Source organism: Lathyrus oleraceus, chromosome 3, assembly GCF_024323335.1.
Source record: "Lathyrus oleraceus cultivar Zhongwan6 chromosome 3, CAAS_Psat_ZW6_1.0, whole genome shotgun sequence".
In the NCBI taxonomy this organism is placed as follows: Eukaryota; Viridiplantae; Streptophyta; class Magnoliopsida; order Fabales; family Fabaceae; genus Lathyrus; species Lathyrus oleraceus.
Window position 1 is genome coordinate 53,809,623 of NC_066581.1, and position 72,089 is coordinate 53,881,711.

The following is a 72,089-nucleotide window of genomic DNA, read 5'->3' on the forward strand; positions in this document are numbered from 1 at the left end:
TTGCCATTTGCATTGCATGGGTATCGAACGTCGGTGCGCACATCTACTGGGGCAACTCCATTCTCGTTGGTATATGGGATGGAGGCTGTATTACCTGTTGAGGTTCAGATCTCTTTGAGAGTCCTGATGGACATGAAATTGTAAGAGGCTGAATGGGTAAGGACCCGGTATGAAGAGTTGAGCCTGATAGAGGAAAAGAGGCTAGCAGCCATCTGTCATGGGCAGTTGTGTCAGCAAAGGATGAAGCGTGCTTTTGACAGAAAGGTGCGACCTCGGGTATATCACGTAGGTGATATGGTGCTGAAAAGGATCCTTCCTCCTCAAAACGATCGAAGGGGCAAGTGGACATCCAATCATGAAGGTCCATTCGTGGTCAAGAAGGTTTTCTCTGGTGGAGCCTTGTTGTTAACGGACATGGATGGCGAGGATTTTCCATCCCCTGTGAATGCGGACGCAGTTAGAAAATACTTCGTGTAAGAGACCCGCTGGACGAAAAGAACAAAATAGTCCAGGCAAAAATGGGCATCCCGGCGAACCGAAAAACAGAAAAAAGGTTCGGGCAAAAATTAGGGATAAGATGAAAAATGTACACCCGGCAAGTCGAAAACCTGAAGAGGCGACTTGGGCAAAAAAGGGTATCCCGGTGGACTGAAAACCTGAAAGGGCGGTCCAGGCAAAAGAGGGATTGAAACGAACAACTGCGTCTAGCATGATCGTTTGCGCTTTGGTTAAAGCATCATGGATAATACCCGGTAGGGATCAATCAGAATCGCTTTGTTCAGAAGGCAGAAAGCACGGAGAGTCTGAGGACATATGGGGTGTAACCGAGTTGGAACTCGATGAGATTACGGGTTTCACATTGCCATTAGGATAGATTTTTCCTTTTGAGCGCAATTACCCCTTTTCAGGAATTGCTCCCTTTGTATTGCTCAGTTGAGCCACACACTTTTCAATCAATAAAATGCACATTCAGTCAAATAATTTTGTTTTTGTTTTTCGTTACCGCTTTGATTGCAAAAACATCCGATTATTTTGATAAAGAATTTTTGCATTTTAAGACATACAGGTTCCTTCCAATGCATGTTTATAAGATTGAATGCTGGAAATCTTATTTGGAAGGTTGAGTGACCCAAGTGTTGAAATCTTGACACGCCTGGGGCACGGTTTTATCTGACGATCTGTTTTGCAGGTACTGTTAGATATTCTTCACTCACTTGCAGGTTGTGATGTGGAAGCTTTGTAATAGATCCCCAGAGAGTTCGCTCAGGAACGAAGGTATGAAGGGAGGAACGACGAAGTGACGTTGAGGCGTACGACGATCCTTGATGGTAATCAAGAAGACTCTTCAAAATCAGAAGATTTGAAAGTTTGTAATTCCCCGCAGAGTTCGATCAGGGACGAGTGCACGGAGGAGGGCGACGAAGAGGCGACGAGAGACGTCCGACGACCCTTGAAATTAACCAAGAAGACTCTTCAAAGTCGGAAAATTGAAATTTCTGTATAAATCCCAGGAGTACGTTTCTCGTCGAGCGCGGGGCGATTTGGAATACAAGATGATGGAGCAGAAAAGGTCCAGTCGAGTCTGGGATTCCTCAAAAGTGGAAAACTGATATGAGATTGGGAGGTGGATACCGTGGTTCGACGAGTCGACGGGTGTTCTGTGCCAATTTTTCTCATTTCCCAGCTAGGTCCCCAAGCGGAGTTAATGGACTAGCTCCCCAGCAGATCTGATGTCTGTGGACTTCTCCAGCCGAGTCAGGATGGTTGTCCCCGGCGGGTTTACGATGGTGTTTCCTCAGCGGCCAGGTCAGAAGGTTGCTGTTCCCCGAGTGGAGCGGGTCTTTTTCAAAGAAATATATCTCCAGCAGTTCCCCGAGTGGAGCGGGTTTCAATGAAATATATCTCCAGCAGTGTTCATCCTACCTGTGGATCGGACAAGTTCCCGTAGCGGACGGATTTTTGCATCCCCAGCTGAGTTGATTCTAACTATGGATTGCGTGGGTTGTCCCTGTCGCATCGCGCGAAAAACCGGCGGGAAAAGAAAGAACAACAGAGCCGCCACCGTGCGTTATTTATCCCAAAAGAGGGAAAGGAAACGCTCAGAGTAAACCTGGGAAAAGAACATGGTCTCGCGACCAAAGAGGATGGGTTCGGGAGTCGGTTATGCGAAGGGAAGGTATTAGCACCCCTACGCATCCGTAGTACTCTACGGGATCCACGCACAAAAGGAAGGAAAATTGGTTGCTAAACACTGCTCAAATACTCACACACACCGGCTGAAAGAAACGCAAGAGACTGACTGAAACTGAACTCGGCAGGATGTCGCATCCTGGGCCTACTTAGTCTATCAGGCATAGACATCAGAGTCCAAGTAGTTCGGACTGGGGGGACGACACATGCTCGCTAGGATATCGCATCCTATGCATACGTATCTTCTCGGACGAGAGAAGAATCAGAGCATTCGTAGCTCGGCTGACACGCACACAAACAAACAAACAGACAAACGTGGAGCCTGAATGCCAATCACTGGACTTACATCAGCATCCGAACCAAACGCACGCACACTGGAACCTAACTGCCACTCGATGGACTTACATCAGCTTCCAAGCACACAACAATACAACAAGTTAATAGGGAGTCGGGGACTCGAGCCTATAACTGTCGAGCACACACTCAAAAGAAGAAAAGGGGCGCCCGGAGAGATCAGCTCAATCTCCTGCCTACATACTTCATCTGGTATGAAGATCAGGGCGATGTAGTTCCCCTACGCAGGGATAAGGATCTAGCCTAACCAGATAACAGAGGGAGACACAACTCTAGGGAGACTACGACTCGAGCCTAGATGTTGTCATGCAAAGTCAACCCTAAGTTATGGTTTCTAGCTAAATGGCACAAGGGCCAACCTATCCTAAGTATGGCTCACACAGGAAGCAAGCCACACACACTTAACTTGCACAGGAAGCAAGCCAAGCAAAACCTAACTTGCACAGGAAGCAAGTCTAAACTAATCCTAACTTGCACAGGAAGCAAGTCAAACTATCCTAACTTGCACAGGAAGCAAGTCAAACAATCCTACAAGCACAGATAGCACACGCTATACACAAACAAGTGGCTCAAACAAGGGTTAGGTTTTAGTCAAGGGGTCATATCAACCTCGACAAACAAACCTCTGGAACTGGGTGAATGTGCTCTTAACCTTGCCATTGAGGGGCTAAGGTGAAGCAGATGAAAGGATGAAGTGAGGATGAGACCTCACAGCTCTTATCCCTGGCCAGGGAGAGCTCAAGACAAGAATGTGTGGGTTCAGAAAGTGGGAACCCTTCTACACATTTAAAACTGACTCAACTGTACAGTTTGTACAAGATCTTGGGTTTGTATCTGCAATGCATCAACACAGTGGTGTGAGCAAAGCAGATGACACACTGAATAGTGGGGGATAGATTGCATATCCCTACCTTCCACCAATTGCCTCTTCACTTAGGAGGACTTTGACTCTATGCAAGGACAAAAGTAAACATCCACAAACATTGCCTCTTAAGGAGGACTTCAGACAGTTGCCTGGCCAGGTAACAGGCCAGGTCTTCCAGACTACATGAAGTAAAAGAGACATACCTCGATGCAAATTGCTTATACAAGCAAAGCAAAGCAAAAAGTTCACAAGGAACTAAGCAACTAAAGCACCTGAAACAGTCAAGCAGATGTTAGTATGCAACTTCAAACAAAACAAACAGAAACAGAAACCAACAGTCAATTGGAGGCACATGGATGTGCAAGGCACAAGGCTTATGGCATGTGAGCCAAGCCACCTACAAAACAAAGAGGTTAGGCAATGATACTTGGGTAAGCTCAATCAAAAGAATTGGTCTTAATGGCCATTTGATGGTCAACCTGAAATCACAAACTCAAAGGTGAGTAGCAGGACCACTAGGGCAAGCCTAGGGTCAAAGATGAATGATAAAGTCAAAACAGCAAGGGTTAAGCATCCAAAATCATGTTCAAACAATTAGGAAACAAAACCAATTGGGCTCACATCCATATCAATCATTATCATCATTTCATGAACCATTTAGGTCAAAACATGGCACACAGAAGCTCATAGAAGTCAACAGAAAGACTTAACCCAAAAGCAATCTAAACATTTTCCAAAAATCACCAAATAAATCATGATCAAACCTAACACATAGCATGGTAAGCATGTCAAATTTCATCCCATTTGGACAAGTGGAAGGCATCCAATGAAAATCAGAAAGTCAAAGCTCATTTGAACATGCTCAATGAAGTCAACCAAACATGCATCAACTTAGAAAAATCATAAGTCAAGAATGGTGTATGATAAATGAATGGGATCAAAACCATGGCAAAGGTGAGGATGTCTAGTTATCTCATGCAAAATTTCATGTCCATCCAATAAAGTATGAGAATTTCACAAATGAAATGGGAACATGTGTCACACAAAGTCAACAATTGACTAGGCAGGGAAGAAAAATCTCAAACAAATGGAAAATAGTTCAATTAAATCCAAGAAAATTCACATGTGAACTAGACATACAAGAGTAGGTTCATGCAAAATTTGGGGTCATTTGGATGTAAGGAAGCATGGTAATGAAAATCATGAAGTTGGACATCAATGGTGTGACACAAGTTGTCACACCCTAATTCAAAAAATCATATCTCACAAACCACAAATGATAAATCCACAAACTTTATACCAAAATTACCATGAATGTGTCTAGTTTAAGCACAAAAAATTTGGGAGCCATTGGATACATTCTCATCATTTCACAATTGGTTTGGCAAAGTGTACAAAATTTGGTCACATGTCACAAACCCTAAGGCCATTTAAAAACCACCCATCCAAAAATTCTGGAAAAATAATGATAAAAAAGTAGAGATCATGATGAACACACACAAAAAAATCCCATTGAATTTGGATTAAAATTGAAGCTTTTATGAATTTTGGAAGATTGGTAATTAAAATGTGAAATTAATTGAATTAACATTTGAGAAAATGGCATTTTGGTAATTTCCTGATTCACTTAACTAAACACAGCCGTTTTGGGCACCAAATGAAATGATTTCATTGGCTGGTGAAAGGTGACCATGCAGGCACGTGAGAATGGAGAGAATTCTGAGAAAAAGCAAATTGGGATCTAGGGTTCTTGGCCAAAAATCAAGGTTTCACAATCTTGCCCAAAAATTCAAATTGAACACATGGAAATGATCAGCAAGCCATAGCAAACAAGAATCTCCCATTGATTTTCATTAAAACCACACAAAGGTCAAGAATCGAGCAAAAACATATTCTAACATCAAACTTCAAAACCATATATCTTCATGGATAAGCAATCATTTTCAAAAAGGAAAGCATCATGATATTTAGCATTGAAAAACCTATTCAAAACATGTGTCAATTTGAGAAATTATGGAGCTCGAATTCATACCTATTTTGGAGGGCAATTGTGTTCTTGAAGTTGTTGGATGCTACTGAAGTGAGGCAGTTGCTCAATGGCCCTCCTGATGATGAATGGATGAAAAATCCTTGGATTTGTGGAGGCCTTCAATGTTCAATTTTGATGTTTTGGACTGGTTTGGTAAAATGCCAAAAGCAAAGTGGATAGGTGATGTGCATCAGCAGTGGAATGGCTTGGCCATGTGTTGCAAGGCATGGTTTGACAATGTTGCAAATGAAAGTTGCTAGGCTACTGCAGGTTTGGACAGGGAATTTTGGAGATGCAAGGCCAATAGCTAGGTTGGTTTTGAATGAGTGTTTCTGCAGTGTGGTTGCAATTGGTATGCTGCTTGTGGCAAGGTTGTGGCACTCTTGTGTTTGGAATACTTTTAGAAAATGCAAGGCCAGGTCCAAGAAGCTTTGGTTGGTTTGTAGTTTTGATGCCTTTTTTGACAACAGAAGAAATGCAAAGCAAGGGTTTTTGTGTTTGGAAAATGGATGATGGTTCTTTGTGGTCTGCTCCTTTGACAGTGAATGCAAGTGAGGGCAAGGTTGGAAATGAGGGAGTGAGTGAGTGATGAGTGAAGTTGGATGTTTTTTGTGGGATGAGCTTGAATGAGGTTAGGTCATGTTGGTTTAGTGACTGCAAGGTTTTGAGAAGCAATTGCCAAAGCTTTCTTCTTTCTGCTGCAGTATGGTATGATTGTTGGTTGTAAATGTTTAGCAGGGCCAGGTTGAAAAAAAAATGAAGGTTGGTTGTGAATTTATTTTGATGACAGGAAAAATCAAATGGCCAGATGAGTTAGGTTTGTGTTATGTTGGATTGGTGGCTGCAATTGATTTTTAAGGCCAGGCTTGGTTTGACAAATGATGAGAGATTGGCTTTTTGCATTTTTGACATGAAAATTTCCAATGGCAAGGTGATTTAGGTCTTGCTATGTTAGTTGTGGCAAGGCCAGGTTTTAGTTGTTTTGAAACTTGGACAGAAAATGCAACATGCCAAGATTAAGAATGGAGATGAATGAATGAGATTGGTTTTGGAGTTTGTTGGTCATGCTGCTGTCATTGGTATAGCAGGGTCAAATTGACAAGGCAAGAAGGTGAATTTGAGGTTTGTTTTTTTTTGCAATTCTTGGTCTGCTACTGGCCTTGGACCGGAAAATGCAAGGTGAAGGCAAGAGTCAAAAACATCACCATCTGCTGCAGTGTGGCCTATTATCTTTGTTGACAGAAAAAGCATGGTGGTTTGTGAGATGTCTTGTTGTGTTGGGTGCTATTGGCTAGGGGTTTGTGGTGTGGCAAAAAATAGTGATCAAATGGCAAGGTAGGTTCCTTGAAATCAGCCTGCCTTTCCCAATTGCCTTGGCCAAAGAAATGGTTTTTGTGTGATGCCCCTTGCTGCTACCAGTTTTATGACAGGAAGTACCCCTACCATATGCTGTTGGCTGCTGTTGCTGTCCTTTAAAAATGACAGAAAGGCTGCTTGTACTTTGCTGCATTAAATGTGGCATGGTATGGTTGTATGGTTTTTGAGAAATTGCCAAGGCTTTCTATCCTCTGTTGCAGTATGGTGATAGACTTTTTTAGGGGAATGGCCAAAGGTGTTTGGTCTTGTGGTAGGGCTGCTGCAGCAGGTTTTCTATTGTCCTATGTGTGTCCTTTGCTGCTGCAGTATTGTGACAGGAAATGGTGAGAAGAAATGGTATTTGGCCAAGCTAGTTTAGTCCATTTTGTGTGTTTTGGTTTGACATCCAATGATCAAATCCAAGCAAACAAGGATGAGGTTTTAAAAAATCAGTGAGAAGTGTTTGGTCCCTTTTTGGTTATGGCCTCAATCTTCCTTTCCAAAACTCCTAGCAGAATGCTGCATAACTACTTGTTCTAGTACCAAGCAAAGTGTGGGCCAAGTTCATTCATCAATTTCTGCTGCATTACCCCCTCTTTGTTGTGGCTGCCATGCCTTTTCTCTTGACAGGAAAATGGTGCTGTCCCAACTGCTATTGGACAGTACAAATTAAGGCATGGAAGTGTGGTTGGTTTTGTCCTTTTGTCCCAAAATTCAAGTAAGCAAGCATGGTTCCTTTTACTATTGGAGTATGGCTGCACAATGAGGCTCACCATGACAGAAAAAGTGGTCAAGCATGCTGCATAATGATGCTGGTACAAAGCATGGTTATGGAAAGCAAGGACAAGCATGGTGCAATGGTACTTTTCTTGTAATTCAAGCAACCAAACAAGATTCACATGTTCTGCATAATTTGGCTTTGCAAACACACTTAAAATGATATTTATGAGCTGTTCCAATTGGCCAAATGTTGAAAAAATGCTTGAGTCAAAAAGTCAACTCTTGGTCAAACTTTGAATTTAAATGAAAAAGGTCAAAATTTGCCATTTTGATTGGTGAAGTTTTGGGTCATGAAATTTATATTTTTGGAAAGAGGATGAAAAATGTGGTTTGTAGGAAAAAACCCCACCAAATTTGGCCAAACGGTTTGGGAGATATGGCCCTTTGAAGTTCAAGATTTTCTGAAATCGATTCGATCATAACTTGCCAACCACACATGGGAATTGAGAGTTCTAGGACTTTTTGGAAATGGGAGAACAAGATCTTCAACTTTCATGTTGGGCAAAAATTCATTTGAGGCTTGTATCATGATGTAAGTTTGAGGACCAAAACTTTCCATTTATGGCAGTTTTCAATTACAGGCCCAGTTTCCATTTTGGGAAATTCATGATCTGGCTTCAAATTCTTCCATGATGGTGTTTGGCATGATGTATGATGACTATTTGGACATGAATGAACTCTCACAAACCAATTCCAATCATCCAATCACTGATTAAATAGACAGTTGACCAACAGTTGACTTTTAGGGTTTTTGTCTGATTATGCATTGACTGATGAATTCCAAACCCTAATTCCTTGAGAACTTGACTTCAAATGATGTCCCAAGTTGTATGAACTCTTGATTATTGACCATGGTGCCCAAATCCCACAAGAATGACCACCATCCACTGCTTTGACTGACAGTTGACTTTTTGGTTTTTTGACTGTCTGGGCATGAACTGCTGACCTCTGAGCCCTCAACCCTTGACATGAACTCTTCAAATAGACCTCCAAGTCATGTGAACTTGTTGGACAAACCCTAAGGCCTTGATTCAATGAGAAATTCCTTTGCTTGCTTGGTTGACTGATCAGGAGATTAGTTTGACCTAATTCTTGACTGCTTGCACTTGAGGCAACTGAGGAACAATGCAAATGCTATGCAATGGATCATGACATGCTATGACCTAATATGAAAATGTATGTATAATGATAGGTGCAAATTTGAGGTGCTACAGCTGCCCCTATTCAATCAGCTGGGAACCCGAATGGATGATAGCGATGGCTGTCAGACTTTCAGGGTAAACAGGGATTGAATACCAAAGAACCGTAGAATTTGCACAGTCTGGATATAATACAAAAGAACCACGTCGTTTACCGATGACAAACTGCATGACAGCTTTAGAAAAGCAAAACCATTTACCGATGGTTGAAGAACTGGAACTTTGATATTTACCGATATCAACTTCAGCACGACCATTTACCGATGGCGTCTGGGGAAAACAAACTTCTGAAAAGCAAAACCATTTACCGATGGTTAAAATTGGAAACTTTGATATTTACCGATATCAACTTCAACACAACCATTTACCGATGGCTGCTGGGAAAACAGATTTGATGTTGGAAGGAAGCAAGACCATTTACCGATGGTGGCTTCAAAGAAATTTGACATTTACCGATGTCAAACTTAGCAAGACCATTTACCGATGGCTGCTGCAACTGGGAATTCGACATTGACCGATACCGAAGAAAACGGGGCCATTTACCGATGGCATCTCCACCTGGGGAGGAATAAACTCTTTGTGGTGATACCAGACAAAACGTTTACCGACGACTTCTGGGGATCTTGATTTCACGACCAGACATTTACCGATGACTGGGATGAGACTCGACGTTTACCGACATCGAAAGATGATGTTTACCGACATCAAAAGAAATGACCAGACATTTACCGATGACTGGGAATGAGACTCGATGTTTACCGACATCGAAAGATGATGTTTACCGACATCAAAAGAATGACCAGACATTTACCGATGACTGGGAATGAGACTCGATGTTTACCGACATCGAAAGATGATGTTTACCGACATCAAAAGAATGACCAGACATTTACCGATGACTGGAGATGGGAAATTTATCGGGGAAAGACAAACAAATATTTGCAACCGGAAACCAGATAGGACATTTACAGATGACTCTACTGGGGATTTCTAGCTGGGGATTATCAGACATTTACCGATGACTGAGGAAAAGACTGGATATTTACCGACATCGAAAGATGATGTTTACCTACATCAAAAAAAAATGACCAGACATTTACCGATGACTGGGGTGAGACTCGATGTTTACGGACACCGAAGCACTGGTGTTTTCAGACACCAAAAATGATGACCAGACATTTACTGATGACTGGAGAGAATACCGATGTTTACAGACACCGAAACAAGTGGTGTTTACCGACACCAAAAATGATGACCAGACATTTACTGATGACTGGAGAAAATACTCGATGTTTACCGACACCGAAACAATGGTGTTTACCGACACCAAAATGAATAAGCACACGCGGGTGCTGGCATGACACTTACAGGTATCACAAGAATGACATCTTAGATATGTCAAGGCAAAGTTGACCACTTGATGGGGGTCTCACTGAGGAGAAATAAACTCTCTGTCACCAACGGGTGAGGAAATAAACCTCTGTGGGGAATAAACAATTCTGAATGCTGTCAAGAGCAACTGTAGCAGTCTTGGTGCTGGCGTTGAATGAAACGATCCGCCTCTGCCGGGGATACAGTCTGGTGAGGTTAACACGTGAATGCATATGTTTGAATTTTTCTATGGCGTAATGCTCCATATGGAATGGAAATGCTACGCAATTTGAGGATGCAATGATTACTACATGCAAAATGCAAATGAACCCTGGCTAGGGAGCCGAAATGATCAGATACTCTGACTCTGTGGGGAGACTCCTCTTGGGGAAATACTCTGCGGGGAACTCTGCTTGAGGAACGGTAAAGCGATTTCTCACTCTTGTTGAAGAATAGCACTGCTGCTGGGGAAATATAAACTCCGCTGGGGATATCCTTCAGTCCACAGGTAGGATAAATGCTGGAGATAACTTTCAATGAACCTGCCTCACTCGGGGAGGAAATCGGCAAATACAGGCCTGCTGGGGATAGGCAATCCTTAGATCTGTTGGGAATAGAAGGCACTATCCACGGATGTCTCTGCAGGGGAACATAGCTCTGGTAGCTTCCAAACTTGCTTGGGGAAAATATCTGCTGAGGAAACGTCCTCACAGATGCAGATCTGAAAAACAACACAACAAAATGCCCCCAGGGGAGACATGGACAAGATACGCTCAAGTGTCCTCAACATTCAAAATGATTTTCAAATGTTTTACCTTTCTGCACGTTTTTGTGTAGCCTCCATGTTCTTATATGCAATGCTTATCAAAAATTCGGACATTTTGCAAACAAAACAGTAAAAATAAAAACAAAAGAGCTATTTATCTGAATAACGACTTTTATTGATTGAAAATGTGCCTGAAGAGGCAAATACATTGGGAAGCAATTCCTAGAAAGAGGTAATTGCGCACAAAAGGAAAAAATCTATCCTAATGGCAATGTGAACACGGCATCCACTATTTCCCAATTCTGTTATAACTCACAGATCATCAGTTTTCCTCCCAACTCCTTGCTTTCTGAGAAGAATGACTGGACGGATCACATCTTTCGAGATGGCAGACGACAAAGCTTGATGAAGTACAGACAACTCAGACTGTAGTCTTCGCTTTAATCCCTAACTTTTGCCTGGATCGCCCTTTCGGGTTTTCAATCCACCGGGATACCCATTTTTGCCTAAGCCGCCCTTGCGGGTTTTCGACTTACCGGGTGTACAAATTCTTTTTTTTTATCCCTAATTTTTGCCCGAACCTTTTCTTTCTGTTTTTTTTTTTGGTTCGCCGGGATGCCCATTTTTTGCCTGGACTCTTTTATTCTTTTTGTCCAGCGGGTCAATTTATGCGAAGTATTTTTTGACTACATCTGAGTTGACAGGAGACGGAAAATCTTCACCATCCATAGTTGTAAGCATCAAGGCTCCACCGGAGAAGACCTTCTTCACAACATACGGACCTTCATAATTAGGAGTCCACTTGCCCCTGTTATCTGTACCGGGAGGGAGGATCCTCTTCAAAACTAGATCACCGATCTGATAGCTTCGAGGACGCACTTTCTGATCAAAGGCTCGCTTCATCCTTCGCTGATACAACTGTCCATGACATACAGCTGCTAGCCGTCTCTCCTCGATAAGGCTCAACTCGTTAAACCTTGTTCGAATCCACTCGGCTTCGTCCAGCTTGACATCCAATAAAACTCTCAGAGAAGGAATCTCCACTTCAACAGGTAGGACAGCTTCCATACCATACACAAGGGAGTAAGGGGTTGCCCCGGTCGACGTACGTACTGAGGTACGGTACCCATGCAAAGCGAAAGGCAGCATCTCATGCCAATCCTTGTACGTAACGACCATCTTCTGCACAATCTTCTTGATATTCTTGTTTGCCGCTTCTACAGCACCATTCATCTTCGGTCTGTAAGGAGAAGAATTGTGATGTTCAATCTTGAAATCTTTACAAAGCTCTTTCATCATCTTGTTGTTGAGATTCGAACCATTGTCAGTGATGATTCTCTCAGGAACTCCATAACGACATATGATTTCTTTCTTGATGAACCGGGTAACCACTTGTTTGGTAACGTTAGCATAGGAAGCTGCTTCCACCCACTTGGTGAAATAGTCAATCGCAACCAAGATGAAGCGATGTCCATTCGAAGCAGTAGGCTCAATCTTCCCAATCATATCAATGCCCCACATGGCAAACGGCCAAGGCGAATTCATGATATTCAGAGGGCTTGGTGGTACGTGCACCTTATCAGCATAGATTTGACACTTATGGCACTTCCGAGCATACTTGAAACAATCGGATTCCATAGTCATCCAGTAATAACCCGCTCTCAACAATTTCTTAGCCATTGCATGTCCGCCGGCATGAGTACCGAAGGAACCTTCATGAACTTCCTGCATTAACATGTCTGCCTCGGGTCTGTCCACGCATCTGAGCAAGACCATGTCAAAGTTTCTCTTATACAACACATCATCCTGATTCAAATAGAAGCTTCCAGCTAGCCTCCTCAGGGTTTTCTTGTCATTCTTCGACGCACCTTCAGGATACTCCTGAGTCTTGAGGAAATTCTTGATGTCATAATACCACGGCTTCTCATCAATATCACAACGACTCGGCTGCAAACACATACGCAGGCCTCTCGAGTCGATTCACCGCAACATGTGGCACATGATTCCACCAATGAACTTTGATCATAGACGACAAAGTAGCCAAAGCATCAGCCATTTGATTCTCATCCCGGGGGACATGATACAACTTCACCTTCTTGAAGAACGTCAGTATTCTTCTGGTGTAATCTCTATACGGAATCAAATGCGGCTGATTCGTATTCCAATCTCCATTGACTTGATTGATCACTAGAGCTGAATCTCCAAATATGTCAAGGGTTTTGATCCTCAGATCAATGGCTTCTTCTATCCCCATGATACAAGCCTCATACTCAGCTTCGTTGTTGGTGACGTCGAACGTCAATCTGGCAGAAAAAGGTATATGAGCACCTTTGGGATTGATCAATACTGCCCCAACACCATTACCATTCATATTCACAGCCCCATCAAACATCAATGTCCATTTGTCATCCGGGTCCGGTCCTTCCTCGACAAGAGGCTCTTCGCAATCTTTCATCTTGAGATACATGATGTCTTCATCTGGGAATTCAAACATCATAGGCTGATAATCTTCAATCGGTTGTTCGGCAAGGTAGTCTGACAGAATACTACCTTTGATGGCCTTCTGTGACGTGTACTGAATGTCATACTCTGTTAAGATCATCTGCCAACGGGCAACACGTCCGGTGAGAGCTGGTTTCTCAAAGATGTACTTCACTGGATCCATCTTAGAAATCAATAGAGTAGTATGGTTCAACATATACTGTCTCAGTCGGCGAGCAGCCCAGGCCAAAGCACAGCAAGTTTTCTCGAGCAGTGAATATCTTGTTTCACAGTCGGTAAACTTTTTGCTAAGGTAGTATATGGCATGCTCTTTTCGACCAGACTCGTCATGCTGTCCCAATACACACCCCATCGAGTTCTCAGTCACTGACAGGTACATTATCAGAGGTCTCCCTGGAACTGGAGGTATAAGGATTGGAGGTTTCTGTAAATACTCTTTAATCTTGTCAAAAGCTTTCTGACAATCATCATTCCACTTGATCGCTTGATTCTTTCTAAGCAGTTTGAAAATTGGTTCACATGTGGCAGTTAGATGAGATATGAACCTTGCAATGTAGTTCAACCTCCCTAAAAACCCACGGACTTGCTTCTCCGTTTTCGGTTCAGGCATCTCTTGAATAGCTTTGACTTTAGCTGGATCAACCTCAATCCCTTTCTCACTGACAATGAAGCCTAAGAGCTTCCCGGATCTCACCCCAAACGTACACTTGTTCGGATTCAACCTCAGCTTGAACTTTCTCAACCGGTCGAACAGCTTCTGCAAATTAACCAGGTGCTCCTCTTCTGTCTGCGACTTCGCAATCATATCATCTACGTACACTTCAATTTCTTTGTGCATCATGTCATGAAAGAGAGTCGTCATTGCCCTCTGATAGGTAGCACCAGCATTCTTTAGCCCAAATGGCATCACCTTATAGCAGAACGTGCCCCAAGGTGTAATGAATGTCGTCTTTTCCATGTCCTCTGGCGCCATCTTGATCTGATTATATCCGGAGAAACCATCCATGAAAGAGAATACCGAGGATTGAGCCGTATTATCAACCAATACATCAATGTGAGGTAATGGGAAATCATCTTTCGGACTCGCTCTATTCAAATCCCGGTAATCGACACACATTCTGACTTTACCATCCTTCTTCGGCACAGGAACGATGTTGGCCACCCACGGTGGATAACTGGTAACAGCCAGAAAACCTGCATCCCACTGCTTCTGAACCTCTTCCTTGATCTTAGTTGCCATGTCAGGACTCGTTCTACGAAGCTTCTGCTTGACCGAAGGACATCCTTCTCCTAAGAGGTAATCGATGCATCACAATGTCTGTATCTAAACCAGGCATATCTTGATACGACCAGGCGAACACTTCCACATATTCTCTCAGCATCTCAATCAGCCTCCTCTTGACAGAGTCCTCTAAAGCAGCCCCAATCTTGATTTCCTTTTTTGTCGTCCTCAGTACCCAATTAATAGTTTCCAACTCCTCCTGATGAGGTTGGATGACCCTTTCCTCCTGCTTCAGTAATCTGGCCAATTCTGCAGGGAGTTCACAGTCTTCCTCACTCTCCTCTTCAGCTTGGTAGATGGGATTGTCGAAATCATACTGAGCCATAACAGAACGTTCATAGTGAATGCCATAAGATCGCTTCTGCATGTTTAATGCTTTGTTTTAGAAAAAGAGTTCAAAAAGTCACAAAAAAAAAAAACATTGCCATTTTTATTGTTTTTTGAAAAGAAAATGAAAACAAAAAATAGAAAGACAGGGATCACAAAGTTTGTTCAAAAAATGTCCTTCATTAATGATAATCATTAAAACATGATGAGGCCCTACAAAAATGAATCACTACGCCTTGGGCAGAACGTAGGATTTTCATGCAAAATGACAAAACAACAGAAAATTACTCTGTCAGAAGAGTAACTTGAACCACTTCTTCAGCCGTCCAGTTGTTGATAGACCCCCCTGGTGCACACGGGCGAACCCAGTTGTCCAAATCACAATCACTGTCACAGTCTTCACTACCGGTTGCAGAGACGTCGCCATGATTCATCAGCCCAGCGCTGGTAAAGGTACTCGGACCCGCTTGACCATTCTGCTCTGCTCGGAGAGGCTCATAACCAACACCAAATTTGTCTTCTTTAACCGGCAAATCCACCATCTTGCCCCAGCCTTCAGCTTTGCCAGAATCAACAACCTCCTTAGCCTGCTTGTAAGAAGTAATCGAAACACCTGGCTTCTCTGCTCAGCGTACGCCACTTTCTCAAGAGCCACAGTCTCAAACGCCTGGCATAAGTTTCGTGGATCTCGCCATCCACCTCAACATATTTGAACGAGGATAGATGACTCACCAGAATCTCTTCTTCACCGCACACAGTCACAATCTGACCGTTCCAGACATACTTGAGCTTTTGATGGAGAGTCGACGAGACTGCCCCTGCTGCATGAATCCATGGACGCCCCAACAAACAACTATAGGCAGGCTGGATGTCCATAACATAGAAGATGATATCGAAAACCTCAGGACCTATCTTCACAGGCAAGGTAACTTCCCCACACACAGAACGCTTGGATCCATCGAAAGCACGAACGATCAAGTCACTGGGATTAAGCACAAACCCTTCCGCATCAATCTTCCTCAGAATCTGCTTAGGCAACACATTCAGCGACGACCCGGTGTCTACCAATACGTGAGACAACACTGCCCCCTTGCACTCCATGGTGATGTGCAAGGCTTTGTTATGGTTTCGCCCTTCAGGTGGTAAGTCCAGGTTGGTGAAACCCACACCATGTCTGGTGCTCACATTGGCCATCACACCCTCCAGTTGATTGACAGAAATCTCTTGAGGCACGTAAGCCAGATTCAACATCTTCAGCAAGGCATTACGGTGTGCCTCAGAGCACATCAATAGTGAAAGTATAGAAATCTTGGATGGAGTTTGATTCAACTGGTCTACAATCTTGTAGTCACTCTTCTTGATTATCTTCATAAACTCCTCCACGTCCTTCTCAAACGACCCCTCGGGCGCTTCTTTCTGAACAGGTTCTTCCTCAACCACAGCTTGCTTACCCTTTGCTTTGGCGAGAGCTTCAGCATTATTGTCCCTCAAAGGCTGCGGTGCGAACAGACGACCGCTTCTGGTAAAACCTCCTGGACCCCCTACATTATCCACAGCCGGACCAAAAGTTGCAGGAACTCTATTCGGTAAACCAATTGTCACTGGAGTTTGATTCACTGGTCTCGTCTGACTTTCAGCCCTTCTGTAACTGCGGTGAGCATTATCATATTTCCACGGCACGGCTTTACTATTCTCAACAACCCTTCTCCCAGGCGCAACGATGGTAGTTGGAACACTGATGGTTACAGGCACGGGAATGGTAACTGGGGTACCATTTGCTGCAGGCGCACTGACAATCCTTTGTCCACGTTCTTCAGACGGTTTAAAGTAAATGGTGATAGTTGACGCTGTTCCACGATCTTTTACAGCCCTACTGAATTGCAAACAACCTTCATCCATCATACCCTGGATACCGGTCCTCAACTGGTCGCAACCATTCTCAGATTCTGCACAGCCCAAACAATCTTCATCACAGCCCGGGTAGACACCCCCATTCAGCAGACGACCCTTCACAACTAGCAGAGAAGTCTGAACATCATCAATATTAACAACCAGATCTTCAGCTTCTTTCCCTTCAATATTGTTCACTCTATGCCCACCATGTTGAGGCATAGGGTTGTTTACGACATTAGGCACTGGAGCGAAGTTGATTGCCTTGGCATCGATCAAATCTTGAACCTTGTGCTGGAGAGCTCGACACTTCTCAGTATGGTGGCCTGGTGCCCCAAAATGAAAGTCACATCTAACATTAGCATCATAGCCGGGAGGCAGCACTGTAGGCGGAGCCATTGTACGCAACTCAATCATCCCCAACTTGAGTAGTTCGGGTAATAACTCTGTGTAAGACATGGGCAGAGGATCAAATCTTCTATCAGCCTGCAATTTCTGTCTGGGCTGATAAGGACGTTGCTGTTGTTGTTGTTGTTGCGGTTGTTGAACTCTTGTTTGTTGTTGTTGACGAGGTTGAGGTGCCGGAATAGTCACTGCAGCTACTGGACGATATTGATCTCTGTTAGCATTTGTTCTGTACACACCCCCTCTGTGCTGTACAGCATTGGTCTCTCCTTCTCTACGGCGAGGTGCCCCAGAGAAGGGTTTCTTTAATGAAGACGAGGAACCAGCATCGTGGATCCTACCAGCTTTGATTAGACTCTCAGTCCTCTCTCCACAAATGACAACATCAGAAAAACTACCGAATGGGCAGCTTCCCATCCGGTCCATAAACACACCTTGAAGAGTACCGATAAACATGTCTGTCAACTCCCTCTCCAGCATAGGGGGTTGAACTCTAGCAGCCAGTTCACGCCACCTCTGGGCATACTCCTTGAAGCTTTCATTGGATTTCTGACATAGACTCTGCAGCTGAGTCCGGCTCGGCGCCATGTCCATGTTGTGTTTATATTGCCTCAAGAAGGCCTCACCCAGATCTCTCCAGCATCGGATCGAATCTCTCTTCAATTCCATGTACCAGTCCAAAGAAGCCCCAGATAGACTATCTTGGAAAAAATACATCCACATCTTTTCATCATCGGTATACGCAGAGATTTTTCGATAATAAGCCTGCACATGGGTGCGAGGGCAAGAAGTACCGTTGTATTTGTCGAAGGATGGTGCTTTGAATTTGTGAGGGATTCTCAAACCTTCAACCAATCCCATATTAGTAACATCAAAACCAAGGGAATTTTGACTTTCCATAGCACGGATCTTCTCAGCAAGAGCTTCAACTTTACGGTCTCTCTCGTTAACCCTTCCCAGAACGTCTTCGTCTTCACTGAGCAGAGAGAACATATCCTCTTGTCTGTCAACAATCGTAGCAGGATTACGGGCCGGAGCACGGACTACTCTGGCATTAGCGGCATCTGGAACAATAGGTTGACCGTTGATTCGAATACCCCCCAACTCATCACCTACAGCATAGTTGTTGACGGGTACAGCAGCAGCGACATTGTTATCATTGACCGGGCCTCCCTCTGGCGGAGCATGGTTGATCGGTGGATTTGCAGCCTCTTGTCTCTGAACCATAGCTCGAAGTTCTTCTTGACCTTGCGCAACCCCTTGCATCATATTCATAAACTGGGCCATGCTAGCCTTCATCTCAGCCAACTCCGCTTGAAATTGATCCATACTTCTCTGTTGATTCAGTCTTGTTGAGTAGCGGTGCGGACGTTGATCAGCTATCCTGCCTGAACAGGAACCAAGAGTGAGAAGTCACGATCAAGAACACCTGTTATGCAAAATGATATGAGTATGATGCTAATGATGCGTATGATGCACATGATATGCTCATTTCTCAGGCATTCAAAGAGCCTGACCCATCCTGAAAAGATGGCAACCTGCAGCAACAAGAGAACAAACAGATACAGGGAAATGCTGACATCCTTATACATACATAAGGGTAAAAGGCATACAACCAATGTCAACAGAATATCTGAATAAACAACGTACAAAGAAAAAGAATCCCATCCAACAAGCCTGGAGGTGATTCTTAACAAAAGATCCAAGAGATGTCTTACACGCAAATGAATCCCATCCAACAAGCCTGGAGGTGATTCACACAATACACCAGAGATACAAACTAAGACAGACGATCTTCCGGAATGAGGGTCTTCAGGTAATGGCACTGGTCGATCAACAGTGAGCATTCTGAACATTCTGGCAAAGGGGTAATCTTCTCCTTCAACTGTCTTCTAAGCTCTAAGACTTCTCCTCCAAGACGGTTCTCTGATGCCTGTCTCAAGTCTACTTCCTTCTTCAACTGGATGTCTTTATCTCTGAGTTGCTTCTCCAAGTCTCTGATCTTCTTCTGATAACTGGCCTCAACCCTCTGCATCCTCAAGCGCTCCCGGTGTGCTGCGTCTAACATACTCTCCATCTCCTCGTAGGATCTCTTCTTGCTTCTCAGTCTACTAGCATCTTCTCCTTGCACTTCCCTGAGTTGATGGGCCAAGTGCAGCTTATCAGCTTTGGCTTTGTACAGCTCCATATGGGTGTCTTTCTCTTTCTCTCTCAAACGACGACTCTCCATCAGAGCTTGCTTATAGTGCTCAGTAGGCACACTATCAGCAAGGATCAAAGGTGGTTGCTCTTGCAACGGCTCCATCCTATCGTAGGGTAGCAGCAAAGTTTCCACTCTCTTCTTTACCCAATCAGTGTAATCGGGCATAGCAACGGCAAACTTCTTCCCCAAGACGGATCCATCCTTCACTCCCACATCTCTCCAGGCTCTCCCTATCCGCTCCAACCTAACAGGGTCATCCTTCTTCTCAAAACAAAAACTCTCAGCTATTTCTGCTTCGAGCGGTCTTTCGCTCATAACAAACCCTAGCTGGCGAAGAGAAAGAACTGGGTTGTAATTGATGCAACCTTTGGTCCCTACGAGTGGCACATTCCGGAATTCTCCACAGCTCATAATAACATTCTTCACATTCATCCGGTAAGATTGCCATCTGATGTCATAAGAGGTGAGCGACATGACCCTCTGAGTCCACTTGAGAGTGCTCTGAGTATCCACAAACGGTCCACTAGCTGGCAGAAGAGACATGAACCATTTGAATAGGAGAGGCAGACAGCACCTGATGGCTCCACCCTTACCATGCCTACTGTGGATGGCATAGTAAGTATCAGCTAACAAGGTGGGGACTGGATTTCCTCTGATGAAAATGCTGATGGCAGCATGGTCAACAAAATTTGGCATACTGGGAAATAGGATGATTCCATATATCAAGGCGGCAAGCTGCGCGTGAAAAACTTCCCAATTCCCCTTTTCTGCTTCATCTCTGGCTATTCTCAGAAGAAACTTCAACGGCAGACCCACAACTCCCCCACTGGTCTTCCAATTATCACAAACTTCCTTAACACTCAACCGGAGAGCTCTGGCAATCAATCTGAAGTCGACCTCCTTTGGAACGTCCAAGAAGGGAGTCTGATGCTGAATAGGGATACTCAACAGGATAGAATACTCCTCGAGAGTAGGTGCTAACTGGTAATCTTGGAAAGTGAAGCATCTGAGCTCTGGATCGTAGAACTGAAGAAGCGTCTGCAGAGGCACTGGATCTACTACTGTCTTCAGTACTGTCAAGATATCTCCGTACCGCCCAACAAAACTCTTCAGTCGATCGTCTGTCACGAGGCTACCCAACTCAACTAGCGGAGTCAACGGCTCACGGTGGAAACTGTAGGAACAGGTCTTTCGCTTTGGCTCTGGGACTGTTGCCATCTCTATCAGTGAACAAGCTCTGGAATGTACCTGAGAAATGATATGCATGCAGGAGTTTTTTTTTTTTTTTTTTTTTTTTTTTTTTTTTTTTTTTTTTTTTTTTTTTTCATTTTTTTTTGCGTTTCTTTTTGAAAATAAATATGCTATGATGCACATGATGCAGACACAACTGGCTGGCGGTGCATCTCTGATCACAAAGTCGAAGCTTCGGTCTAAACTCAGAACCCAAATCCAACTTGAAAACCCAAGGTCAACTGAATATACTGTTGTCTGAACCCAAAGTCACCAACAGAACCATAAGTCACCAACAGAACCATGAGTCACCAACAGTACCTGTAATGATGAACCCTTCCCCACTCACGGGTGTAGTCTAGGCCAGGGTAAGGTCAAGAGAAACGCAGGATAAACAACCCTTTCAAGAATATCATCCTGTGCACACCCGATGTATGCACCGATAATACCCCATCAGAGTCTGAACTGCTCGTGATATCAATGTTCCGCTAAGTGGCGTACACCACCCGCTTCCCATGAATCACTCTATTCCTAGGTTTCCTAGATTTCACTCATAGCCTGGGTATTGGGCCTTTTACCTCATAGAACTCCCACCCCAACAGAGAGAAACAGACAACCAGCCAGGTGAACAGATGAATAAATGCAAACATTAATGCAAACATAGATGCAAACAATAGACAATGAATGCAAACAGTAAATAATGAATGCAATAAATAAACACAGCACAAAGCAACCAAAACCCTAACCTAGAGAGCGCTAGGAGAGACTCGCTTAGGGAAGATGGACCAGCACAGGTCAACTTCTCTATGTCCCCAGCAGAGTCGCCAGCTGTCGCATCGCGCGAAAAACCGGCGGGAAAAGAAAGAACAACAGAGCCGCCACCGTGCGTTATTTATCCCAAAAGAGGGAAAGGAAACGCTCAGAGTAAACCTGGGAAAAGAACATGGTCTCGCGACCAAAGAGGATGGGTTCGGGAGTCGGTTATGCGAAGGGAAGGTATTAGCACCCCTACGCATCCGTAGTACTCTACGGGATCCACGCACAAAAGGAAGGAAAATTGGTTGCTAAACACTGCTCAAATACTCACACACACCGGCTGAAAGAAACGCAAGAGACTGACTGAAACTGAACTCGGCAGGATGTCGCATCCTGGGCCTACTTAGTCTATCAGGCATAGACATCAGAGTCCAAGTAGTTCGGACTGGGGGGACGACACATGCTCGCTAGGATATCGCATCCTATGCATACGTATCTTCTCGGACGAGAGAAGAATCAGAGCATTCGTAGCTCGGCTGACACGTACACAAACAAACAAACAGACAAACGTGGAGCCTGAATGCCAATCACTGGACTTACATCAGCATCCGAACCAAACGCACGCACACTGGAACCTAACTGCCACTCGATGGACTTACATCAGCTTCCAAGCACACAACAATACAACAAGTTAATAGGGAGTCGGGGACTCGAGCCTATAACTGTCGAGCACACACTCAAAAGAAGAAAAGGGGCGCCCGGAGAGATCAGCTCAATCTCCTGCCTACATACTTCATCTGGTATGAAGATCAGGGCGATGTAGTTCCCCTACGCAGGGATAAGGATCTAGCCTAACCAGATAACAGAGGGAGACACAACTCTAGGGAGACTACGACTCGAGCCTAGATGTTGTGTCATGCAAAGTCAACCCTAAGTTATGGTTTCTAGCTAAATGGCACAAGGGCCAACCTATCCTAAGTATGGCTCACACAGGAAGCAAGCCACACACACTTAACTTGCACAGGAAGCAAGCCAAGCAAAACCTAACTTGCACAGGAAGCAAGTCTAAACTAATCCTAACTTGCACAGGAAGCAAGTCAAACTATCCTAACTTGCACAGGAAGCAAGTCAAACAATCCTACAAGCACAGATAGCACACGCTATACACAAACAAGTGGCTCAAACAAGGGTTAGGTTTTAGTCAAGGGGTCATATCAACCTCGACAAACAAACCTCTGGAACTGGGTGAATGTGCTCTTAACCTTGCCATTGAGGGGCTAAGGTGAAGCAGATGAAAGGATGAAGTGAGGATGAGACCTCACAGCTCTTATCCCTGGCCAGGGAGAGCTCAAGACAAGAATGTGTGGGTTCAGAAAGTGGGAACCCTTCTACACATTTAAAACTGACTCAACTGTACAGTTTGTACAAGATCTTGGGTTTGTATCTGCAATGCATCAACACAGTGGTGTGAGCAAAGCAGATGACACACTGAATAGTGGGGGATAGATTGCATATCCCTACCTTCCACCAATTGCCTCTTCACTTAGGAGGACTTTGACTCTATGCAAGGACAAAAGTAAACATCCACAAACATTGCCTCTTAAGGAGGACTTCAGACAGTTGCCTGGCCAGGTAACAGGCCAGGTCTTCCAGACTACATGAAGTAAAAGAGACATACCTCGATGCAAATTGCTTATACAAGCAAAGCAAAGCAAAAAGTTCACAAGGAACTAAGCAACTAAAGCACCTGAAACAGTCAAGCAGATGTTAGTATGCAACTTCAAACAAAACAAACAGAAACAGAAACCAACAGTCAATTGGAGGCACATGGATGTGCAAGGCACAAGGCTTATGGCATGTGAGCCAAGCCACCTACAAAACAAAGAGGTTAGGCAATGATACTTGGGTAAGCTCAATCAAAAGAATTGGTCTTAATGGCCATTTGATGGTCAACCTGAAATCACAAACTCAAAGGTGAGTAGCAGGACCACTAGGGCAAGCCTAGGGTCAAAGATGAATGATAAAGTCAAAACAGCAAGGGTTAAGCATCCAAAATCATGTTCAAACAATTAGGAAACAAAACCAATTGGGCTCACATCCATATCAATCATTATCATCATTTCATGAACCATTTAGGTCAAAACATGGCACACAGAAGCTCATAGAAGTCAACAGAAAGACTTAACCCAAAAGCAATCTAAACATTTTCCAAAAATCACCAAATAAATCATGATCAAACCTAACACATAGCATGGTAAGCATGTCAAATTTCATCCCATTTGGACAAGTGGAAGGCATCCAATGAAAATCAGAAAGTCAAAGCTCATTTGAACATGCTCAATGAAGTCAACCAAACATGCATCAACTTAGAAAAATCATAAGTCAAGAATGGTGTATGATAAATGAATGGGATCAAAACCATGGCAAAGGTGAGGATGTCTAGTTATCTCATGCAAAATTTCATGTCCATCCAATAAAGTATGAGAATTTCACAAATGAAATGGGAACATGTGTCACACAAAGTCAACAATTGACTAGGCAGGGAAGAAAAATCTCAAACAAATGGAAAATAGTTCAATTAAATCCAAGAAAATTCACATGTGAACTAGACATACAAGAGTAGGTTCATGCAAAATTTGGGGTCATTTGGATGTAAGGAAGCATGGTAATGAAAATCATGAAGTTGGACATCAATGGTGTGACACAAGTTGTCACACCCTAATTCAAAAAATCATATCTCACAAACCACAAATGATAAATCCACAAACTTTATACCAAAATTACCATGAATGTGTCTAGTTTAAGCACAAAAAATTTGGGAGCCATTGGATACATTCTCATCATTTCACAATTGGTTTGGCAAAGTGTACAAAATTTGGTCACATGTCACAAACCCTAAGGCCATTTAAAAACCACCCATCCAAAAATTCTGGAAAAATAATGATAAAAAAGTAGAGATCATGATGAACACAACACAAAAAATCCCATTGAATTTGGATTAAAATTGAAGCTTTTATGAATTTTGGAAGATTGGTAATTAAAATGTGAAATTAATTGAATTAACATTTGAGAAAATGGCATTTTGGTAATTTCCTGATTCACTTAACTAAACACAGCCGTTTTGGGCACCAAATGAAATGATTTCATTGGCTGGTGAAAGGTGACCATGCAGGCACGTGAGAATGGAGAGAATTCTGAGAAAAAGCAAATTGGGATCTAGGGTTCTTGGCCAAAAATCAAGGTTTCACAATCTTGCCCAAAAATTCAAATTGAACACATGGAAATGATCAGCAAGCCATAGCAAACAAGAATCTCCCATTGATTTTCATTAAAACCACACAAAGGTCAAGAATCGAGCAAAAACATATTCTAACATCAAACTTCAAAACCATATATCTTCATGGATAAGCAATCATTTTCAAAAAGGAAAGCATCATGATATTTAGCATTGAAAAACCTATTCAAAACATGTGTCAATTTGAGAAATTATGGAGCTCGAATTCATACCTATTTTGGAGGGCAATTGTGTTCTTGAAGTTGTTGGATGCTACTGAAGTGAGGCAGTTGCTCAATGGCCCTCCTGATGATGAATGGATGAAAAATCCTTGGATTTGTGGAGGCCTTCAATGTTCAATTTTGATGTTTTGGACTGGTTTGGTAAAATGCCAAAAGCAAAGTGGATAGGTGATGTGCATCAGCAGTGGAATGGCTTGGCCATGTGTTGCAAGGCATGGTTTGACAATGTTGCAAATGAAAGTTGCTAGGCTACTGCAGGTTTGGACAGGGAATTTTGGAGATGCAAGGCCAATAGCTAGGTTGGTTTTGAATGAGTGTTTCTGCAGTGTGGTTGCAATTGGTATGCTGCTTGTGGCAAGGTTGTGGCACTCTTGTGTTTGGAATACTTTTAGAAAATGCAAGGCCAGGTCCAAGAAGCTTTGGTTGGTTTGTAGTTTTGATGCCTTTTTTGACAACAGAAGAAATGCAAAGCAAGGGTTTTTGTTTGGAAAATGGATGATGGTTCTTTGTGGTCTGCTCCTTTGACAGTGAATGCAAGTGAGGGCAAGGTTGGAAATGAGGGAGTGAGTGAGTGATGAGTGAAGTTGGATGTTTTTGTGGGATGAGCTTGAATGAGGTTAGGTCATGTTGGTTTAGTGACTGCAAGGTTTTGAGAAGCAATTGCCAAAGCTTTCTTCTTTCTGCTGCAGTATGGTATGATTGTTGGTTGTAAATGTTTAGCAGGGCCAGGTTGAAAAAAAAATGAAGGTTGGTTGTGAATTTATTTTGATGACAGGAAAAATCAAATGGCCAGATGAGTTAGGTTTGTGTTATGTTGGATTGGTGGCTGCAATTGATTTTTAAGGCCAGGCTTGGTTTGACAAATGATGAGAGATTGGCTTTTTGCATTTTTGACATGAAAATTTCCAATGGCAAGGTGATTTAGGTCTTGCTATGTTAGTTGTGGCAAGGCCAGGTTTTAGTTGTTTTGAAACTTGGACAGAAAATGCAACATGCCAAGATTAAGAATGGAGATGAATGAATGAGATTGGTTTTGGAGTTTGTTGGTCATGCTGCTGTCATTGGTATAGCAGGGTCAAATTGACAAGGCAAGAAGGTGAATTTGAGGTTTGTTTTTTTTTGCAATTCTTGGTCTGCTACTGGCCTTGGACCGGAAAATGCAAGGTGAAGGCAAGAGTCAAAAACATCACCATCTGCTGCAGTGTGGCCTATTATCTTTGTTGACAGAAAAAGCATGGTGGTTTGTGAGATGTCTTGTTGTGTTGGGTGCTATTGGCTAGGGGTTTGTGGTGTGGCAGAAAAATAGTGATCAAATGGCAAGGTAGGTTCCTTGAAATCAGCCTGCCTTTCCCAATTGCCTTGGCCAAAGAAATGGTTTTTGTGTGATGCCCCTTGCTGCTACCAGTTTTATGACAGGAAGTACCCCTACCATATGCTGTTGGCTGCTGTTGCTGTCCTTTAAAAATGACAGAAAGGCTGCTTGTACTTTGCTGCATTAAATGTGGCATGGTATGGTTGTATGGTTTTTGAGAAATTGCCAAGGCTTTCTATCCTCTGTTGCAGTATGGTGATAGACTTTTTTAGGGGAATGGCCAAAGGTGTTTGGTCTTGTGGTAGGGCTGCTGCAGCAGGTTTTCTATTGTCCTATGTGTGTCCTTTGCTGCTGCAGTATTGTGACAGGAAATGGTGAGAAGAAATGGTATTTGGCCAAGCTAGTTTAGTCCATTTTGTGTGTTTTGGTTTGACATCCAATGATCAAATCCAAGCAAACAAGGATGAGGTTTTAAAAAAATCAGTGAGAAGTGTTTGGTCCCTTTTTGGTTATGGCCTCAATCTTCCTTTCCAAAACTCCTAGCAGAATGCTGCATAACTACTTGTTCTAGTACCAAGCAAAGTGTGGGCCAAGTTCATTCATCAATTTCTGCTGCATTACCCCCTCTTTGTTGTGGCTGCCATGCCTTTTCTCTTGACAGGAAAATGGTGCTGTCCCAACTGCTATTGGACAGTACAAATTAAGGCATGGAAGTGTGGTTGGTTTTGTCCTTTTGTCCCAAAATTCAAGTAAGCAAGCATGGTTCCTTTTACTATTGGAGTATGGCTGCACAATGAGGCTCACCATGACAGAAAAAGTGGTCAAGCATGCTGCATAATGATGCTGGTACAAAGCATGGTTATGGAAAGCAAGGACAAGCATGGTGCAATGGTACTTTTCTTGTAATTCAAGCAACCAAACAAGATTCACATGTTCTGCATAATTTGGCTTTGCAAACACACTTAAAATGATATTTATGAGCTGTTCCAATTGGCCAAATGTTGAAAAAATGCTTGAGTCAAAAAGTCAACTCTTGGTCAAACTTTGAATTTAAATGAAAAAGGTCAAAATTTGCCATTTTGATTGGTGAAGTTTTGGGTCATGAAATTTATATTTTTGGAAAGAGGATGAAAAATGTGGTTTGTAGGAAAAAACCCCACCAAATTTGGCCAAACGGTTTGGGAGATATGGCCCTTTGAAGTTCAAGATTTTCTGAAATCGATTCGATCATAACTTGCCAACCACACATGGGAATTGAGAGTTCTAGGACTTTTTGGAAATGGGAGAACAAGATCTTCAACTTTCATGTTGGGCAAAAATTCATTTGAGGCTTGTATCATGATGTAAGTTTGAGGACCAAAACTTTCCATTTATGGCAGTTTTCAATTACAGGCCCAGTTTCCATTTTGGGAAATTCATGATCTGGCTTCAAATTCTTCCATGATGGTGTTTGGCATGATGTATGATGACTATTTGGACATGAATGAACTCTCACAAACCAATTCCAATCATCCAATCACTGATTAAACAGACAGTTGACCAACAGTTGACTTTTAGGGTTTTTGTCTGATTATGCATTGACTGATGAATTCCAAACCCTAATTCCTTGAGAACTTGACTTCAAATGATGTCCCAAGTTGTATGAACTCTTGATTATTGACCATGGTGCCCAAATCCCACAAGAATGACCACCATCCACTGCTTTGACTGACAGTTGACTTTTTGGTTTTTTGACTGTCTGGGCATGAACTGCTGACCTCTGAGCCCTCAACCCTTGACATGAACTCTTCAAATAGACCTCCAAGTCATGTGAACTTGTTGGACAAACCCTAAGGCCTTGATTCAATGAGAAATTCCTTTGCTTGCTTGGTTGACTGATTAGGAGATTAGTTTGACCTAATTCTTGACTGCTTGCACTTGAGGCAACTGAGGAACAATGCAAATGCTATGCAATGGATCATGACATGCTATGACCTAATATGAAAATGTATGTATAATGATAGGTGCAAATTTGAGGTGCTACAGTCCCCAGCGGAGTAGTATGCGGTTCCCTAGCAGGGTCAAGGAGGTTCTTCCCCAGCAGGTGATGTATTGATGTTCCCCCAGTTGAGCCTGGAGGTTGCTATTCCCCTAGCAGAGTCTCTGTGAGTGTTTCCCCAGCGGAGTCAGCAGGTATCTGTGAGGGTTTTCCCGAAGCGGAATCAGGATTGATATCCCCAGCGAGTCAAGATTGTTGTATCCCCACAGAGTGTTGGTGGTGCTTATCCCCAGCAGTTTCTCGAGCGGATTGGGTGCAAAGGAGGTTCTTCCCCAGCATGGGTTGCCTATTTCCCAGCAGCAGTGTTATTCCCCAGCAGGGTGGAATTGAAGCGGTGACGAGTTCCTCAGCAGAGTGTCTCATGCTCCCCAGAAGAGTCCCTTGAGGGGGATACCTTTTTATGCATTCATCATGAAAAAATAAGCATAGCATATTGCATAGAAAAATAAATAATCGCGTAGCATTTCCATAATTATGGAGCATTACGCAGAAAAAATCAATCATGCATCATTGCGAGCATAAGCTAGTCTCAAGCTGTGGTTACTGTTTGAGAAATGGTTTTTGCCAGACAGCGAAGGTGTTACTCCGAGGAGTTTAGCCTCATGATTTGATCAAAGGTAGTTCCCCGGTAGTGCGATACTGGAGGAGGTTTCTGTCGTGCGAGATAGAGGGTGAAGATGTTACTCTGAGGAGTTTAGCATCATGACGTCAGTTCAGCAGTGTTCCCCAGTAGTGCGATATTGGAGGAAAGGTTTCCGTCGGACAGAGATGGAAATGATATCAGAAGACGTTACGCGATCAGCGCGATTCCGGGGTTCAAATGGAGAAAAGGAGATGTTGCGACATTTTCTGGAGATCGGGGTTCAAACGGAGAAAAGGAGATACTGAGGTATTTTCTGGGGTTCAAATGGAGATTGGAGTTGAAGATTGTATCCGGGATGAGGTCCTTAGGAGCGTCTTCTGTTCATGTGTCACCTTAGACTCTGGTTGAGGCCAATGGAGGTCGTTATAGGTGTCTTCTGAGGAAGAGATACACAGGCTACCTTCCTTTGTGAAGGTTTACCCTCTGACATGTCGCCCTCAGAGTGGTTTGGTGTTATTTCCGACATTGCCAGCGGAATTATCACAGGAGATAGGAGATACTGAGGTATTTTCTGGGGTTCAAATGGAGAAAAGAAATGCTGAGGCATGTTCTGGGGTTCAAATGGAGAAAGGAAATGCTGAGGCATGTTCCGGGGTTCAAATGGAGAAAGGGAGATGTTGCGACATTTTCTGGAGAATGGGGTTCATTCTGGCGATCGAGAGTTATCGTCAGGCGACTGGGGTTCAAATGGGAGATCGGGGTTCATTATTTTGGCAAAGAAGGAGTGCTGAGGCATTTTCCGGGTTTCAAATGCAGAGATCCGAGGATCGTTTGCGCAGAGAAAATTTCGGGGTTCAAGAAAAGCATAAAAAAGAAGAGAGAATAATAATCCCGAATGGATGTGTGGTATTCAGACCATGGTTATCCCTGCGTTACCATTTATTTTGGTATCCAGGTCGACTTGTTCGAGTTCGTTTCTTCGTCGATGCTGACAGGCGTTGTTAATTATTATCCCATCAGAGTGCAAATTGTTCGTCTGTTCTTGGTATTCAATCACTCTTCATCCTGATCATCCGAAAGCCGAGGCTATTTCGTATCGACAGGTTCACAGTGGATTGAATAGGGGCAGCTGTAACACCTCAAAATTTGCCCTCCTCTCTTGGGACTAGCATTAACATATTTGCATATCATTTTAGGGCATTAGGCATTTCATATTGCATAACATGTGGTTACATGGTGCAAGCCATCTTCCCAAGTCTTGATCAGGAGGTAGGAAGTCAGAAAGTGCAAGCCTAGGGTTTATTGACTGATCATGGGCCATCTGAGGATTGGGCTGTGAGATTAGGGTTTCATGATTCTCAAGGGTATTGGTCTTCATGTTGATTGAATTGATACATCATCATCATCATGGTGGGATGTCATCAGAAGATTGAAGAAGATTCCTTGAGATTAGGGTTTTGACCACTGGTCAACCCTAATCAGTTGTATTGGGCCAAGCAGGGCTGGATCAGGAGATGGGGTTTGAGATGGAGATGAGGTTCATTTTGTGATTATATTGTGCTTATTGAGGCTAGGGTTGCACCCTTGAGCCATTTCAGTTGAAGATTGGGGCTCAGATTGATCAATGCATTGCCAAATTCATCTATCAGATGAAAAGTCAACTGTGGTCAACTGTACATGATCTGGTGGATTTGGAGGTGGAAATGAGTTAGACACACTTCATTCATGTTGGAACAAGTGTTGAATGACATTGCAAAGCTTAAAAATGAAGAAAATCAAGTCAGGACAAAAACTGCCAAAATGGAAAGTGACTTGTAGCTGAGGTTTCCAAAAATGGAAAGTTTTTGACCTCAAAAACAGAAGTCCAAGGAAGCTTCAAATGAAAAATTGTTCAACATGACAGATGTAGATCTTGTTCTCACCTTTCCAAAAAGTCCAAGAACTTGAAAATCCAATGTACGGTTTGCAAAATATGGCTCATTGAATTTCAGAAAAGACCGTAATCAGGAGGCCATAACTTCCACATGGTTTGTCCAAATTGCAAGTTCTTTATATGCACAAACTCCATTTGACATGTACTTTGAGGGTGCATCATTGGATTTGTTCAAAAATGGCCAAGGCAAAAAGTCACTTTTCAACTGGACAGCTGAATTGGACCAGGGGCAAAATTGTCCAAAAGTCAAAATATTGGGAATTTTTGAATGGGACTTTTTCCAACACCTCAGGAATGGCATTTTAAGTGTGTTTGAATATTCATTTCATGGTTAATGCACAAGGTTTGAGTTTTGTCTTGAAAAATGGAAATGACAAAAATGGACATTTTGCAAATACATGGTGAGTTTGAGAAATACATGACCAATTGCAATGGGAATTGTTTCTACACTTCACATATGGTGTTTTGGACATGTTGGAACCAATTGTGAGCTGGCATGTGCTGTCATTGTGTATTGACCAATTTGCCCTCATTTGCAAAAATTACCATTTCACTTAATTATGCCAAATGCTAATTACATGATTAGTGGAGGATTAAGCCAACATATATATTCCAAATCATTTGCTAATCATAACAGAAAGTTGCATTTCCCAAAGTTGGATCTAGAAACTCTCCAAATTCTCAAAATTCTCTCAAGAACACAAAGCTTCAATTTCAAGTTTCTTCCTCATTCTTCAACCAAATCTCACGATTTTTGTTGCATTGGACTCACATCATCATCCTCTAGGACTGTTTTGGGAGATTGGAGGAAGAAGAGCACTGTATCGTGGCTGTCCAATTTCACCTCATCAATGGCAAATCCAAACCGTGCGCACTAGGAGTGGAGGAAATTGAAACGGAGCGTAGCATTCACCTTCCCTATCCCTCTACTGTTGCTGTTTTGACAAATGGAGCTCCAAGAACAACGATTCGAGCACTGCCATTCCAGGTTTGAGCAAAATTCGAATCTCACCAAATGCTTCATAATTATAGGCGTTAGAAAGATCATGAAATGTAGGTTTTGATGTTGTTTGTGGTTTAGAAAATGATTGCCTGTAGTGTGAGAAATCGCGATTTGAAAGTATGAATATAAACCCTAGGTTGCTTGATTCGTGTGATAGAGGAACAATTAGGACGAATAGATTGGATATTTGGAATGTGCTTGAGAAGACGAGTTCAACGACTATATGCATGTCCATTTCTTTTGACTTTTGATGTTCATCGTTTTTTTTAATTTTCTGGAAATGTTTCGTGGGGAAGATGAAGCCAGGATGCGTTTTGATCCAAATTCCTGTTTGAATTTTCAAACAGGAAGTTTCCCGCTCCCGCCTGAAAATTACCGATATGCCATTGGAAGTTAAGTAATTCATTTTAATTATTTAGAAAATTGTTTAACACATTAAAAATTCATAAAAAATAGTAAAAAAATCCTAAAAATATGGAAATTTTTTCTATAGCTTCCTTGTTGAGTGTAGGTTTTTTTTGACCTATTGGTCAAAGTTGTGCATGGCAAATATCTTGTTTGACTTAGACTTGTTTCACATGTGTCCATTTTTGATACATTTTGGCAATTTGATCATGAAATACTCATATCATAAAATAAATGGCTGAAAATTTTTGTGGTGGTTCTTGACTCATTGAGGATTATTTATATGTAAATTTCATGAATTTTTGATACCTGGTTAGAGAGCAGCAAATTCTGGAACTTAGGTGTGACAATTTGTGTCACACCTCTTGATGTCAACTTGTTGAATTTAATTGGATGACCTATGCATGTTGGAATTGGCTGAAATTTTTCATGATGATTGGTTGGCATGTTGTGATGTTGTATGAATTTTTGTAGAATTTTTCACTGCATTTTCTATTTGATCATGATTTTTCATTTCTGGAGATCATTTGTGCAAGCTCATATGACATAGGTTTGTAATTTTGATGTGAAATCCTCATATGGTATTGTATGGCCATGAAATTTGATATGCATGAACTAGACACATGTTAGGACCTCCTTGTTTTGGTCTCATCCATTTCTTTTTAGTTTCCAATGAGATATGAATTTTTGAATTGGATGTATGCATTGATGGTGTGAATTGAAGCATGTAATTGTGTCTGTTTTTGTGGATTTTCATTGACATGGTTCCATTTTCCCAATTGAGCTCAAATTTGACATGGTAGACCTTGATTGACCCCTGTTTAGGTGTATTTAATTTGAGATTTTTTTGATGTGTTTTGGCATGGCTTTGAATGCAATACTTCTGTTTGTATGTTTGATGCTTCATTTGAACCAATATGGATTGTTTTGTGCATGAATTGAACATGATGGATGATCTAAACATGAGACCAATGATGTTTGCTCTTGTTTGATGTTAATTTGATGTTGGATGGTGGATACCTTGCTGTTTTAAGTTTTTTCTTGCTTTTGGACCCTAGGCTTGGCCTAGTGGTCTAGTTGCTAATATTTGCTTGATTTTTCAGGATCAAAAAGGCAATGCACATGGAGAATGATTCAAATTAACTTTAATTGATGTTGTTGATGTTTGTACACTAACATAATTGTGTTTTGTAGGTTGTGAAGCATAGGCTTGAGCCTTGGCTTGCTTTGTTTGTGCATAGCTTGTATAGTTTGTCTGATTGAACTTGCTGTTTGGTTTTGTCTGTCTGAGTACTAACTGTGTTTGACTGTTTCCAGGTACTTTAGTTGCTCAGTTCCTTGTGAACTATTGCTTTGCTTTGCTTTGCATAAGCAACTTGCATTGAGGTAGGTCTTCTTGACTTCATGTAGTCTGGAGACCCGGCTGTTACCGGGCCGGGCAAATAAATGTCTGAAGTCCTCCTTAAGAGGCAATGCTTGTGTATGTTTATTTTTAAGCCAAGCAGGAAAAGCCCTTCAAGTAAGGCAATTGGTGGAAGGTAGGGACAAGCAACCTGTCCCCCACTATTCAGTGAGTCTTCTCCTTGCTCCCATTACATGGTTGTAGCAGTGAGATCAAAAGCCCAAGATCCTGTGCAGTGCACATTGAGTCAGAGTCATCGAGTATAGAAGGGTTCCCCTATTCTGGACCCATGCTCATTTGTCAGCTCTCCCTGGTTAGGGATAAGAGCTGTGAGGTCTGATCCTCACTTCATCCTTTCATCTGCTTCACCTTAGCCTCGTAATGGCAAGGTTAAGAGCAAAACCAGCCTGTACAGACGACTCGCTTCGGCGGTCAAACCCCATTGATTGAGCCTCTTGTTTGGTTATAGTGGGTGTTTTGTGATTATTTGATTGACATGTTTGTTTGAGATGCCTGTTCTCATTTAATGTTGATATATGATGGTATGCTTGTGTGCTAGCTTCTTTCCTGGTTAGGTTAGTTTGCTGATGCAAGTAGGATAGAAAACCGAACTTAGGGTTAACGATGCATGACAACATTAGGCTCGAGTCTCAGCTCCCTAGTTGTGTGTCTTTCCCCGGTTTCTGGTTAGCAATTCAGTCCCTTTCAGGGGAACTACATCGCCCTGATCCTCGTTCCAGACGAGGTATGTAGGCAGGGGGTCGTGCGAGACCTCTCCGGGCAACCTTTTTCTTTTTTGCGTGCGTTTACTTGTTATCTGACTGTGCTGTTTGGTGTTTTGGTTCGGATGCCGACGTAAGCCCAGTGATTGGCTGTCGGGCTCCACGTTTGCCGTTTTGTACATATTTTGGTTCGGATGCCGACGTAATTCCATCCAGTGGTTGTCGGGCTCCATGTTTGCCACCCTTGCTTGTTTGTATGTGTTGTGTTGTTTGGCGTGCGTAAGCCGAACTACAGTGGCTCTGATTCTTGTTCCCGACAAGATATGTAGGCATAAGGTGCGATACCTTATCGAGCCCGTTCCTCCTAACCCCACCTGCGTTCCCTGTGTGTGTGTGATGTTTAGCAACCTTATCTTTCTAGAACGTGGATCCCGTCGAGTACGACGGACGTGAGGGGTGCTAATACCTTCCCCTTGCGTAACCGACTCCCGAACCTTGTCTCTCTGGTCGCGAGACCATGCCTTTCCAGGTTTCTCTGAGCGTTTCCTTTCCCTATCTTGGGATAAATAACGTTTAGTGGCGGCTCTGTGTGTTTTTATTTTTAGGCTCGCCGGTTGATTTTTCGCAGGATGCGACAATGTCATGACACACTTGAGTAGTTACTGCAGGATTAGCTAATACAGGATTTATTGAATGTCAAACTGGAGACTGTGACATTCATCCCTGTCAGCAACTACTGAGGAATAGAACAGTTGGTGTTCTGTTAGAGCTCAGTATTCATTTGCAGTCTGGTTATCAAGGAAGAACCAGACCTGGCATAAGGCCTACTGTATGAATGTCAAACTGGATGTTATGACATTCATCATGGACAGTATATACTGAATAATAGACAGAGTGGTGTTCTGCTACACTTCAGTATGTTTCTTAGTTTGTTCTTCAAGAGGATAACAGAACTAACTTAAGGCCAAATGTGTAAATGTCAAATTGGATACTTTGACATTTATTAATGTAAGTTGTTACTGTAGTATGGTCAGTTTGGTCATGTACAGGTCAGCAAAATTGTACAGTCTGTTTTCTGGAAAAACAGACTCAGCATATGATCCTTGATGTCTAGCTGAATGTCGTGACATTCATTCCTGACAGCATATGCTATATTGTAGGTTGTTCAGTTTTCTGTTTCAGCTTTTTCTTAGGCTATTCTTCAGGAAGTCAACAACTTAGAGAAAAACCAGGAAATCAACAACCAAGCTACATTTAATGAACCTAACAAATAGCCTATTTGTTGGTAACCTAGATATTGAATTTATGGGAACTCGCGTGACCTTAAATTCAGGAGAATACAAGTGCAAAAGCCCAGGTACTGCAATATAAAAGGAAGTCGTTCCTTCATTCAGTTTCGGGGATTTTGAGGCGTGAAGATTAAGTGTGTCCATCATACTTCACTGCTGTATTCTTGTGAGTCTTGTATTAGACATATCTTGTAAGCCAAGCCATTATCACGTTGATGATTGTTTTGGTATACGGTGTTCATTGAGTTGTAAGTGTTGTGTCACTCAAAGCTTTTAAGCGTGAGTGTTGTGTATCTTGATTAAAGCTGTTAAGCACAATCAAGAGTTGTTTGAAGTGTGACTTCAAACGTGTCTTTAATATTGATTAAAGGTAGTAATCACTGAGGTGATTGAGGGGGAGTGAGTAGGAACTCTGATCTTAGAGTAAGATTGAAATTGCATTGGGTAGGGATTAAGTGACAAGTTGTAAACGGGTGAGTTTAGCTTTGAATTAATACTACTGATAGTGGATTTCCTCCCTGGCTTGGTAGCCCCCAGATGTAGGTCATGTTGGACTGAACTGGGTAAACAATTACTTGTGTTATTTACTGCACTTACTGTTAAGTTCTGCATAATTCTTGTCTGTGCAGAATTGGATGTCATAACAACCCGTGTGACATCTAAAGTCTGATAACTAGAATTTCAATTGGCATCAGAGCAGGCACCCTGCCTGTGAATTTCTGGGTGAGATCTAGGGAAGTTACTTTCTAGTACCATGGACAAGGATATAGGACACTCAAATAGACCACCCATGTTGGATGGCTCTAATTATGATTGTCGCATTACGCGAAAACACCGGCGGGAAAAAGAAACAACAGAGCCGCCACCGTGCGTTATTTATCCCAAAAGAGGGAAAGGAAACGCTCAGAGTAAACCTGGAAAAAGCATGGTCTCGCGACCAAAGAGAATGGTATCGGGAGTCGGTTATGCGAAGGGAAGGTATTAGCACCCCTACGCATCCGTCGTACTCGACGGGATCCACGCACAAAAGGAAGGATAAATGGTTGCTAAAACGCTGCTCAAACACACACACACTGGCTGAAAGAGACACAAGAAAACAGACTGAAACTGACTCGGCAGGATATCGTATCCTGGGCCTACTTAGTCTATCAGGCATAGACATCAGAGTCGAAGTAGTTCGGACTGGGGAAACGACACATGCTCGCTAGGATATCGCATCCTATGCATACGTACCTCCTTTGGACGAAGGAGAATCAGAGCATTCGTAGCTCGGCTGACACGCACATAAACAAACACAGGCAAAGGCAAACGTGGAGCCTGAATGCCAATCGCTGGACTTACATCAGCATCCGAACCAACAAACACACACAGGAAACCAACTGCCAATTGCTGGACTTACGTCGGACTCCAACCAGAACACACACAAGGGTGGTTAAGACACAAAGGTGGAAAAAGAAAAAAAGGCGGAAAAAGAAACAGGGCGCCCGGAGAGATCAGCTCATCTCCTGCCTACGTACCTCATCTGGTATGAGGATCAGGGCGACGTAGTTCCCCTACGCAGGGATAAAGGATCTAGCCTAACCAGATAACAGAGGGAGACACAACTCTAGGGAGACTACGACTCGAGCCTAGATGTTGTCATGCAAAATCAACTCTAAGTTAAGGTTTCTAGCTAACTGGCACAGGGAGCCAGCCTATCCTAATCATGACTTGCACAGGAAGCAAGCCACACCTAACCTAACTTGCACAGGAAGCAAGGGTCTCGATTGCAACTAGGGCAAGAGAAAGGGGAGGTCTCAATCGCAACGAGGGCGAGAGAAGAGAATTAGTGTTAGTGGTTAGTCAAACTCGACAAGACATCGCATCTCGTGCCTACGTATCTCATCTGAACATGAGAATCAGAGTTGCCGTAGTTCGGCTAAACTATGCCCGTTGGTTTGTGTTTTTTAAGTGGACAACGTCACTGCGCAATCTACCTGATGCTCGACCTTTGGAGACTTACTCACCTGTAGTAGAAGGAGTTAACGTATCCTTAAGAGGGGATAATGTTTGTTTGTGTTTTAGGAAAGCTCAAGCAAGAAAGGAAGTCCTATACGAAGGAACCGTGCTACCTTAATTGACATGCAAACGAGACTACGCGGAGTCTAACAAACCTAGGGAATACAATCACCACACAAGCACATACAGCATAAAATAAACACACCAACAAGGGGCTCAAACATCAAGGTTAGGTTTTAGTCGAGGGGTCACATCAACCTCAACAAACAAACCTCTGGAATCGGGTAGATGTTGCTCTTAACCTTGCCATTGAGGGGCTAAGGTGAAGCAGATGAAAGGTGAGTGAAGATAAGACTTCACAGCTCTTATCCCTGGCCTGGGAGAGCTTAGGACAAGAATGTGTGGGTTCAGAAAGTGGGAACCCTTCTACACATTTGATACTGACTCCACTGTACAGTTGTACAAGATCTTGGGTTTGTATCTGCAATGCATCAACACAGTGGTGTGAGCAAAGAAGAAGACACACAGAATAGCAGGGGATAGGTTGCATATCCCTTGGGTTCTGCCAATTGCCTCTTCACTTAGGAGGTCTTTGACTATGTACAGGGACAAAATTTAAACATACACAAACATTGCCTCTTAAGGAGGACTTCAGACAATTGCCTGGCCAAGTAACAGGCCAGGTCTTCCAGACTACATGAAGATGAGAAATATACCTCAATGCAAATTGCTTATATAAGCAAAGCAAAGCAAGTTCAAAGAACTAAGCAACTAATGGTACCTGAAATAGTCAAACAGATCAGTACACAATTCAAAAGCTAAAGCAAAGGAGGTAAGAATCAACAGTCAATACAATTAACAAATGGGCAAAGCACAATGCTCAAGGCATATGAGCCAAGCAACCTACAAAACAAAGAGGTTAGCTCATGATAATCAAATGAACTCAATCAAATTGTAATGATCTCTTTGAAGCATTTGTAGCTTAACCTGAAAACATGAACTCAAACATAAGCCACAGGACCACTAGGACAAGCCTAGGGTCAAAAATGAATGAGAAAGTCAAAACAGCAAGCAATGCCCAATCAAAATCAAATTCAAACATTTAGGAAGCCAACCCGATTGGTTTCATGTTCATATCATGCATCATCATCATTTCATAAGCAAAAGAAGTCAAAGCATGGCAAATGAGAACTCATAGAAGTCAACAGAAAGAGTTGCATCAAAAGTCAACTCAAACATTTCCAAAAATCACCAAATAAATCATGATGAATCCTAACACATAGCATGGTAAGCATGTCAAATTTCATCTCATTTGGACAAGTGGAAGGTAGTCAATGAAAATCAGAAAGTCAAAGCAATTTTGAACATGCTCAAAGAAGTCAACCAAACATGCACCAACTTGAAAAATTCATAAATCAGAGAGGGCATATGATAAATGAATGGGACTAAAACCATGGCAAAGCTTAGGATGTCTAGTTATCTCATGTAAAATTTCATGTCCATCTAATAAAGTATGAGAATTTCACAAATGAAATGGCAACATGTATCACACAAGTCAACATTTTGGTCAAACAGGGGAGAAAATCTCAAATAATTAGGAAATGCCACAAATACTTCCAAGAAAATTCACATGTGAACTAGACATACTCAAGTAAGTTCATGCAAAAATTCACATCAATTGGAGGTCAAGAAGCATGGTATTGAAAATCATGAAGTTGCACATCAATGGTGTGACACAAATTGTCACACCCTACTTCAAAAATTCATAACTCACAATCCAGATAAGATAAATTCACAAACTCTACATCAAAATAAACATGAATGTGTCTAGTTTGTGCTCAAAAAGTTTCAAGTCCATAGGATAAGTCATGACTATTTCACAAAGGTTTTGGTGGAATGTGCAAGAAATGGATACATGTTACAAACCAATATGCCAAATAAAATCCAATGATCACAAAATTCTGGAAAAAATATGATAAAAAAGTAGAGATCATGGTGAAGATAATGCAAAAATTCCCACGAGAATTGGACTTAAAATGATGGAGATATGATTTTTCAAAGTTGTTGCATCAAAAATGAAATTAAAAATGAAAAACAACATAATTCAATGGGACATGTGGGCACGGATGGCAAACTTGTAAATATGAAGGTCACTTAACAGAACGCGGTCGTTTTACTCAGGACAAGGAAATGTTGTGATTGGTTCATATCAATAAAACAGTAAAAAAGCCCATGCAGCACGTGAAGAAGAAGCAAAATCTGGGAAATTAGGGTTTGGCTGTAGCAGTGTCATGCGTTCATCTTCTCAAAATCGACTCAACCAAATAATTTTTTAGAAACACAAATTGAGAACAATATTCGAACCAGCCAAGCATCATCATCAACATTCCATCATTTATTTTCAGTAACTTTAACTAAAACAGAAGAAATAAGTAAAAACAACATTTGACATGCAACTTCAAATCAACATTATTCACTCATCACTCGACCATTTTTATGGATCCAAAGCTCAATAGAATCAGCGAAACAAGACCCACCTAAAGCATGGCATGGTTTAGAGGATAATGAAAATCGAAAACTTACCAAGTTTGGAGGACAATGTCGATTCAGTGGTTTTCTTGTTGCAAATGCCCAAAACAGATGCTCACAAAGCTTCCATATGCTAAATGGTTGAAGGAATTTGGCTCAATGATGCTTGAAACAGACCAAATCGAAACCTGCCATTGATGAGGTTCTTGAATGCAACAGTCGTGCCCCTTGGTTCCAGTTGGGAAAAGGTGATGGAAACGTGCTCACAATGAAGAGAAATGATGAAGTAAACCAAGCCAGGCTCGAGGGTTTTGAGTTTTTTTCAAGGAAAGATTCAAAATGCAAAATGGAGTTTTTTGAGAGTGAGAGGATTCTCTGTATTTCTGGAGGCAGCTAGGGCTTCACAATGAGCAGAAAATGTGTTTATATCTTCTGTTTATGGTTGCATTAGTGAGAGCTAAACATGTTTTTGCTTTAATGAGCCAAATTGCTAAGTTGCCAAATTTGTCCATATGGGATGGTGCATAAGCAAAGGCTGCGAAATGGGCCTTCCAACAAGTCATAAATAACATTTCAGAACATGTTTGAATGGTAGATTTGATTGGGAATGGTTAATTGGAAAGTTCAATTTTTCACTTCACTTGAAAATAATCCATGTAGGTTCAAAAGTGCCATTTTGATCCATAAGGTTTTGGTACATGAAAGTTACATTTTTGGAAAGAGGAGGTTAAATATGACTTGTTGGAAAAAACCTCACCAAATTTGGCCAAATGATTTGAGAGATATGGCCTTTTGAAGTTCAAGAAATTTTGAAAATGAATTGATCATATCTTGCCAACCATACATGGGAATTGGGAGTTCTTGGACTTTTTGGAAATGGGAGAACAAGATCTTCAACTTTCATGTTGGGCAAAAATTCATTTGAAGCTTGTATCATGATGTAAGTTTAGGATCAAGAAGTTTCCATTTTTGGCAGTTAAAATTACAGGTCCAGTTTCTATTTTTGGAAATTTTCTGTTTGGCTTCAAATTCTTCAATGATGTTGTTTGCCATGATACATGAGGCCTATTGGGACATGAATAAGCTCTCTCAAACCAAATCCATCCATCAAAACCATAAAATCAATCACAGTTGACCAAGTTTGACTTTCTAGGGTTTCTGACTGATTGTGCATTGAATGATGACCTCTGAGCCTCCAATCTTTGACCTAATCACTTCAAATGGATCCCCAAGTCATGTGAACATGTTGGACCAACCCTAGGGCCTTGGCTCAATGAGAATTGTGCTTGCTTGCTTGGTTGACTGATCTCCTGATCAGTTTGACCTAATTCTCTTGATTGGCTTGCACTTGAGGCAAATGGGACAATGCAATGCTATGCAGTGGACCATGATATGCTATGACCTAATATGAGAATGTATGTACAATGATAGGTGCAAATTTGAGGTGCTACAATGATGACTGGAAGCCTCGTATGATAGCCTTCTTAAGGTCTCTAGATAGCAAAGTCTGGAGAGCTGTCAACAAAGGATGGGAACATCCAATGAGGACAGGTGAAGATGGAGTCAGTGTGCAGATTCCTGAAGAAGAGGGGACAAGGAGCAAGAGGCATTAGCTCTTGGAAATTCCAAGGCCCTGAATGCATTGTTCAATGGAATCAGTAAGAACATCTTCAGGCTGGTGCACCAATGTGAACTAGCTAAGGAAGTTTGGGATACCCTCAAGGTAACTCATGAAGGTACTTCCAAGGTGAAGATGTCCAAACTTCAGATGCTGACCACCAAGTTTGAAAATCTGAGGATGAAAGAGGATGAGACTGTTCATGACTTTCACATGAATATTCTTGAAATTGCAAACACCTCTGGTGGACTAGGTGAGAAAATGGCCAAAGAGAAACTTGTAAGAAAGATTCTCAGGTCCTTGCCTAAGAGATTTGCTATGAAGGTCACAGCCATAGAGGAGGCGCAGGACATCTGCAATATGAAGGTGGATGAGCTCATTGGTTCTCTCCAAACCTTTGAAATGGGCTTGTGTGAGAATGCTGAAAAGAAGAACAAAAGCATAGCTTTTGTATCTAATGCTGAAGAGGAGTCAGAAGCAGGATATACTGAAAGTGATGAAAGTATATCAGAAGCTTTAGCCATGCTTGGGAGACAGTTCAACAAGTTCGTGGAGAAGATTGATCAAAGAGGGAGACCTAATGTCAAGAACATCCCGTCTGACATCAGGAAAAGATCAACTTCTGAAGAAAAGTTCAACCAAGGCAAGGGAATCCAGTGTCATGGTTGTGAAGGGTATGGACACGTCAGAGCTGAATGTCCTACTTATCTCAAGATGCAAAAGAAGGGGCTAACTATCACATGGTCTGAAGGAGATTCTGAAAGTGAATCTGAAGGAGAATCTGCCAAACATGTCACTGCACTAACCAGTGTTTGTGCCTCTGATGATGACTCAAGTGCAGATGAACTGACCTTTGATGAACTTGCTGCAGCCTATAAGAAGCTGTGTATCACCAGTGCAGAAGTCCGTGCACAAGGAGAAAAGCAGAAGAAACTCATCAAGGAACTGGAAGATGAGAGACAGAAGCATCTGACAGCCATAGAGGGTCTAAATGGTGAGATAGCCTTGCTGAACTCCAAGCTGAATCAGATGACTAAATCCATCAGAATGATGAACAAGGGAACTTACACCTTGGAAGAAATTCTAAAGGTGGGACAGAAGTCTGGAACCAAATCTGGCCTAGGATTTGGGAAAAGATCCTCAGCTGAACACAAACGCCCAAAGGCTAAAGTTCAGAAGTTCAAGCGGAAGTCAAAGCCAATGTCTCAACATCGGGGAACTAGGATGAATAATCATCAGAAGAGGAAATACCAGGAGTGGAGGTGTCACCACTGTGGTAGGCTTGGACATATCAAAGCCTTCTGCTAATGGATTCATGGTTTCCCTAACCAAGCCTCGCATGTCAGGCCTAAGCATAAGACATATAAGCGCTATGTCCCTAGCAAGAAGCAACAATGGTATGCTAGGTTAGCACACACAACTCTAAGGGCTTCTACCAGAGAAGACTGGTACTTTGACAGTGGATGCTCAAGACATATGACTGGTATGGAAAATCTACTGGTGGATATTCAACCTCACACTACCAGCTATGTGACCTTTGGTGATGGTGCCAAAGGAAAAATAAAAGGTGTGGGCAAGCTGGACTTCTCTGGAGTTCCAAAACTGAATAATGTACTGTTAGTAAGAGGACTAACTGCAAATCTCATCAGCATAAGCCAGCTGTGTGATCAAGGATTCTATGTTCAGTTTACTAAGGAGCTGTGCACTGTGACAAATGGTGACAATCAGGAAGTTATGAGAGGAACCAGGTCCAAAGATAACTGTTATCTGTGGGAACCTAAAGTCTCTAACTTTTCCACAATATGCTCCTCAGCCAAGGAAGAACAGGAGGTGAAGCTGTGGCATAGACGACTTGGACATCTCCACTTACGGGGAATGAAGAAGATTATATCCAAGGAAGCAGTCAGAGGGATCCCAAAGCTGCTTATTGATGAAGGAAGAGTCTGTGGAGAATGCCAGGTGGGAAAGCAAACCAAGATGTCACATCCGAAGCTGGGACATCCTACAACTTCCAGAGTTTTGGAACTGTTGCATATGGACTTAATGGGACCTATGCAGGTTGAAAGTCTTGGTGGGAAGAGATATGCCTACGTGGTGGTTGATGACCATTCCAGATACACGTGGATAAGCTTCATCAGAGAGAAGTCAGATACATTTGATGTCTTCAAAGACCTGTGCATCAGACTTCAAAGGGAAAGGGACAGTTGTGTGGTCCGGATTAGGAGTGATCATGGTACGGAATTCAAGAATTCCAAGTTTGATGAGTTTTGCTCGTCTGAAGGAATAAGTCATGAGTTCTCCTCCCCTATAACTCCCCAGCAGAATGGAATAGTTAAAAGAAAAAATAGAACTATTCAAGAATCTTCCAGAGCAATGATTCATGCAAAGAAGCTCCCCATGCACTTTTGGGCTGAAGCAATGAATACCGCGTGCTATGTTAACAACAGAGTCACCTTGAGAAAAGGAACCTCCTCCACTCTATATGAAATATGGAAAGGCAGAAAACCCACAGTGAAGTACTTTCATATCTTTGGAAGTAAATGCTACATTCTCACAGATCGTGAACAGAGAAGGAAGCTGGATCCCAAAAGTGATGAGGGTATATTTCTAAGATACTCCACTAACAGCAGAGCCTACAGAGTGTTCAACTACAGGACCAATGTCCTGATGGAATCCATAAATGTTATTGTGGATGATAAAGAGGAAGGGATCGATGTCATAGAGGATGTTGAAACATTCCTTGACAGTTCAACTGACATTCCAGTCAAGTCTGAAGAAGTACAAGAACCTCCTCATGAATGTGAAGTAGATGCAACCACCAAAATGCCATCTATCAGAATTCAGAAAGACCACCCTAAGGATCTTATCATAGGGGATCCTAATAGTGGTGTGACTACCAGGTCACGGGGAATAAACTCAAATTCCTACTTTGTATCCAAGGTTGAACCAAAGAATGTGAAAGAAGCCCTGACTGACGAGTACTGGATCAATGTCATGCAAGAGGAACTTGAGCAGTTCAAAAGGAATGAAGTATGAGAGCTAGTTCCAAGACCTGAAGGGACCAACATCATTGGTACCAAATGGATCTACAAAAACAAATCTGATGAGAAAGGAGTAATTACTAGGAATAAAGCAAGACTAGTAGCTCAAGGATACACTCAAGTCGAAGGGGTTGATTTTGATGAGACATTTGCTCCTGTGGCTAGGCTTGAGTCCATCAGATTGTTGTTAGGGGTAGCATGCATTCTGAAGTTTAAACTATTCCAAATGGATGTGAAGAGTGCATTCTTGAATGGCTACTTGAATGAAGAAGTCTATGTGGAACAACCTAAAGGCTTTTGTGATCCTAACCAACCTAAGCATGTATACAAGTTGAGGAAAGCCTTGTATGGGTTGAAACAAGCACCTAGAGCATGGTATGAAAGGTTGACCGAATTTCTGACCTCAAATGGATACAGAAAAGGTGGAATAGATAAAACCTTGTTTGTGAAGGATGAAGACGGCAAAATCATGATTGCTCAAATCTATGTGGATGATATAGTCTTTAGTGGTATGTCAGAACAAATGGTATCACATTTTGTTCAACAGATGCAATCTGAGTTTGAAATGAGTCTGGTTGGGGAACTAACCTACTTTCTTGGAATGCAAGTCAACCAAATGGATGACTCTATGTTCCTCTCCCAAAGCAAGTATGCCAAAAACATCGTTAAGAAGTTTGGTATGGATAATGCTAGGCACAAAAGGACTCCTGCTCCTACTCATCTGAAGTTAACCAAAGATGATGGAGGGCCGAGTGTTGATCAATGCTTGTATAGAAGCATGATAGGCAGTCTACTATATCTAACTGCAAGTAGACCTGACATCTCTTATGCAGTTGGAGTGTGTGCGAGATACCAAGCAGAGCCTAAGATGAGCCACTTGAATCAAGTCAAAAGGATTCTCAAGTACATCAATGGGACTTGTGACTATGGAATGTTGTACTCACATGGGTCTGAGCCTGTCCTATCTGGGTACTGTGATGCTGACTGGGCTGGGAGTGCTGATGACAGAAAAAGCACATCAGGAGGATGTTTCTTCTTGGGAGACAATCTCATATCTTGGTTCAGCAAGAAGCAGAATTGTGTATCTCTGTCCACTACAGAGGCTGAATACATAGCAGCTGGAAGCAGCTGTTCCCAACTGGTTTGGATGAAACAGATGCTCACTGAGTACAATGTCACTCAAAATGTCATGACATTATTCTGTGATAATCTCAGTGCCATCAATATCTCCAATAATCCCATCCAACACAGCAGGACCAAACATATTGACATTAGACACCACTTCATCAGAGATCTGGTGGAAGACAAGGTGATTACTATGGAACATGTAGCCACCGAACTTCAACTGGCTGACATATTTACAAAGGCTCTGGATGCTACTCAGTTTGAAAACTTAAGGGACAAACTGGGAATATGTCTCTCTGAGACCTTATAGCAATCACTGATGTTTGAAATGTACTTGTTGGAACTATGTTCTGATTGGTCAACAGATCATAGCTTTACCACTTACAACAAGTGTGGCAACAAGAGGGTAAGGAGACACCCTAACGTGAGAAGGCCTATGCACCTGCAGGAATTCAAGGACGCTGATCATGCAGGAGTGGTTCTGGATGTCAGAAACAAAGTCATGGCTTTGGCAACATTTTTGACAAAAAGGGGGAGTAACAGGTGATACCCCAGACAACAGATTGGTCTGTGAAAACAGACGTTCATGACAGATTCGAAGATTCCCCCCCTGCAACAGCTGATGTGTGCTGCTTTGTGAAGTTTTATTTAACTTCCATGTATGTGAGTGTGCTGCCACTCTGAGTGTATTAGCTAGGTTTATTTCCTGCTAGATGTGTGATTCCGCTGCTATGAACTCTGTTATGGGGATCAAAGTGTTTTAGCCAAAAATTTGCCAAAGGGGGAGTTTGTAGGTGTTTAATTGGCTGCTTTATATGGTAAAACACTAGCTGGATTCTAATGTCTTGACTGATGTCATGACATGGTGTGTATGTGTGACTGCATTGTAGGTTAGAATATCTAACTGTACTCTGATGTCTTGACTAATGTCATGACACACTTGAGTAGTTACTGCAGGATTAGCTAATACAGGATTTATTGAATGTCAAACTGGAGACTGTGACATTCATCCCTGTCAGCAGCTACTGAGGAATAGAACAGTTGGTGTTCTGTTAGAGCTCAGTATTCATTTGCAGTCTGGTTATCAAGGAAGAACCAGACCTGGCATAAGGCCTACTGTATGAATGTCAAACTGGATGTTATGACATTCATCATGGACAGTATATACTGAATAATAGACAGAGTGGTGTTCTGCTACACTTCAGTATGTTTCTTAGTTTGTTCTTCAAGAGGATAACAGAACTAACTTAAGGCCAAATGTGTAAATGTCAAATTGGATACTTTGACATTTATTAATGTAAGCTGTTACTGTAGTATGGTCAGTTTGGTCATGTATAGGTCAGCAAAATTGTACAGTCTGTTTTCTGGAAAAACAGACTCAACATATGATCCTTGATGTCTAGCTGAATGTCGTGACATTCATTCCTGACAGCATATGCTATATTGTAGGTTGTTCAGTTTTCTGTTTTAGCTTTTTCTTAGGCTATTCTTCAGGAAGTCAACAGCTTAGAGAAAAACCAGGAAATCAAAAACCAAGCTACATTTAATGAACCTAACAAATAGCCTATTTGTTGGTAACCTAGATATTGAATTTATGGGAACTCGCGTGACCTTAAATTCAGGAGAATACAAGTGCAAAAGCCCAGGTACTGCAATATAAAAGAAAGTCGTTCCTTCATTCAGTTTCGGGGATTTTGAGGCGTGAAGATTAAGTGTGTCCATCATACTTCACTGCTGTATTCTTGTGAGTCTTGTATTAGACATATCTTGTAAGCCAAGCCATTATCACGTTGATGATTGTTTTGGTATACGGTGTTCATTGAGTTGTAAGTGTTGTGTCACTCAAAGCTTTTAAGCGTGAGTGCTGTGTATCTTGATTAAAGCTGTTAAGCACAATCAAGAGTTGTTTGAAGTGTGACTTCAAACGTGTCTTTAATATTGATTAAAGGTAGTAATTGAAGGTGAGAAAAACAAGAAAGGGGGGGTTTGAATTGTTTGGAAAATAAGCGCTTTTTCAAAATGAAAAATCACACAAGGATTTTATACTGGTTCGCTTATAACACAAAGCTACTCCAGTCCACCCGGCCAAGGTGATTTCGCCTTCAACAAGGACTTAATCCACTAATCTTGAAAGATTGATTACAAACAACGTCTAAGAGAAAGATCTCTTCGTCCTCTCAAGTATACAGACTGCACAGAGTCACTTGAGGAAATACAACAAGGATGAAAACTTATGTAATCTAGAGTGCTTCTAAGATAAGCAAATATTACAACAGTAAGAACAAAGTGTTTCACGTTCTAAGCAAAAGCTTCGTGAAGATTGAAAGAATAAAATGTGTTTTATGTGTGTTGATGCTTCAGTATGTTCTTTTTGTGTGCTTGTTATTGTATGCACAATGTTGATTTGCAGTCCTTTATATATAGGAGTGAAGTAGTCGTTGAAACTGATGGTCAATGCTTTGAATCAATGTCATAACTGAAATAGCTTTTTGCCAAAATGACTTTCTCTCCTTGAATGACTACTTTCCAAATATAGTTCCTTTTTCATTTGAATTTGGAGTTTAACGTCGCTTTCTGTATGAGGAAATCCATTTCCAAAACTTTATTTGAAGTTAACGTTACACTTCCTTATTTGGCAATTCCATAATCAGAGTCTTCGTGTTTCTGGAGATCTTGGAATCTTGCTATCTAACTTCTGATGTTGATCTCTTTTGAGTTCTGATGGTTTCTTCAGATAGCGCTGAGAACTTTTGGAGTTTGACATACCGTTGTTCAGAGTCAGAACTTCTAGAGCGTACTTCTTGTTCAGATGCTTCTGATATTTTGCTGTTTTGCTCAGAGTTAGACTTTCTTGAACGTGTTTCTACTTCAGATGCTTCTGGTCTTCTGATAATTTATATCTGATATGATTATGTATCTGATGATTTCTTCCTTCTTTCCTTAGAACCCTGCACACTTAGAAACATTTCGTTAGGGTGCCAATTTTGGTTTCATCCTTTGTTATCATTAAAATCATGGAATCTGTTGTAGAACAATTTTTGTTCTTACAATCTCCCCCTTTTTGATGATGACAAAACAAACTTAATTAGCAGATGAAACATAAGCAATATCAGATCAGGTAGACAAGAGCTCCCCCTGAGATAGGCTAGGGAGTTCAGAAGTTCTTACCAGAGCTTCCAAGCAATGAGGTTTCTTGATACCTTCTGCAATTTCTTAAGTCTAGAGTTAGATAAATTTATTTTTGAGAAAAATATATTGCAGAGTGCTTAAGGTATTTAGACAGTATTTTCATCAGAGCTATTAATGACTTCTCCCCCTTTTTGTCAGAATCAAAAAGACATAGCAGAAATAAGATTCAAGAGAAAAACATTGTATTCATAGAAAAAGCAACAGAGGCAAAAAGGAACAAAACATCAGAAACAAGGAAAGCAAAGCAACAAAATCCTAAGTGCCTAAGGGTTGGGAGGCGGAGGCATTCTCTGAAGCAATTGAGCCAGCATATCCTGAATGTTGTTGTTGACAGAGTCTTGTTTATCCATTCTGGCACGGAGTTCCTTCTGATCTTGCTTAAGTTCTTCCAGCGTCTGGAGAACCATAGGGATAACAAATGAGGAATCCCTCTGAGTCAGAGTCTGCTGTGCTTCAGCAGCGGCCTTTGCTTCAGCTTCAGCAGCAGCTTGTGCTTCAGCTTCGGCAGCAGCAGCAGCATCATCCAGAGCTTTAGCTTCAGCTTCCTTTGCCCTTTCTTCCTCTAGCCTTCTGGCTTCCTCTTCAGCTTCTCTTGCTAGTCTCTCTTCCTCCAGCCTTCTGGCTTCAGCTTCTCTTGCAAGTCTTTCCTGGAGTCTTGCCTCAGCATCTCTGATGTAGCCATTTCTGACTTGTTCAGAGATGTTCTTCAGTCTAAAAGCCTCAGAGGTCATCCAGCCAATGACTCTGTTCCAGTGTGTCCTTACAGAGTCAGGATCATCACTGACTTCAGAGTTAATGGTCAGAGACTTGACCTTTTGTACTGAAGCCCCTGCGACCAACATTATGGCTTCCTCAAGGGTAGGTACAGAAAGGTTAGGTTCAGAGGTTTGAGGTGAAGAGGTTGGAGGGCTGAGATTTAATGTTAGAGGTTCAGGTTCAGCTTCAGGTTCAGGTTCAGATTCAGCTGAGGTGTTTGGAGGGGTGATATCAGAGGTGTGGAGGTCAGAGGGTTGAGTTTCAAAAGGTTGGTCTTCAGAAGGGATGTTGGTTGTTTGTTCTGGGGGAGGTGAAGTTGCTTCAGATTCAAGTGGAGGTTGTTGTGGTTGTTGAGAGTTGTGGTTTAGAGCCTGAAGTTGGGCTAAGGTTGGAGAGCTAGGGTCAGAGTTTTCTGGGTCTGAGGAGAGGATAAGGTATGGAGGTGATTCTAGTTCTGAAGATGATGAAGAGGAAGTGGTTTGGTTCATTTCTTCAGCTTCAGAACGTGGTAAAGATGTTTGAGCAAGATTAATTTTGGGTAGAGGTTGTGAGGTTCTGGTTGTAGAAGGTGGGGTTTCAGAGGTTGTGTATATAGGTGGTGTTGGGAGAGGATTAGAAGAAGCTATAAGTTGTTCAGAGGGAATAGAGGTAGTAGACGTACCAGTAGTTTCTTGCAGAGGCGCTGGAGATCTGGTTCCAGAAGTTTCTCCTATTCTTGCTCTCTTTGCCTTTGAAGACTTATTCTTAGGGGGGCCTCTTTTGAATCTGACAAAGTCTTCTTCTGAATCTAGACAATCGTCCAATCTGAAGTCAGATATGTCGACTCCTTCATCCTTCAGACGCTGCATGTAGTGGAGGATTGCATCTACGGGTTCATTCTTGAAGAACCTTGCAAGACCATGGGGCAACTTCCTCTGATCTTTCAAGGCATCCCAGGTGGTGTCCATAGTGGGTCTGACTTGAATTTTCTTCAGAATTCTCATACTTTTGAGATTTCTGGCGTTCAAAGGTCTTCCAGTATCTATCGCCAGATCTTGCATCAGCTTGTTCTTCTCCAGATGATCTACCAATCCATTCTCAATGAAAACATCAAATATAAGCCTTCCCAGAGGGATGTAGGATTTGGGTTTCATGTTGTTTCTTGTCTCCCTTACAGAGTCTCTGAGATATCTGAAGAGAAGTGCAGGAAGGCAGAGCTTTACACCCTTGTGAATGCAATATAGAATGCACTTCTGATCTGCATTGATGTAGTCAGAGGAGTTTGATGCTGGGCGATGATGAATGGTTCCCAAAATGATCTTGAGCCATACTCTGAGGTTCTGATGAAGTTCTTTATTCTTTGAAGGATTTCCTTCAGTGTTGAGTTTGAAGATGGTTGGGTTGATTTCTTCAGCAATGCGCCTAGACCTAGGGTTGATGTTGTAAATCCTTTTTCCTCCATCTTTCTCCATGTTCAGTAAAGAAGCAATTGACTTTTCAGTAATCACTATCTTAGGAGACGATGAAATGGTCATCAGCATCAGCAAATCTCCAGAATTCTTTGATGAGATTTGGGTAAACAGGGCCATACAACCTTTGGAAGTAGTTTTCCAACCCTTGTAGACGGAGTTCTTCAGTAAGATCTACTCCATTTCTCCTCATGTTGTCGAAGTCCACCAGTGTTTCACATAACACATCCAGTCCCTCAAAGGGAGTTGCTAGGTTGATATGAGGTTGACGATCAAGAACATGGGGTTCCTTGTACACTGGAGTAATGGAAACGCCTGTAACCGTAGGAGTTGGAATGCTTGAACTTGGGGCAGTGGCGTTGGATTCCATTTGTTGAGAAAAGTTGAAAACTTGTTGTTGTTGAGCATCCATAGTTGATGAAGATGAAGGAGAAGATGAAGTGTTTGCAAAAATGCTTCAGAGAGGGTTTTGAGAGTGAGTGAGAGTGATAAGTGTGTGAAATGTGAGAAAAGTGTTTAAATACCCTAAGCGAAAACACATGCAAAACGACACACATTTCAGCGTTAGCACAAGAATCAAGTTAGCACGCTTGGGGGAGACATGATTAAGGCTCATTAATGAGGGTCTAATCCCAACAGTATGCACACTGCTCGAGGAGATCTCAATCGTCTGACCTTTGAATCTCTTCTGGACAGCTGTCTAGAAGTTCTAGGGTTAGACGCTAAGTGCTCCACGTGTTTTAATGTATCTGATCTTCAGGAATACCAAAGGATTGGTTCCTGGAGATTTCTAACTCAAATATCTTCTTAACTTGGTAGAAGTATCAGAATCAGAGGCAGAAACACATTTGTTTATGTCAGAGTCTCATTTTACATTTTCAGAGCCACACTTCATTCTAGGCAATTTTGAATGTTCAGATTTTCTAAGATAAAAAGAAATCTATCTTCAGCTAGAGACTTAGTAAAGATATCTGCCCATTGATGATCTGTATCAATGAACTTCAATGTTACTATCCCTTTCTGAACATAGTCTCTGATAAAATGATGTTTTATTTCAATGTGTTTAGCTCTGGAATGTAGAATGGGATTCTTACTTAGACAAATGACAGCAGTATTATCACAGAAGATAGGAATGTTACTCTCGAAGATTTGCAGATCTTCTAACTGATTCTTCATCCAGAGCATCTGAGTTGTGCACAGTGATGCTGAGATATATTCTGCTTCTGCAGTAGATAGAGCAATAGTTGACTGTCTCTTGCTAGCCCAGGATATCAGATTGTTTCCCAGAAGCTGGCAATTTCCAGATGTGCTTTTTCGTTCTAGTCTATCTCCTGCATAATCTGCATCACAGTAACCCAAAAGTCTATACTCTGATGTTTTCTCATACATCAGGCCCAGATTAGGAGTTCCTTTCAGATACTTGAGAATTCTCTTAACTGCTGTTAAATGAGATTCTCTAGGATCTGATTGGAATCTGGCACAGAGACAGACACTAAAGAGAATATCAGGACGAGTAGCAGTCAGATAGAGAAGAGAGCCTATCATACCTCGATAGAGCTTCTGACAAACCTTTTTGGTTACTTCATCCTTTTCAAGAATGCATGTTGGATGCATGGGAGTTTTTGCAGAGTTACATTCAGCCATGTCAAATTTCTTCAGAACATCTTTAATATATTTGCTTTGATGAACGTATGTAACTTCTGAAGTTTGGTTAATTTGAATTCCCAGAAAGAACTTTAGTTCTTGCATTAAGCTCATTTCAAATTCTGCCTGCATTAACTCAGAGAATTCTTGACAGACAGAGGCGTTAACTGAACCAAAAATAATATCATCAACGTATATCTGGCATATCATGAGATCATTGTTAAGGTTCTTACAGAAGAGTGTGGAGTCAACTTTCCCTCTGATAAAATTGTGTTCCAGAAGAAAATTGCTTAAACGTTCATACCATGCTCTAGGAGCTTGTTTAAGTCCATATAAAGATTTTTTAAGTTTAAAAACATGTTCTGGAAAATTTGGATTTTCAAAACCTGGAGGTTGGTTGACATACACGTCTTCTGAAATATAACCATTAAGAAATGCGCTCTTGACATCCATTTGATATAATTTAATAGAATGATTAATAGCAAAAGATACAAGAAGATGAATAGATTCTAACCTTGCGACTGGAGCAAAGGTTTCATTATAGTAAATACCTTCTTGTTGATTGTAACCTTGAGCTACCAGTCGAGCTTTGTTTCTGACGACTTCTCCTTTTTCATTCAGCTTGTTTCTGAATACCCATCTGGTTCCAATAACATGAGTGCCTCTGGGCTTTGGAACAAGATCCCAGACATCATTCTTTGTGAATTGATCTAATTCTTCTTGCATGGCTGAAACCCAGTCGTTATCTTGAAGTGCTTCATCACAGGACGTAGGCTCAATCAGAGACACTAGTCCAAGAGGAGTATCTTCAGAGGTCCTGAAGGTAGATCTGGTTCTGACAGGTTCGTCCTTGTTTCCCAGAATCAAATCTTCAGATACGTTGATACGACTTTTAACTTTCTTTGGGATTTCTGGGGATTTAATTTCTTCAGAGTTCTGAGTGACAGTTGCTTCTGGAACTTTATCAGATCCTGCAAGAGTGATTTCTAAATCTGCAAAATTTTCAACTAGCTTTGACTTTTCAGGGTCAAGCTTATCATCAAATCTGACATGAATTGATTCTTCCATAATTTTGGTTTCTGTGTTGTATACTCTGTAGCCTTTAGAGCGTTCTGAGTATCCTAACATAATACCTTTATGTGCTTTGGAATCAAACTTGTTCAGATGTTCTTTAGTGTTTAAAATAAAGCAAGAACATCCAAAAGGATGAAAATATGAAATGTTTGGTTTTCTTCCTTTACACAGTTCATAGGGAGTCTTTTCCAGATTAGGTCTTATAGAGATTCTATTCTGAATGTAACACGCTGTATTTACAGCTTCTGCCCAAAAATGCTTTGCCACATTAGTTTCATTGATCATGGTTCTGGCCATCTCTTGGAGTGTCCTATTCTTCCTCTCTACAACTCCATTTTGTTGTGGAGTTCTAGGGCAGGAGAAATCATGGGATATTCCATTAGAGTCAAATAATTCTTCAAAATCTTTGTTTTCAAATTCTCCACCATGATCACTTCTGACTTTAATAATTTTAGCGTCAAATTCTTTTTGCACTTTGGAGCAGAAACTAGTGAATACAAAGTGAGACTCACTCTTGTGCTTTAGGAATTTCACCCATGTCCAGCGACTGTAATCATCAACAATGACTAGTCCATACTTCTTTCCATTGACTGATGCTGTTTTCACAGGACCAAATAGGTCAATGTGGAGAAGTTCCAGAGGCTTAGAGGTAGAAACAACATTTTTCTTTTTAAAGGATGTTTTTGAAATTTTTCCTTTCTGACATGCTTCACACAGAGCATCTGAAGAAAACTTCAGTTTAGGTAGGCCTCTGACTAACTCGAGTTTATTTAGCTGAGAAAGTTTCCTCATGCTAATGTGGCCTAAGCATCTATGCCACACCCATTGCTCCTTGTGAACAGACATCAGACATTTAACATTTTGTTCTTTTAAATCAGAAAGATTAATTTTATAAATGTTGTTTTTCCTCTTGCCTGTGAAAAGGACAGAGCCATCGTTCTGATTAATGGCTTTACATGTCTTTTGATTAAAGATTACATCATAACCGTTATCACTTAATTGACTTATGAATAACAAGTTATGCATTAATCCTTCTACGTAAAGGACATCAGATATAGAGGGAAGAGTACCATTGCCAATAGTTCCGGAGCCTCTGATCCTTCCTTTCTGATCTCCTCCGAAGCCTACAAATCCAGCATCTTTAAGTTCCAGACTTTGGAACATAGACTTTCTTCCCGTCATGTGTCGCGAGCATCCAGAGTCCAGGTACCATGACTGGTGTCTGAACTTTGCTGCATAGGATATCTGCAACATAGACAATCTTATCTTTCGGTACCCAGAATCTCTTGGGTCCTTTCTGATTAGTCTTCCCAGAGTTTCTTATAACTTTGGGTTTTCTAGCATTTTCAAATTTTTGTTCTTGTGTGTGTGTATAGTGATATGAAAATGGAGATTTAAGTTGGTCACTAGAAGAAGTTTTAACTTCCTTAGGATCATACCCAATTCCCTTTTTATTGTTCTGACTGACTCCATAAATCATGGATGCCATAATACTCCTACCTATTCCATTTTTCAGAAATTCTTGAAAGGCTTCTTCGTATTCATAAATTAATTTATTTGAAGTTTGTGGTGCTTGAGACAACGCTTCTTCTAATTCTAAGCTTTTTCTTTTTGCTCCATCTCTTTCTAATGTTAAAGATCTGATTGTATCTTCCCGTGCTAGAATTGTCATCTCAAGCTTGCCACATTTTTCAAATTTTGCTTTAAGACAGCCTTTTATGTTTTTAAGCTTTTGTTTTAATTTCTGATATGAGCTAAGAGTTTTTGACAAGCATGATTCTAGATCAGATCGAGAGAGTTCAGAAAATACCTCTTCAGATTCTTCATCTGAGCTGCTCCTGGATGTGGTAGCCATAAGTGCCACGTTGGCCTGTTCATCAGAGTCAGATTCTGATGACCCAGATTCACTATCATCCCAGGTAGCCATTAATCCTTTCTTTGTCCTGAAGGTATTTTTCTTGAAGCTTTCTTTTCTAGAATTGTCTTTCTTTAGCTTGGGGCGTTCATTCCTGTAGTGACCTGTTTCTTTACATTCATAACAAGTAATATCTTTGTTAGTTTTACCTTTCGAGGTTGATTCTGATCGATCCCCTCTGGGTCTTGGTCTTCTGAAGTTGTTGTTCCTCTTTTTCCAGAGTTGTTTAACTCTTCTGGTCAGGAGGGACAATTCTTCTTCATCATCAGAATCTTCTGGTTCAGAGTCATCAGTATCTTCAGTTTCTGCCTGGAGAGCTTTGGTTCTGTCAGGTTTGCGTCTTTCATATCTGGACTTTAATGCTACGGACTTGTTCCTTTTCTGAGGCTCATCTTCCTCTAGTTCTATCTCATGGCTTCTGAGAGAACTGACAAGTTCTTCAAGACTGATATTGTTCAGATCCTTTGACAGCTTCAGAGCAGTAACCATGGGTCTCCATTTCTTTGGCAGACTTCTGACTATCTTTTTGACGTGGTCTGCAGTTGTGTATCCTTTGTCTGGAACCTTGAGACCTGCAATCAGAGTTTGGAATCTAGAGAACATTGCCTCTATGGCTTCGTCATCTTCCATTTTGAAAGCTTCATATTTCTGGATAAGCGCCAGAGCCTTTGTCTCTTTGACCTGAGAGTTTCCTTCATGAGTCATCCTCAGAGAGTCAAGTATGTCTTTGGCTGTTTCTCTGTTGGTGATCTTTTCATACTCGTTGTAAGATATAGCATTGAGGAGTATGGTTCTGGCCTTGTGATGATTCTTGAAAACTCGCTTCTGATCATCTGACATCTTACTTCTGGGAACTTCAGCTCCATCCTCTGTGACAGGAGGTTTGTATCCATCTGTGACAATGTCCCAGAGATCAACATCATAGCCTAGAAAGAAACTTTCGATTCTATCTTTCCAGTAATCGAATTTTTCTCCATCAAAGACAGGGGGCTTAGCATTGTAACTATCCTTTTCATTTGTGTGGGCCATAGTTTTTCTCGTTCTGGATCTCTCTACACTGTTAAGTGTTTGATTGGAAAATCAATAACAGAGCCGGAGCTCTGATACCAATTGAAGGTGAGAAAAACAAGTAAGGGGGGGGGGGGGTTTGAATTGTTTGGAAAATAAGCGCTTTTTCAAAATGAAAAATCACACAAGGATTTTATACTGGTTCGCTTATAACACAAAGCTACTCCAGTCCACCCGGCCAAGGTGATTTCGCCTTCAACAAGGACTTAATCCACTAATCTTGAAAGATTGATTACAAACAACGTCTAAGAGAAAGATCTCTTAGTCCTCTCAAGTATACAGACTGCACAGAGTCACTTGAGGAAATACAACAAGGATGAAAACTTATGTAATCTAGAGTGCTTCTAAGATAAGCAAATATTACAACAGTAAGAACAAAGTGTTTCACGTTCTAAGCAAAAGCTTCGTGAAGATTGAAAGAATAAAACATGTTTTATGTGTGTTGATGCTTCAGTATGTTCTTTTTGTATGCTTGTTGTTGTATGCACAATGTTGATTTGCAGTCCTTTATATATAGGAGTGAAGTAGTCGTTGAAACTGATGGTCAATGCTTTGAATCAATGTCATAACTGAAATAGCTTTTTGCCAAAATGACTTTCTCTCCTTGAATGACTACTTTCCAAATATAGTTCCTTTTTCATTTGAATTTGGAGTTTAACGTCTCTTTCTGTATGAGGAAATCCATTTCCAAAACTTTATTTGAAGTTAACGTTACTCTTCCTTATTTGGCAATTCCATAATCAGAGTCTTCGTGTTTCTGGAGATCTTGGAATCTTGCTATCTAACTTCTGATGTTGATCTCTTTTGAGTTCTGATGGTTTCTTCAGATAGCGCTGAGAACTTTTGGAGTTTGACATACCGTTGTTCAGAGTCAGAACTTCTAGAGCGTACTTCTTGTTCAGATGCTTCTGATATTTTGCTGTTTTGCTCAGAGTTAGACTTTCTTGAACGTGTTTCTACTTCAGATGCTTCTGGTCTTCTGATAATTTATATCTGATATGATTATGTATCTGATGATTTCTTCCTTCTTTCCTTAGAACCCTGCACACTTAGAAACATTTCGTTAGGGTGCCAATTTTGGTTTCATCCTTTGTTATCATCAAAATCATGGAATCTGTTGTAGAACAATTTTTGTTCTTACAGTAATCACTGAGGTGATTGAGGGGGAGTGAGTAGGAACTCTGATCTTAGAGTAAGATTGAAATTGCATTGGGTAGGGATTAAGTGACAAGTTGTAAACGGGTGAGTTTAGCTTTGAATTAATACTACTGATAGTGGATTTCCTCCCTGGCTTGGTAGCCCCCAGATGTAGGTCATGTTGGACTGAACTGGGTAAACAATTACTTGTGTTATTTACTGCACTTACTGTTAAGTTCTGCATAATTCTTGTCTGTGCAGAATTGGATGTCATAACAATCCGTGTGACATCTAAAGTCTGATAACTAGAATTTCAATTGTAAATCATTATTATTAAATTTAAATAACAATAATTTTAATATAATAGTATTCATATACAATTTTAATATAATCTTAAATTTAAAAAAAATTATATAACAAAATAACATCATTCACAATCAAAATAACATCTTCATTGTATATATCTTAATGTCAATTATCATTTATAATCAAAATAACATCTTTAAAATGACCATCATCTATTAAAAAAATTTAAAAATTTAATCTCTTCATCTTCAATGGATTGAAAATCTTCATCAATATCATCATTTATAATCTGCAAAATAAAAGTAATATAATTGAAATAATATTATTATTTGAAGACTATAAAATAATTAGAATGTAAAGCATAAAACAATTCAACCTTACATGATTATTATTTGGAGCATATATTGATGATTCTCTCTTTCATGACCAATACTTGTAGCAAAATGTAGAAAGATCTTCAATACTACATAGCCATCACAGAAGCAACATATCTCATATTTTCCTTCTCCATTCCAACATTTATCTTCAATGAGAAATTGGTTAGGAGCTTTTGCACTTGTAAAAACAAAGTAGATGAAGCGTCATCTAAGTATAAAAACAGAGTGTTCTAAAACACTTAACAAGCAAAATACTTAAGTAAGTAAATTTGTCCCATTTGGGTTTGATTTCAATTTGATTCCAATACTTCCTTCAATTTGATTTCAATTTTAATAGATACTTACCTCTTGGAGACAAATCCAATTGGCATCAATACAAAGAACTTAGTTCCCTTGTAAGTTGTGAAGGCACTTGAGTAGTTCCACCTCACTAGTCCTTGCTTGATGTCTCGTCATTCATCAACAGTCTTATGGGTGGCTGATTTGCATAGCAGCAAGAAAATAAAGAATTAGAGATATACCCACGACAGTGGTCATGAAAAGTTCAAAAAGTTAAACCAAAGAAATACTATAAAAAATCACATCTAACATTCACAATTAATTTTTAACTTCGTAATTTTTATAAGCCATTGCTAAAATTTGCACAATCATAAGAGTAAGAGTAGTTAATAAAAGGACATAAGTCAAACAAAACATTTATTTAAAGAAAAAGTAGACAAATTAGCTTTGTAGAAGAAATGACAAAGTAGAGAAATATTTCGACAAAAGTAATTGGAAATAGTATTGTTAGGCCACCATCTCGTCTTAGTTCTTCTCACCCTTTTTCATTGTCTTTTCATGATATGAACTAACCATAGTTAAATAACTTTTTTCACAAAAGTGAAACTAAATAAATATAAAAAGAGAATTGTGGGACATTATTTTTCAAGTTCTGCTTACGTAATTGTGGACCAAGTTAATAGGTATGAAATTAGGACTGTGCTTGGTACTATTTTTTGGACTGTGCTATACAGTTTAAATGACATACACAAAATGTAATTAGGACTGTGCTTGGTACTTATGTAATTAACTTCTTCATGAATAATTTCAATTATCCAAATCCCCAAATCTGTTGTTTGTATCAACTAGCCGCTATAGTAGTGGTATAACTCTGCATCATATAAAAGTTTTACATACCACTATTTTCTGCAGTATGCAATTGGCAACACTGATCCACCATCCACATACAACTAGGTAGCACTTTCTCAAGACACTACTTAAAACTATTGATTAATTGTCATATATAAGAACACCATCCCTGCAACATATTTTTCCTTTTACCATTTCTTCCTATTTTACCTTGTAACTTAGTAGATTAGGAAAAATCGTTTGTTATCATGACTAGGCTTCAACATAAGAAAATAGAACATAGTAAAACTACAGTGTAAAATAAATTAAAAAATTAGCATAGTCCCAAGAAAGTACACCAACAGAAAGTATCACGACCTACAAATAATATAACAAAGGTTAAAATGAAGACCAAATCCAGACTCTTTGAGTTGCGAAAAGGTTTCTTTAGACATTAGTTTATCGGCATTACCCACATCCTTTACTGTTTCTGTATATCCACAATGGTGAACAACCACAACCACCAAGGAAGAAGTATCATGTCATAAGAAATACCAAAAGCTTCTCATCTTGGCACTCTATATAATGAAAACCTCTAACCACCCAAATTTAAAACCAATTTAACACTCATTTTATGTTTCATCCCCTGCATTCGAAACAAAAATATCATGGAAAGAATAGGGAAAGTAGTACTAATTAGCAAGGTAGAGCAAAATTTAAAATAGAAGAAGAAAAATTTATTAAATAAGAAACTAGAGTAGAAATAACCATTTTTTGTTAGGAATAACATTACCGAATGGGAAAAAATAACTTACTAGTAATGAAAGTTTCAAAAATTCCGAGGTTTGAGAAATTTTGAACAAACAAAGTCTTTAATAGTCAGGGTTTAAGACCTAGGAAAAAGAAAGGGTTAGATTCATACAGAGAGAAAAAATAAAGTTGAAGGAGAGTTTTTACAAGTTGAAGGAAGCTCGTCCGGGGAAGAAGAGCTCGTAATAGAAGGAAGCATGTTTATGAAGCGAGCCTGCACGGATCCAATCAGTAATGAAAAACCACACAGGATAAGAATCATACGTATAATGGGGGAAAGGGTTAGGGTTTAGGGGAAGAATCTTTCACACAGGATAAACAAGCTCTGATTGAGGGTTGGAAGAAGGGGGAGTGGATTTGGGAGAAAGAGAAGCAATCTCTGATTGAGGGTTTGGGAGAAGAATGTAGGATTTTTAGGATTTGGGAGGGAATAACTTTTTCTTTCGTGATATGGAGGGAATAAATTTTACTTTTAGCGCTTAATGAATTTTCACTTTTATTGTTTTAATCAAAAGACCTCAGTTCGATTCTAACATGGAACTTATTTTACCAAAAATATTATTTTAACAAAACAAACGAGAACGGTCTTGTATAATTACATTTTTATTAAAATAATTAAAACTATGTTAGAACGGTTTTAAATAGTTGTTAATCAAAACCGTTCTCTTTGTTATATATAAGAACGATTTTGAGCCGTTGCAAAAAAAATGCTAAAATTATATACTCTATCACAACGAAATATAAAAGTTGTTGCCTATTACTCTCTACGAGAACAATATTTTTACCTCTTAAAAATTACGCGTTGTCATAGGATAAAAATGTTGTAGTGTATTGTGCGGGTATGGGGCGGGGTGGGTACTAAGGTACTCATCCCCGTTTATTAAAATGGATGATTACCCGAGCCCGGGTCCGTATCCATTTTTTATGATTTTTACCCTACCCGTTGTGAGTATTTTTGTGGGTATCCAATGAGAATGTGGCAAATTGCCATCCCTACTCATGCTTATGGATTTTTATAATAGTCATCACTAATCCAAATTATTTAACATAAATGTTTTGAATATTAATAATTTGATAGATATATTTATAATTAGTTACCAAGTCCCTTAACTTAACTTGATATTCCTCTTTAGTTCTTAACTAAAAAATATTACAAGTTAGTCCCTTAACTTCATTTATGTTACCCTATTTGGTCATTTCCACCCATTTTTAACAAAAAAAAATTAAGTTATGACGACGTGGCATGACAGCAGGGTCATTGGTACAAATCAGAATCAGCATATGTAGTTAAAAATTCATACACTATTTAAACTACAAAGATTTTATTTTCGAGGAACCCCACAGTTTATACAGTGTATCAGTTTTTAACTATATATGCTAACTCTGATTTGTACCAATTGTCTTGCTAACAACCATGTTACCAGAACTTAACATTTTTTTTTGCCAAAAATTGATGGAATGGACCAAATAGGTAACAAAAATGAATTTAAGAGACTAACTTGTAACGTTTTTTAATTAAGGGACTAAAGTAGAACATTAAATTAAGTTAAGAAACTAAAACATATATAAGCCATATATTTAAAATTTTAGTAAAACTTTCATAATTGTGTACTTTAGCACATATGGATAAGTGGGGCAATTAGATTCGTTAGAGATATTGATGTCATGTAAGATCATGCCAAAGCTCGCAATACTAAGGTACGTCCATTAATTGTTTTTCCACCTTTTTCCATTGCTTTACACATAACTATGTAAAGTGTCGCTAAAAAAACAGAACTTGATTGTATTTCCTCTACTTTAGAAATTTATCAATAGGATTTTTTACTAATATAACCCAAGTTTTTAAATTATTTCCCAAAATAACCCAAGTTTCAAAAAATTTCCCAATCTACCCCACCTTTAATAGGGAGGCGCCAATTGGATTGGCGCCCCCTCTTAAAAATTACAAGGAGGCGCCAATTGGATTGGCTAGGGCACCTGCCCTAGCCAATCCAATTGGCGCCTCTGTGTATTTTTTAAGAGGGGGCGCCAATCCAATTGGCGACTCCCTTAAAAAAGCCTCAAATGAAAAAACTTCCAACATGAAAGTTGTAGATCTTTTCAAAACAATGAATTTGGATATAAATTTTGCAACATTTGGATTTTTTTTGAGAAAGTTATGGGCAGTTGAAGTTGGACTTCTGAGTTTTTCAACTGTTGTCTGACCTATAATGTTTTGTATTATTGCATGTGTTTCTTTTACGAATATGAATTTTTGTCCAACATAACATTTGAAGTAGACATCTTAAATTTTGCAATGCACTTGGTCCCACCTCAAAATAATTAAAAATGAGTGAGTTAGGTATCTGCGAACTTGACCCAAAATTAGGGTTTTTGTCAAAACAAGTGTATGTGAACTTTGCCAAAAGGGACCAACTTCAAGCCCTTTAGTATGAATGATAAAAGCCTCAAATGACAAAACCTTCAACATAAAAGTTGTATATCTTTTCAAGATAATGAATTTGGACTAAAGGTTTGCATCATTTGCAGCTTTTATGAGAAAGGTATGGGCACCTGAATTTGGACTCTTTGACATTATAACTGTTATCTGAGTCATAATGTTTTGTATTATTGCATGTGTTTCTTTTAGGAATATGAATTTTTGTCCAACATAACATTTGAAGTAGACATCTTAAATTTTCCAATGCACTTGGTCCCACCTCAAAATAATTAAAAATGAGTGAGTTAGGTATCTGCGAACTTGACCCAAAATTAGGGTTTCTGTCAAAACAAGTGTATGTGAACTTTGCCAAAAGGGACCAACTTCAAGCCCTTCAACATAACAATAACAAGTCCTTGAATTAGGGTTTTTGACCTATAAATTTTTGTTTTATGAAATGTGTTTATTTTAGAATTATGAAAGAAACTTAATGTTTGGAGAATACACAAAGATAAATTTGACATAATACGAATTGATATTAATAAAATTTGGATTTTACACAATGAATCCTAATGGTGATGACCGGGATCACCTAACCGACCTCCGGTCCCACATCCCCTAGCTACCCTAACCCTTGGCCCTAACCCACGTTGACGATTCTGCACCGGTGTTTGTTCATCTGATGGTCCAGGAGCGTCATTACCTCCTACAGGAGAAGATCCGTTGAGGTATTCAGCCAACTCAGCATAGTCTTCAGTATTCAATGATGGTGTAGCGGCGTAGCTGAGCTCATGACCCATGCCAGAGAAGTTGGGGTGTGGTTGACTCATGGATGGGCGACCAGGACGGTTGAAGGGGGACATGGGTGACAATGATGGGTCTAGGAAAGGTTGGAAAGGTTGTTGGGGTGTTTGGAAGAGATATGGTTGTGGGATGTTTTGGTATTGTGATGTTTGGGGTTCTTGGCTACGGTAGGTGATGGGGCGGTTAGTGTTTTGGGTAAGGCGACTTTGGTAGGGTGATGGTGTGGGTGCGAAGCGATGTTGGGTCGAAGGTTGATGGTCCATTTGTTGGTGGTGGTATGGGGGATGTTCTTGGTTTTGGGGTTGGGTGAATGGCATGTTTTGGTTGTATGTTTGTGTGTTTGTGGAACGGAAAGTTTGTTGGATAGGTGGTTGTGAGTAACCGGGCTGAGATTGTTGCTGGGGGTTAGATGTTGAGCCTTCTTGTGTGTAAGTTGTCTGGCGTGGGTCGTAGAGGTACATATCATCGGCGATGAATTGAAATCCAACTGATCTATACCAAGCCATATAAGTACGACTTGGTTTTACCTCATTTGGCATGACTGCGTCAGTTAAGACATGGTCATGACGGTGCTTCCACTTGCGACACTCTGATCTTGCGAAGGTTTGCCAAGGGTTGTAGTTCCATTGGTCGTTCACTTTGCGCATATGCCATTCTCCTAGGCTAGCTGGGGGATCTGGGATATTCTGGACCATACCAAACTGCAGCTTCACACGATCGGTGTTGTGCAGCTCCACTGTTGTGAACCGTATTATCGGTGCGCATGTTGTCCATACGGCTGCGTCTTCAGGGTTGATCTGATGCTCATGTTCCATATTAAGGTATGGACGCCAAATGAACTGAAATGTTAAAGACAATAGGATTTAAATGAATGTAGAAAAAGTATACATAATATGAATAAATAATGTAATTATTTTGCTTACGTCTGTCGGTCGAAGGTGATCCAACAGGTTGCGATATTGAGTAATACAGTGTCTCGGACATCTGCTGTAATTCATACCGCGTGCCGACCATCTACACCAAAAAGTTTAAAAAAATTAGTTATGGGTAATAAACTGTAAGGAAGGAAGTAAAGACATAGCAATTTAAACAACTTACTTTTTTGCATATGGAAAAGTGAAGGGGTTGCTATTGACCGGTGCTAGAGACGGTAGTCTTGACCATCCCCATGCTTGTAGCAAAACAGCACATCCAGAAAATGTAGAAGTATCTTTGTGGCAGTTTTTGCACAAAGAACTATAGAGATAGGCTAGACATGCGGATCCCCAACTATAACTACCTATTCTATCTATATGTCTAAGTAAAGGTAAGTACATAATATGCATGCTAGAACCACTACCTTCGGGAAATAAAAAGGATCCTAGTAACAACATAATGTAACACCTAGTTTTGATGATTCGAGCCTCTTCGGTAGAATGCTCATCTAAATAAAAACTATTATAATATGACTTTAGGCGAGATAGTAGTATACCTTGTCCCCTAGCATTATCATCTAACAAATCAACGTTTAAAATCTCCATGCAAATTGAATTAGGAAAGTTGGTCTTACCATTAACGGCTTTGCCTTCTATTCGTAGTCCTAAAAGCATGTAGACGTCTTCTAACGTCACGGTACACTCACCGGTTGGAAACCAAAATGTGTGTGTCTCTGGCCTCCATCTTTCGCATAAGGCTAGAATGAATTTGTTATCTATAGACCAAGACATAATTTTGCTAAGGTGACCAAAACCGGCGAGTTCAACATAAGGTTGAATCATCGGGTCCATGTGGACAAATTCGTGGACTCTAGTGCGAAACCTTGAGACATCCTATAATAGAAATAATGAAACACATGACTAAGTCGGTATTTCAAAATAAAATGGGGTTGGTGGAGATGAAACATAAAAAAGAAGTATAAGAAAAAACTTACGTATGTTGCGATGTTTGCAACTGTTCCTCTGTGTGCTTCGCCCATTGTGAGTAAAGACATATTGTTGGGGAGTTAGTGTAGATGAAAATGGAAGATTTTGTAGAAGATGAAATTGTAACAGAAGTAATGTAGATGAAGTAGTGAGAAATGTAGATGAAGTAGTGAGAATGTTGGTGTGAAAGAATTGGTGAAGGAGTGAATCAATTTATAGGCAAATGGAAGAGTGCATGAAAAATTGTGTTTGCATGGTGTCTCCACCTCATTTGGCGACCATGTACATTATTTAGGAGGGGGCGCCATTCAAATTGGCGACACCCTAGGGCACATGCATGCAAGCCTAGTTCTGAATGCTTGGTTTCAAGGACTGACTAAGGGGGGCGCCATTCAAATTGGCGACCATGTGCAAGTCCTAAAGGTAGGCGCCAATCCAATTGGCGCCACCCTTTGCATGCTCAACACGTGGCATTGCTGTCTCCTGCATGCTGAACAATTCACTTATGGATGGCTTGCATGATTGACACATCATCTCTGACCATCTTAGGTGTCCGACACGTGTCTGTCTTGTCTCCTGTATGCTGATGACTACCTTCTTGATAGCTTGCCTGGCTGACACATCAACTCACACTGTCTTGCAGGATTGACACATCATCTCTGACCGTCTTAGGTGTCCGACACGTGTCTGTCTTGTCTCCTGTATGCTGATGACTACCTACTTGATAGCTTGCATGACAGACACATCAACTCTTGACTACCTAGCATGCTTGACACATCAACTCACACTGTCTTGCATGACAGACACCTCATCTCTGAACTAGCTAGCATGCTTGACACATCAAGTCACACTGTCTTACATGACAGACACATCATCTCTGAAATTACTTGCATGCTTGACACGGTATCTCAGACTAGCTTCAATGTGAGACATTAATACCATCTATTTAAGTGTCTTACTATCACATTCATCTGCACTTGCAAAATACTTTTCATCTCCAAAATACTTTTCATCTTCACTCACTTTCATCTGCACTTGCAAAATACTTTTCATCTCCAAAATGTCATCTTCATCATTATACAGTATCAACGTTCACTGCAACGGTGAAACTTTTGAGTCTGAGCTTCATGGTTTTTGTTTTAGAAACACTGATACCATTAGAGTTTCGATGAAGAGAAATGCAACCTTTTTGCATTTCAAAAAAAGAATACAATCCTTTATACAGGGAGGTATTGTGTCAAGGATGACATATCAGAATCCTATATTTTTTGAGAATGGTCAATGCAAGTTTTTCCCCCTAAAGATACGAGACGATGAAGATGTGCAAAGCATGTTTCTTAGTCATGAACATTCAGGCATGGATTCTATCGAGTTGTACATTACTCTACAACCATGTATACCGTCTCAACAGTCTCAAGTAACATATCAGGATCCAGCTGGTGGAGATGATGCAGATGATGCACAATGCTCAGATGAACTCAACCCAGAAGCAGAAGTAGAGGTCGACGTTGTTGATGAAGAAGAAGAGGAGACTGAGATACAGGTTGATCACATCCTGAATAACGACGATGAAGATGAGGCTCAACCACCACCAATACCTCCTACTCATGTCTATATTCCTCCTCAACATATGACAAATATGGATCTTCACGATGATGAAATGTCCGACAGTGTCTTCTACAATCCGTATCCGAGACCAGTAGGAGAATTAAAGGTGGGAGACATGTTTCGTACCAAAGAGGAATGTGTCTTGGCAATCAAAAAATATCACATGAACAACTTTGTTGACTTTACGGTTAAACGCACTGATTCAAGAAGGTATGTTATTGAATGTTGTAACATGCTATGTAAGTTTCGTTTGGCTGCATCTTACAAGAAGAGAAATGACTCTTGGGAGATCGCTTCAATAGACCCACCACACAGTTGCGTCGCAACAACCGTTGCACAAGATCACCGTCAACTGAGCACAGCATTGATTTGTCGAGACATTCTGCCATTGGTAAACAAAGACCCATCAGTGAAGGTGAGTATAATTATATCACATATCCGAACAACATATAATTATACTCCATCTTACAAGAAAGCATGGATTGCGAGGACAAAGGCTGTTGAGCAGGTTTTCGGCAACTGGGAGGACTCATTCAAAGAATTACCACGATTTTTATGGGCACTAAAAACTTATGTCCCAGGAACCGTGGCAATTCTGGAGACAGTGCCAGCAATGATGCCAGACGGAACCTGTGCTATAGGTAATAGAATATTCCACCGTCTCTTTTGGGCATTTGACCCTTGCATCAAAGGTTTCGCATTCTGCAAACCTCTCCTGCAAATTGATGGCACTTGGTTATACGGAAAATACAAGGGTACGTTGCTCATGGCAGTTGCACAAGACGGTAACAACAATGTATTTCCCGTTGCCTTTGCTCTTGTTGAAGGTGAAACAGCTGCTGGATGGGGTTTCTTTCTTCGACATCTCAGAACGCATGTCGCACCACAAGCCAATCTATGTCTGATTTCTGATAGACATGCTGCCATCGAAAGTGCCTACAACAACCATGAAAACGGATGGCATGATCCTCCTTCTACACATGTCTACTGTATCAGACACATAGCACAAAACTTCATGCGTGCTATAAAAGATAAGAATCTTCGCAAGAAGGTGGTGAATGCTGGGTATGCTTTAACTCAACCGTCTTTTCAATATTATCGTGATGAGATTCGACTGTCTAATGAAGATGCGGGGAGATGGATAAATAACATCCCAGTAGAGCAGTGGACAAGAGCATTTGACGGTGGTTGTCGATGGGGCCACATGACAACAAACATTGTGGAATGCATGAACGGGGTTTTCAAAGGAATTCGAAACCTGCCGATAACCGCCTTGGTAAGATCAACCTATTATAGGTTGGCTTCTATGTTCGCAACCAGAGGCGAAAGATGGAGTGCAGTGTTAATGTCTGGACAAGTATTCAGTGAATGTTGCATGAAGGTCATGAAAGAGGAGAGCATCAAAGCTACGACACACGCTGTAACCGTGTTTGACCGTCATAGACAAAATTTCAGCGTCCAGGAAACAATGGGCAACAGCGAGGGGAGACCAAATTTAGCCTACGCTGTTAGACTAAACACAAGTTGGTGCGATTGTGGAAAATTTCAGGCCTTCCGCATACCTTGCTCCCATGTCATTGCAGCATGCGCTTATACTCGTCAAGACGCTAACACCTATTTATCTGATGTGTACAAGGCCAACACCATCATGAATGTATATAGTCGAGGCTTTTCAGTACTACCAATGGAGGATTACTGGCCTCCATATGAAGGAGATATTGTTTGGCACAATGAAGAGATGCGTAGAAAGAAGAAAGGAAGGCCAAACAGCACACGTATAAGAACAGAGATGGATTCCACAGATAAAATGATAAGATTATGTAGTATCTGTCGTCAACCAGGACACAACAAAAACAACTGTCCCAATCTAGGAGCATCATCTAGATCTTAAGCTTATTGTAATATGATATCTAGATCTTAAGCTATTTGTAACATTGTATCTACATCTTATGCTTTTTGTAACATTGTATTTCTGTAACAATCAATCATTATATATCATTAAGTTCTTGTTACAACGAGTTTCATAACCAACATCAGTACAAAATATCTGAAAACATAAATAATTCTAACTGATTACAACAATCAAATTAATGTCGTCTCGACCGAACATCATTTCCCTAGCATCCTTATCAGTCCTCATTCGCACCCAACCAAAGATACTGTCAAGTCTCTCAATACTTCTGATTTTTCCCCTTCTGGTATCTTCCCGTCTAACCATCGAACCAGCTCCCTCTTCAGTTGATCTAACGTGGTGATGTTCCAAAACAGCATCACCAATTGAGGTTTGTCTCTCGCATAAATCACCTTACCGTATCGGCGACGAACACCAAACATGATAGCCAAATGATTATTTGAGTTGTGGAACAATAGGTCACACAACGCATCTATTTATAATACAAAAAAGGCATTTTATGATGGACTCGGCAATTGAGTTGGCGCCTCCTTTTAAAACATACACATAGGCGCCAATTTGATTGGCTAGGGCACCTACCCTAAGCTAGGGCACCTGCCCTAGCCAATCCAATTGGCGCCTCCATTCAAGTTTTAACAACAGTCGCCATATGAACAACTTTCATGTTCATCAAAAATCCATTTGAAACTTGGAAGCTCATCATTAATTTCAGAACATTATAGGTCATTCTGACAGAAACCCTAATTTTGGGTCAAGTTCGCAGATACCTAACTCACTCATTTTTAATTATTTTGAGGTGGGACCAAGTGCATTGCAAAATTTAAGATGTCTACTTCAAATGTTATGTTGGACAAAAATTCATATTCGTAAAAGAAACACATGCAATAATACAAAACATTATAGGTCAGACAACAGTTGAAAAACTCAGAAGTCCAACTTCAACTGCCCATAACTTTCTCAAAAAAAATCCAAATGTTGCAAAATTTATATCCAAATTCATTGTTTTGAAAAGATCTACAACTTTCATGTTGGAAGTTTTTTCATTTGAGGCTTTTTTAAGGGAGTCGCCAATTGGATTGACGCCCCCTCTTAAAAAATACACACAGGCGCCAATTGGATTGGCTAGGGCAGGTGCCCTAGCCAATCCAATTGGCGCCTCCTTGTAATTTTTAAGAGGGGGCGCCAATCCAATTGGCGCCTCCCTATTAAAGGTGGGGTAGATTGGGAAATTTTTTGAAACTTGGGTTATTTTGGGAAATAATTTAAAAACTTGGGTTATATTAGTAAAAAATCCTATCAATAGTGTTAGGTTTTGGTCAGGACGGGATAGAAAACTACATAAAAAGGATTGAAGAAACAATGCATAAGTTCAAACACTTATCAAATACAACATTTTGACCTAGACCGATTCACTTTCATGGTCTACAAAATGTGAACAAGAATCAGAAATGATAAATAAGACATTTCAAGGTCAATTTGTAAGCAAGATAGTGTGATTGTGAAAAATTCTAGACTTTTCATTAATTCATGTTATAGTATTCGTCAAGAGTATTTGATGCATATATAAGACATGGACAAAGTTAGTAATGTGTTCTGAGTCTACAACAAATGCTACAATTCTCCACACACACAAGATATTGATCTCATTAAGAATGAGATGGTTTATCAAAATTCAAGCATAAAAAGACTAAAGAAAGGTGTATCACATCGTACTCACATTAGAACTGAAATGAACTCTCTTAGAAAAGTCCAAAGAAAATATAAAATATGATGAGTTACTAATCATAAATGTAAAAATGGTTCTCACAATTCTAATTAGTTATCTATATTTTTAGTCATTTTTATATGATATATTTTGGTCTTTTTATTATTATTATTTATCAATTTGTTTTTTAGAATTAATATAGAGCAATATTATTATAACTAATAAGTATTATACTCAATACTATTTAAATTGGCATTTATTATTAAATAAAAATAATTATTTTTTATATTCTTACTATGTTTTTTTTTGTATTTGTTAAATATTTACAAAAAAATATTTAATCAATATAATAGTATAATAAAAATAAGGCTTAATTCGTGCTAAAGTTTTTAAACTTAATTTCAGATTTCAATTTAGTCCATTATCTAATAAAAATTACAAATTAGTCCTTTAACAATGATTTTGTTAACCAACTATATCTTTTTTTGTTAAATTGGCTGAAAAAACATTAAATATGGTGATATGTGTAAGACCTCAATTTTGACCCTAAGATCCCTCATGTTATCTCATCATATGCATTAGCATTAGGATCACCACTTGGCATCCTCCTTACCCCTCATTCATTGGGTTTGTATTGAGAGAGATCACCAAGCACCATTTGATTGTATCATACTTTGTATTTTATTATTTACTAACCAAAATATCAAAAATATGTCATTGTATTGTCTAACTCTTTTGTAGGTAGTGTACATGCTCACCTTTGATCTATTAAGCTCATATATAGGGTTTAAGACCCTCATTACAGGAAGCTCAATCAAGATTTGTTATACTATGGCTCTAGATATCATATATGGATCTCCATGACTTTCACATGTTATTTTGATCAAGAA